Source organism: Erigeron canadensis, chromosome 7 (genome assembly GCF_010389155.1).
Source record: "Erigeron canadensis isolate Cc75 chromosome 7, C_canadensis_v1, whole genome shotgun sequence".
NCBI lineage: Eukaryota > Viridiplantae > Streptophyta > Magnoliopsida > Asterales > Asteraceae > Erigeron > Erigeron canadensis.
In genome coordinates, this window is record NC_057767.1 from 27,264,086 (window position 1) to 27,336,174 (window position 72,089).

The 72,089-nt window shown below is 32.8% G+C and overlaps 8 protein-coding genes across 9 annotated transcripts; 6 read left to right on the forward strand and 2 right to left on the reverse strand.

The window, feature by feature from the left end:
- The first annotated feature begins 13,331 nt into the window (after nucleotides 1–13,331).
- On the forward strand, nucleotides 13,332–20,463 carry LOC122606765 (remorin 4.2-like). 2 transcript variants are annotated; one of them, XM_043779622.1, is made up of 2 exons: nucleotides 13,332–14,035; nucleotides 14,583–14,710. In XM_043779622.1, the coding sequence occupies exons 1-2, from the start codon at nucleotides 13,439–13,441 to the stop codon at nucleotides 14,622–14,624; spliced, it is 639 nt and encodes a 212-aa protein (XP_043635557.1). In that variant the 5' UTR covers nucleotides 13,332–13,438; the 3' UTR covers nucleotides 14,625–14,710. The 2 variants fall into 2 exon arrangements, with proteins under 2 accessions (XP_043635557.1, XP_043635556.1); XM_043779621.1 differs by lacking the exon at nucleotides 14,583–14,710 and adding an exon at nucleotides 19,845–20,463 and having other exon boundaries at nucleotides 13,342–14,035.
- Nucleotides 20,464–22,100: 1,637 nt separating this feature from the next.
- LOC122606766 (remorin 4.2-like) lies at nucleotides 22,101–22,868 on the forward strand. Its single transcript, XM_043779623.1, has 2 exons — nucleotides 22,101–22,568; nucleotides 22,677–22,868. Exons 1-2 carry the CDS (start codon nucleotides 22,101–22,103, stop codon nucleotides 22,866–22,868), a joined length of 660 nt encoding a protein of 219 aa, XP_043635558.1.
- A 5,000-nt stretch (nucleotides 22,869–27,868) lies between these two features.
- LOC122606764 (probable methionine--tRNA ligase) lies at nucleotides 27,869–35,017 on the forward strand. Its single transcript, XM_043779619.1, has 17 exons — nucleotides 27,869–28,114; nucleotides 28,658–28,802; nucleotides 28,885–29,038; nucleotides 29,131–29,286; nucleotides 29,415–29,645; nucleotides 29,780–29,923; nucleotides 31,404–31,494; nucleotides 31,611–31,717; nucleotides 31,822–31,936; nucleotides 32,062–32,198; nucleotides 32,298–32,363; nucleotides 32,489–32,617; nucleotides 32,728–32,865; nucleotides 32,985–33,114; nucleotides 33,278–33,516; nucleotides 33,646–33,747; nucleotides 34,604–35,017. The coding sequence occupies exons 1-17, from the start codon at nucleotides 27,979–27,981 to the stop codon at nucleotides 34,832–34,834; spliced, it is 2,451 nt and encodes an 816-aa protein (XP_043635554.1). The 5' UTR covers nucleotides 27,869–27,978; the 3' UTR covers nucleotides 34,835–35,017.
- A 538-nt stretch (nucleotides 35,018–35,555) lies between these two features.
- On the reverse strand, nucleotides 35,556–37,538 carry LOC122606767 (protein enabled homolog). The gene is made up of 2 exons (XM_043779624.1): nucleotides 37,052–37,538; nucleotides 35,556–36,115 (listed from the first exon to the last, which is right to left on the reverse strand). Exons 1-2 carry the CDS (start codon nucleotides 37,466–37,468, stop codon nucleotides 35,945–35,947), a joined length of 588 nt encoding a protein of 195 aa, XP_043635559.1. The 5' UTR covers nucleotides 37,469–37,538; the 3' UTR covers nucleotides 35,556–35,944.
- Nucleotides 37,539–43,826: 6,288 nt separating this feature from the next.
- LOC122606632 (remorin 4.1-like) lies at nucleotides 43,827–44,622 on the forward strand. The gene is made up of 2 exons (XM_043779471.1): nucleotides 43,827–44,294; nucleotides 44,431–44,622. Exons 1-2 carry the CDS (start codon nucleotides 43,827–43,829, stop codon nucleotides 44,620–44,622), a joined length of 660 nt encoding a protein of 219 aa, XP_043635406.1.
- Nucleotides 44,623–47,169: 2,547 nt separating this feature from the next.
- On the forward strand, nucleotides 47,170–50,599 carry LOC122607389 (guanylate kinase 2-like). Its single transcript, XM_043780351.1, has 11 exons — nucleotides 47,170–47,308; nucleotides 47,653–47,677; nucleotides 47,846–47,947; nucleotides 48,066–48,142; nucleotides 48,237–48,366; nucleotides 48,456–48,818; nucleotides 49,191–49,312; nucleotides 49,396–49,531; nucleotides 49,609–49,660; nucleotides 49,941–50,028; nucleotides 50,126–50,599. Exons 2-11 carry the CDS (start codon nucleotides 47,675–47,677, stop codon nucleotides 50,238–50,240), a joined length of 1,188 nt encoding a protein of 395 aa, XP_043636286.1. The 5' UTR covers nucleotides 47,170–47,308; nucleotides 47,653–47,674; the 3' UTR covers nucleotides 50,241–50,599.
- A 5,455-nt stretch (nucleotides 50,600–56,054) lies between these two features.
- Nucleotides 56,055–58,724, reverse strand: LOC122607295 (40S ribosomal protein S20-1-like). Its single transcript, XM_043780235.1, has 4 exons — nucleotides 58,623–58,724; nucleotides 57,576–57,712; nucleotides 56,519–56,632; nucleotides 56,055–56,414 (listed from the first exon to the last, which is right to left on the reverse strand). Exons 2-4 carry the CDS (start codon nucleotides 57,694–57,696, stop codon nucleotides 56,272–56,274), a joined length of 378 nt encoding a protein of 125 aa, XP_043636170.1. The 5' UTR covers nucleotides 57,697–57,712; nucleotides 58,623–58,724; the 3' UTR covers nucleotides 56,055–56,271.
- Nucleotides 58,725–63,722: 4,998 nt separating this feature from the next.
- Nucleotides 63,723–64,508, forward strand: LOC122609203 (extensin-2-like). The gene has a single exon (XM_043782259.1). It carries the CDS (start codon nucleotides 63,723–63,725, stop codon nucleotides 64,506–64,508), a length of 786 nt encoding a protein of 261 aa, XP_043638194.1.
- The last annotated feature ends 7,581 nt before the right edge of the window (nucleotides 64,509–72,089 follow it).

Below are 72,089 nucleotides of genomic sequence, written 5' to 3' on the forward strand. Positions count from 1 at the left end.
TTCTTTAACTTTAGAGGATTTCGATGAATTCTTGTTTGTATTTGAGATTTCCGATTTGTTGGAGTGTAATCATTTTATTATAAATCGCATGTCCGGAAATAATTTAAGCCTACGGGGTCACACGAAATGACACGGTAACTCGATAATATTAATTGATATATTAAAGTAATATATTAATTAGTTTGATCACGAAATAATTAATTAAACATAATTAAAGGGTTAATTGTATTTAATTAATTAAAGAAGAGGATTAAAATGTGAACATTGGAAAATGGATTTGGGCCCTAACGTTAAGGGGGGGCCGGCCACATTAAGGCTTTGTAAGCCTTGATCTAGCTTATTTTCCAAACAATGTTTAACCTTATTATTCCCTATAAATAGAGGGCTTAATTTTAGGTTTTTTCTTTCATTCATACATTCACATAAGTTTTCTCTCCTCTTCTCCCTTTTTCTTTGAAGTGGCCGATCTCCCCTTTTCTTAAGGGTATTTCGACTTTAAAGTTAAGGGTTTGTAACAAAGGGTTGTTCGGTTAGTGATCGGGGTACTAGCATACATTATACGGGGTGTCTAGTGTGCAATCGTAGAGGGGTTTTGCTTTAAACCCTACTTAATAATAATCTTATTATTATTATACTTTATTGGAGCTTTGCATAAGGTACACAACTCAATTCTATTCTTTGTTAATTAATTTGATTGTATATTTGTTTCGATTTCTTCCGTTGCGATTACTCGTGATTATATGTTTATTTATCACGAGCCACATATGTGATCTATTAATTACAAAGATCAAAACTTGAAGAGGGGTTTAAGGGTTGGTTGATTTTATTTAATTGTTAAATAATTAAAAGGTTGTTTTCTTATTTTTATTTAATTAAAATCGGATCTCGATTAAATAAAATTAGGGTTTTGTTTAATTAAAAAATTTAACCTATTTCAATGGAGATTGAAACCCTCAGGCAAGTTTTGAATTGTGAATTGACATGTTTACGTGATGAATTACATGATTACGTGTATCTTGATTATTTAAAGTTGTTAAATAATAGTAAAATCACAAGAAATTTATGCAAAATTCATTGTGATTTTACTGAATATATAGAGATATATTTTGCAAAGCATGGTGATCCAATAATTAGGGTTAATTATTAGATAATTATGTGACAATATGAAATTTTTGTGTAAATTTTCTGGTTTGCGACAGTTTACTAAAAAATTCATATCTTTTAATCGGTAATGAGTTAGAAGCCCAAATTCGGACTGTATATTTTCGACTCATAGGGCTACAACTTTGTAGTTCTGGTCGAAATCTGAATCGGACAAGAAATAGGCTTAAACTGGCCGTGAAGCTACTGTAAATTTCCAGTCAGCATGTTTTATGGTTTATGTGCTAATTGTTAGTTATTTTGTTTAAAGGCTTACGCAATCAAGGTAACTTGATGCATGTGGTCCTCTTCTTCAGAAGGGGGAGCCGGGTTTAAACATATGCATGAACCATAGTGACCATGTTTAGGTGGCCTACCTTAACTTGTTACATGATTAAGTAGTTCGGAATTAGCAAATTTATTAATGTTTGTATTGTTTATAAGTTGTATAAAGGTGATGCAAAAATTGTTTTTAAAAAAAAAATTGACTAAGAACTATTGAAATAGAGATTTCATTAATAAAATTGGAGTCTTACAACCTTGAGATACACCGGCTCACCCATTTGAACAAACTCTAAGAGAGGTATAAGCCGGAGTGCGTTAGCCTTCTAAAAGAGCGGGTTTTTAATTACGTCCATCACAAACCTTTGCCCATGCGCTTCTTTGTGCGTTCAAATGGAGCTACCGAGGTCTCTTGTGTTGTTAAGACTATTCAAATGATTTTATTAAATATTATGTTTCGAAGATTATGCATGAGTCTTCAAACATAAACTTTTGATTCACATCAAATGCATTACCCATTTAAAGTTAAGTCAATGCCACCCACTTTGCTAAGAACACTTACCAGTGCTTTTTGCTCTGTGTGAGACGTAGGTGAATTGTATCTCTTCAAGGTAGATTACCACTCGTTGTGAGACAGCGGTGGACTATCTACATGTTCTTAATTGGGCGACTTAAAACGAGTTAAGAGGTGAGACCTTGACCCGTGACATAAGATGGGACAAAACGTGTTTACAAAACACTTAATACCCCTTACAGTGTTGTTGTAAGTCTCATAATTCTAGGAGTTGCATGAATGCAATTATCGATTCTCGATTACCTTTTAAATACCGTCATTTCTAGCAGATCAACTAATGAAATGATTATATGTCAAGTTGGATCCTAGTCTTAGTGAAAGTAATTTGTTATATGAATTTAACAAGGGTAAATTACATTTCTTAAGGATTAATTATCGAAAATACCGATAATTGAACTTTTGTCTACTTTGAAGATGGCAACAACAAATCCTTCTCAAGATATACACCAATCGGCTTTCAGGTCGATGCTAGAAAGGAAAGGACTTTCTGGAGCCAAACTTCAATGACTGGGTTTAAGTCATTGATGAGCAGACACTGTTGTTCCGGGATCGAATGCTTCAACTTGAAAGGTGGCTGCATACAATGCTCGGTACGATAGACACAATGAGGTTGCTTGTTTAATGTTGGAAAGCATGAATGTCGACCTTCAAAAGCAATTTGAGCATTCATTTCCATGTAATATGCTCACTGAACTCAAGTCTTTGTACTAAAAGCAAGCCGGAGTGGAGTTGTTCAACCTAGTTGATCAACTTCATTACTTGCGACATGAGCATGGAACATCAGTTAGTCCTCAAGTACTTTAGTTGAAGAGGTACTCATGGGAAATTGGAAAGGTTAACTATGCTTATCATCTGCAAATTACTATTGGCATGAACCTAAAAAGCGGATTTTTTAGGAGTTCGTGCGTAATTGTAATATGCATAGCATGAGTAAAACCACAGCTAAACTTCATGTCATGTTAATTGAGTATGAGAAAGAGCTTCCAAGGAAATCTGCTACATCCCGAGTTCTTATGATCAAGGGGGGAAAGGTTCGGAAAGCAAAACAACCGTAAGCAAAGGGCAAGATTTTTGGTAAGAGAAAACAAGTTGTGTTTGTCTCAAAACTTTAAAAGACCCTTTTGGCAAAAGGAGCATACGGCTAAAGTATCTAGCTGAGTTGAATGTGAAGAAGAAGCAAGCTGGTTCGGCAAGTGCTTCAAGTATCTTCAAAGTTGAATTATATGCGTTGTTATACAAATAATAATTCAATAGCAAAGAGTCAAGTTTAACTTGGACTCTAACTATCTTTGACATTGTCATCTTGTTTAATTTTGTCAAGAAAGGCATTTAAAGACTTCAAAGGGACGGTGTCTTACAATCAAATGATGAATCATTTGATAAATGCATGTTTTGACATTATCATTAGCAAGAAACGCATTGGAAATCTTCAGTATGAAGAGATCTTGAAATCAAATGATGAATCATTTGATAAAATGTGTGTTTTTGGAATTATCGTTAGAAACGCATTGAAAGTTTTCAAAGTGAAGAAATCTTACAATCAAATGATGAATCATTTGATAAATGCGTTGTCATTAGCAAGAAATGCATACTTCAAATTGAAGGGATCTTAAAATCAAATGATGAATCATTTGACGAGAGATCGTTAAATCAAATGATGAATCATTTGACAAATGCATGCCTTATGTTTTCGGCAAGATGACAAGAATACCTTTTTCCGCATAAAACCGGAGAGGGCTAGGGAATTATTTGGACTAATACATTCAGGTGTATGTAGCCCATTTAGGCAAGTTTCAAGGAAAGGTGCTAACTACTTCATCATTTTTATGAATGATTTCAGTTATTATGGTTATGTTTATTTGCTTAAACATAAACATGAAGTCTTCGAAACATTCAAAGTATTTAAAAATGAAGTAGGAAATCAACTCGGTAAAATCATCAAGATTTTTTTGTTAGGATCGAGGTGGAAAATGCTTAAGCCAAAAGTTTAAGAATCATCTAAAAGCTTGTGGATTTATCCAAGAGCTTACTCCTATATAAGGGTATATGTGAAAGGAGAAATCGAACCTTGTTGAACATGGTAAGATAAATGATGAACCTTAAGACTCTCCCATTTCATTTTGGGATTATGCTCTAGAGATTGTTGCATGCATTCTCAATATGGTTCCAACCAAGAAGGTTGACAAGACACCGCATGAATTGTGGCATGGAAGTGTTCCTAAGTTGACTTACTTAAAGGTCTGGGGATGTGAGGCACTCGTGAAACGAGACACGCCTGACAAACTTGAATCCAGATCTGTCAACTGCATCTTTGTAGGATACCCAAAGGAAACAATGGGTTACTACTTCTACTTTCCTACCGGAAACACTGTCAAAGTATATTTTTTTTTATTTATTTACTGAGTTCCTTGAAAGGAAACTCATATCTCAAGAAGACAGTGGGAGGATTGTTGAAGATGTGTCAACTTCTGAAAATACTAGAAATCTTCAATTTGGGGGGAAAATGTTCAAAGAGATGAATCTCTAGGTGAACTACAAGTTGAAGATAAAGCGATTCCAATTCGTAGGTCCTCAAGGACAATACGTGCTCGTGATAGATTAAATCTTATGATTGAGTCTGAAGAACACATAGTAGGAGATTTGAATGAACCTCCTAATTTCAATGTTGCATTATCAGATCCGGAATCAGACAAATGGCTTGAAGCTGCGAATGTGGAAATGAAATCCATGAAAGATAATCAAGTCTGGAGCTTGGTTGATCTTCCACCAAATGGTAGAACCGTTGGGTTTAAGTAGATCTTCAAGAAGAAGACCGACATGGATGGAAATGTACACACCTATAAAGCTCGTCTTGTGGTGAAAGGTTATACTCAACTTTTTTGGAGTTGATTATAAGGAAACCTTTTCTCCCGTTGCGGACATTAGAGTTATTAGGATCATCTTAGCCATAGCAGCGTACTATGACTTTGAGATATGGAAAATGGATGTCAAAACTGCTTTCTTGAATGGTTTTCTAGACGAGGAAGTCTATATGGTACAACCAGAAGGTTTTGTCGATCCGAAACATTCCAACAAAATATGCAAACTTCAAAGGTCCATTTATGGATTGAAGCAAGCATCAAGGAGTTGGAATAAAAGGTTTGATGAAGAGATCAAAAAGTTTGATTTTGTTCAGAATCCTGATGAGCCATGTGTATATCGCAAAGCTAGTGTGTAACATCCATGAATTTTGACCCGTTGACTTTAAGTGTCATGTTATGAATTATAGTAGTTAAATGACTAATTGTATACTCAATGAGCCGGTTGACGGTGTGCTAGATGTAATGTCGTGGGTTTTGAACTAATTAGTTATGTTGACGGGTCAACCCATGGATCAAAGTCTTGACCCATGACCCACCTTAGTCAACCCAACCCCCACCCACCTTATCCTTTCCTTCCCTTATTCTTCTTATCTCTCTCTTCTTTACTCCCAAGAACACACTCTCCTTTCACTCTCTCTCTCTAATTTAATTCATAGTTATGAGGCGACCTTGGGGCGACTTCATTTTGGTTACAAACTATTACATGACCTCCCTAACGACCATGATGGGTCCCGAAAGTCTTTCAAAGCCATAAACCAAAGCTAAAACCTAGTTAGAGAATCGTCTTTGGTGAATAATGCATGTCTTGTATACATTACTAGGTTGTGGACGCGTGGAGCACTATAATCACTTATAATCTCATCTTAATTCGATATTAGCCTCTTTTTCCAATCAAGGTGAGTTCGTATCTCCCTACTCTATTGAGATTCGGGCTGAAAAGTGAACATTGTGTGTTTATTTGTTTGAATTAGTTGTTTGTTGATTGAATGATGATTGATGGATGAATTATTGAAATGTTTTGTGTATGTTGGTATTGAGAAAGGTTATATTTAGGTTAGATGTACATACATGGAAGTCGACTTCGCTTTCAAAAGGTTTGAGATGTGGAGGGTTAGCCGCTGGTACACCCTGTATACAAACATCGAGGACTCTTTGAAAGCAAGCCCTCTCAAGTGCATGTATGTATAGTTTGATCATATTGTTGGTTATTGGATGTTGGATCGATGGATTGTTGGGCTTGCATTGTGTTGGTTGCCTTGAGATGATTTGGTTGTCTGTTGAGACAAATGTGTTTATCCAGGTATAGACGTATACACTGGTGTTGGTCATCCGGGTTTATAGACGTATATTCGCCGACGTTTTTGAGATGCCACAATGGTCATGGTGAAGACCTGTGAGTATCGTTGCATAGATGGCATGATGGCCATACATATTATATGTATTTTGGTTTGGCATGCATATCATTCTCATCATGGCATTGACATTGCATTGATTGTTCGTATATGTTTGTTATATAGTGATGCATTGGTTGGATGACGTGTAAGACTACTTGTATGTGATGATTGTTCTTGTTTTTATGTATGTAGTTATGGTCGGTGGTTCATCTTGGGCCACCACTACGAACTCACCAACCTCGTGTTGACTTGTAGAACACTTTTCAGATAATCAGGTGGTTCAAGGATGTGATGCATGATCTAGTGTAGCTTTTGGATTCGGGCATGGACTTTATGGATCAAGGATTCATTCGCCCACTTTTGGATTAATGCTTAGGATCGAAAGCCATCTCTAGAATTCTCTTTTGTAAACTTTGATGGTCATTTGCTCCTTGTGCATTGTTTGAATATTTGACTTGATGTGGATTCACCGAATTCATTAATGTCATTTAGTTGCCTACGATAATCCCTCCTTGTGCTATATGATTTCCGTAATATTTCGAGCCCTAGCTCGGGGTGTTACATAGTGGGAGTAATGTTACTTTCCTTGTCCTATATGTCGATGACATATTGATAATAGGAAATCACATTCCAATGTTGAAAGACGTTAAATCTTATCTTGGAATGTGTTTCGCTATGAAAGACTTGGGTGAAGCAGCATTCATACTTGGAATCAAAATCTATAGAGATAGAAGTAAACGGTTGATTGGATTAAGTCAAAGTGCTTAAGATCTTGAGGAGATTCAAGATGGAAAATTATAAGCGCGGAAATTTGCTTATGCAAGAAGGACTTAATTTATCTAGCAAGAATGGTGCTTCTACGCCTGAAGAGGTGGAGTGTATGAAAAGAATTCCTTATGATTCGACGGTGGGTTCTATCATGAATACAGTAAGATGCACTAGTCCTGAAGTTGTGTTCGCTCAAATATTGTTAGCCGCTATCAGCAAAATCCCGGAGAGGATCATTGAACTGCTGTGGAAAATATTCTTAATTACATGCGGGCTACCAAAGAATTATTCTTGGTGTTTGGTTGAAATCCTGATCAAATTTCAAATGGTAATAGAATTTATGATGTTGGATTTCATGACTGATGAAGATGTTTTAAGAATATCAGTCGGGATACGTCTTCATTTTAAATGAAGACACAATGGAATGCTTTAAGCTAAAAGCAAACCAAAGTTGCTATGTATGTGACAGAGTTTGAGTATATTGTCGTCTCAGAGAAGATGACATGAAGGTTGTCTGGATTAAAAAGTTTATTTTTGGATTTATATGATAATCCTCAAATAACACACCTATGGAACTGTACTGTGATAATTCGGGAGCAATTATCATTGCCAATGAACCCGGGGTTTCAGAAAGGTGCCAGACATTACCCGAGAAGATATCACTACGTTCGTAAGCAAAGCGAATTGCGTGAAATCAAATTACTCAAAGTTCACACAGATTATAACTTAGCGGATCTTTTTACAAAGACATTGTCAAAAGGAAAGGTCAATAAGTATGTCGTGGGCATAGGTTATTGCTAAGTTATATCATGTAAATCTGTGATTGGTATTTAGATAATGGGATGTTAAACAATTGTTATTTTCAATAAATGAATTTTTATACGCGGTATAAGTGGTTTCAATTTTATAATAATTGTGTCTTATATTTGCATGTTTAAATCCATGAATATTAGTTGAATATTCTAAACGTCCATTGTCGATTAATTATATGAGAATATAATTAAAGTAAGACAATTGTGAGAGATTGATGAATATTTTGAAGATAGTGGATCGTACCAAACTCACATGATATTCAAAAGGTGAATATTGGGCTTACCCCACAGAACGAATTATCATTTTATGGATCGGCGTCATTAAATGAAATTCGTGAAGTGGTTAATTTATTTATCCTTTGACTTGAGATACAAGTGAGTTATGCATGTGTGGATTGCATTTCTTGATATAGTTTCTATATGTCCTGAACAAGGCAGTAATAAAGGGCTATTTTCAGAAATGTTAAGAAACGACATTTCCAGACATTTGTAGTCAATAAAGGATTTGTAAGCTAAAGGGGGGCCGGCCACATTAAGGCTTTGTAAGCCTTGATCTAGCTTATTTTCCAAGCAATGTTTAACCTAATTATTCTCTATAAATAGAGGGCTTAATTCTAGATTTTTTCTTTCATCCATACATTCACATAAGTTTTCTCTCATCTTCTCCCTTTTTCTTTGAAGTGGCCGATCTCCCCTTTTCTTAAGGGTATTTCGACTTTAAAGTTAAGGGTTTGTAATAAAGGGTTGTTGAGTTAGTGATCGGGGTACTAGCATACATTATACGGGGTGTCTAGTGTGCGATCGTAGAAGGGTTTTGCTTTAAACCATATTTAATAATAATCTTATTATTATTATACTTTATTGGAGCTTTGCATAAGGTACACAACTCAATTCTATTCTTTGTTAACTAATTTGATTGCATATTTGTTTCGATTTCTTCTATTGTGCTTACTCGTGATTATATGTTTATTTATGATTTCATATTAGACGATTTTGGTCATTTAATACCTTGATCATGATCATTTATTCATATGATTATGATATATGTTATCCAAAAGGTATCAAAATAGATTGCCATGTGAATCCAACCAATTTTGACCACGACAAAATTTTGACATCCTACACAATTCCTTGCGTTCATTCACCTAAAGAGTAACAATATTACTTGGCACATTTTATATCATTTGAAGTGTTATCTTACATTAGTTAAACAAAATGTACTTGTAACGGATATATAAAGAGTAATATGTTATCATCTACATATCAGAGATACATTAATAATCATGTATTACTAATACCTTATTTTTGATTATAAAATCATCACTAATGACATTCATCGTCATACATCTTGAGTAAATATCTTGCTAGTGATTAGAAAAATGATTTTAAAAACCTTGATAAAAAAATTTAATTATGTTACATACATCTGAAACAAAAAACTTGTCATCATTTCATAATTTAAAGAACTAATTACATTTTTGGTCCCTATGGTATTACACTTTTTGCAAGAATGGTCCAAACTTTTGAAAAGTCGCAATTTTGGTGCCAAAAGTGTGACTTTTTCGCAAAAGTGGTCCAAAAGATAACTTCCGTCTAATTTCTTCCGTTAGTGTGGTCATGTGCCTCTCACATGATGGGCAATCTCGTCTTATTACACATACAAGGACCAATTTTACAACTAACGCAATCTTTATTCTTTTTTTTTTCTTTTTTATTTATGTTCTTTTGTTTCACAAACATCTTCTTCCCCAAACACATTCAACCACCAACCAGCACCTTTTCTTCTAAAAAGAATCTCAAATCTAAAATAGTAGCCAAACCCTAAATTTCAAATCTAAACAAATAATACTTAAACCCCTAATCTGAACTACTACCTCTACAATCAAAACAAAGTGCTACATTTAATTAGCATATATATAAATCAGATATATAGATCTGTATATATAGATCTCTACACTTCGGCCGAAGAAAATCACCACCACACTTCGGCCGATATTCCCTATCTACACCATCAATATATATATATATATATATAGATATGTATCTACATTTAAAACCCACCAGATCATGAAAAAGAAAATAATTGTGATGTTCAAAGATGGGTAAAAAAACCCTTGGCCGGACATACATGAACAAGATATATATATATATATATAGAGAGAGAGAGAGTTGAACAGCAGCCGTTGACCGAGATTGATGTTATGGGTGGTGTGGTGAGTAGGTAAGGTAATGTTATGGGTGGTGGGTAGGGGCCGATGGAGGTTTTGATGGCTAAAGGATGTCAACTAGGGAGGGTCTGACAGTGGTGTGGATGTGATGTACGTTATGATGTAAGGTGTTGTGATGGCTGGAGGGGGTTACGGTGGTGCGGATTTGATGTACGGTGGTGTTGGTTAAAGTCCGGTGGGTGGTTTTCCGAAGGGGAGTAAGCACTGGTTTTTTTAGATATTGTGGAGCGGTGGAGTTGGTGGGCTGATGCTTTCGAGTTGGTGGTGTGTTTGATGTCTGGTGAGTGGTTTTACTGGTAAAGGTGGCCGGAAATAGTTAGTCACAAAAGTACAAATGGTCACTGAAAAGTAAACAAAATAGGAGAAAGAGATCGAGTAAAGAGATAGAGAGAGAGTAGAGAACAGTCTTGTTTATGTAAATCGACAATTTTACCCTTCACATGACACGCACATGACCACACTAACGGAAGAAATTAGACGGAAGTTATCTTTTGGACCATTTTTGCGAAAAAGTCACACTTTTGGCACCAAAATTGCGACTTTTCAAAAGTTTGGACCATTCTTGCAAAAAGTGTAATACCACAGGGACTAAAAATGCAATTAGTTCTAATTTAAATAAATAAAAAACCTTCTTTATTACCTTGTTTATGCTTCTTCTATTTTTCTTTTCTTATTACAACCATACATTTTGTTGCCAATCAAACATACTTATACATTTCATTTTCGATTTTTCATATCTAAACCATACACGTTTCAAGGCTTGGAAACGTTAACATCAACTAGTAGTATTCATTATGGGACCAAGGCCAACACATTTGTGCCACGTTGTACGGTTTCCTACTCAGAATGTGACGTGTGTTAAAGTTTAATTGGTAACAAATCACCTTAATTACGTGGAAACTGTACACTAATTATCTTTGGCCGACACTTAACAAGTATTGTAATAAAACAAACTTAAAAATATAAAATAGATTTTCGACAAAAATGCCCTTTATTTCTTTCATTGTTTATAATTGGTCCTTCAACTTCTTCTGGTTAATTGTTTTATTATATGTATTAGTGTTTGTGTTTCTAACTGAAGGCATAACTTTTAAAATGAACTATTTATTAACTTTTATACATCATATTAATGAATGATTTTTACCTTTCATACATCATATATTCATATTCATGGCATTAAAGCACCATTGTATAAATTAGCTATATAGTGTTTGGTTTTCAAACATAACTAATAAAAATCTTGTTGACAAAATTAAAAGGTCGAACACTATTAAATTTATAAAACCTATACTTGATCAGTAATAGATTGGGTGAACAATAGTATTAGCTGATGCGACCTTTCTTGATTGGTCCATTTTAGTGTCGTGTTTTATTTTCTTATGGTTGAATAAAAGCATTAGCTGACTTGACCTTTCCTAATCGGACTTCAGTGTAATTTTTTAATATTTGTTATCTCCAATTGATGATGAGGTATAACACTAGTACGTCCAATCGTTCATTATTAATGGATTGTGATAATCATACCACAGAAACATTTACCACACTGTAAATATATTATAGCATACGGTATAAGTATATGATGCATAAAAATGATAGATTTATCAAATTCTGTAGTACGATAATTGCTTCCCGCTATTAATAGTATGTTTTGACAATTGGAGAGGGGGCGTTCTATCATTTCAAGTAGACAAAGGGTGCAACTAAAGTATTACCTTGACTTAAAGGGGCAGTTCTCCCTTCTCGTTATAAAATAAACTTGAAAGAAAAAACAATAATAACAATACAATTAATTAAAAATCTTTGACACGTTTCGTTTGTTGGGTGGCGTATTAGGCCACCTTTTCGACCAAGAAGCTAATGGACTAATTATTATTATTATTATTATTTTCTATAAAATTACGCGAACACTCTTTGTTTAAGAATTAATTAATTAATTCCTGTGTGAATCCTATCATATATATCCGAAACAACACATATAAAATGTCAATAATGCATTCGCACAAGATATTATTATTTATAAATAATATCTTCTAGTTTTAAATTATTTGCTTTTCAATATTTAAATAAAATGGGTAATTAAGCACACGGTGCTTAGCAATTACAGTAGTTTTATGTTAAGTTTATTAAATGAGTAAATTAAATAAGGAACAGGATGATATATCACATACATCACATCTTATATAACTTTTGGTTTCCATTTGCTATGAACAACAATTGATTTGGTAAAATGTAAGTATATACTGTTAACAAAGAAAAATACAAAATATAAGTATAATGTGTGAAAGAAAAATCTTGCATGAGAGCAACTGATCACACTATATATGTTTGGCAATCGTATATTGCATCTCTAGTTCTCTACAAATTAACCAATATATGAACACAAATAGCGATGTTCAATTCGAATTTGAATTTGAAACTTTCATAGTAGAGACATAAAAATTTTCAAGTAGACACGGATATGTAGGAGTCCGTTTAGTTTGAAAAAAAAACACCTGATGTTTTGCATTTTCTAAGAAAACAAAAAAGACGTTCGAATCTTAGTTTTCTAAGAAAACAAAAAACATTATTTTTCTATTTTTTCTATAGGAAACTAGAATACATATTTTTATTATTTTCTAATTTTCATTTTCTATTTTTAAAATTGAAAATACATTATATTATATTAATTATCACCCTACACCCATGTCCTTGCCCGTCACCTCCTCCCCCTCCCCCACCCCACTCCTAACCCCCCCACTTAACAAAATATATTATAATATGTTTTTTAAGATGAAAAATGAAAATAATATATTTTAGTTTTGAACGCGTTTTAATTTTTTTTTTTTTCTTTTCATTTTGGGAGCACATATTAGTACCACTACTTTTTATTACTGTACCACACTGTATAACTGTTATAGCAGACAGTACAAATATATAATGCTTAATAATAGTAGATTAATAAAGAATTGTGGTACTATTATCAATTCTCTTTCATTTTCTATAAAATTAAAAATAAAAAACTAGAAAACATTTTCCTTAATTAAACACGCCCTAACATAAGGTTTTTCATTTCATGCTTAGTTACATATTTTCTTGCCTGATATAATTCTGTTAATTATTAGTTACTTCTCTATATAAATGAATCGAATTTGACATTCTCGAAAAATTATCATAATAAAAACCACTATATTTTTTCTTTTTTTTTTTTTTGAAAAAATAAAAAAAGTATTTTTTTCCCTTTTTAGTTTTGCACCATCTTTGTCAAAGGAGACAACAAAATAATGACTTCTTTAGTGTAGCCTATACTCCATGCAAGTTCCACCATATATGTGGTTCATATTATATTAGCCTTAATAACCACAATCCAAACTTCATTTCAATCCTCTAAATCACCACCACCATGTTCAATCAAGCTTCTACCTCTACACAACATCAACAAGACGACGAAGATGACAACGACGATATACGTGAAATTCATGCTCTATCACCACATCCACAACCTCCACAACCACCAATAATATCATCTCAACAACCTCGACGTGGAGAATTAGCATGGGAAACAACTAGCCATCGATCATCAAATCTTTCGGTAGCTAGTACCGAATTCACTACTATGAGTAGAGAATTTAATGCCTTAGTAATTGCGGGAAATGATATTGATGTTAATGAACATAATGAGCCAATTATTAACTTGGAAAGGATTAGAGAGGAAGATCAATTTCAAAGAGATACTAATCCATTGGCTATTGTGGCTGATAATAACCCGATAATGGCCTCTCCAACTAGACGTGGCAATATTGGTACAAATAGTCATAGCCAAAATGATGTGACGTCGATGCAGCGTGTTAAGAAAGAGGAGGTGGAATCGAAGATATCGGCATGGCAGAATGCTAAGATTGCCAAGATAAATAATCGGTTTAAGAGGGATGATGCAATCATCAATGGATGGGAGAGTGAGCAGGTTCAAAAGTCTACTTCTTGGATGAAAAAAGTTGAGGTACTTAAAGTGTTATAATTATGAAGTTATAGGACTTGTTTGCTACTTTTTAAATTTCTAAGCCAACGTGTTAGTTTAGTTGGGAAAGTTCAACCATTATTTGAGATTTAATATAAGAAAAATGATTGATAGTGGTATATATTAGTTGGGTGTTATATTGGAAGTTTCTTAAAAGTGTACATATGCAATGTATTAACAAAAACTTAAAATGTAGTATTATTCATGAAGTTTATAGACTAAAAAAGTGATGGTAGCTGGCAATCGGTTTCGTTCTATAATCTTAATTAAGTTGTTTAACATACTGATATGTTAAAAGTATATTTGTTATTATTGTAAAAATGTATAAAAATAATAGTGATAATTATGTGAGTGTTTATATATAAGATTATATAAATATAAATATCAAATGATAAAATAGAAAAATAATAACAATTTTGATGATACTTAAAAATGTAAGAATGAAATTAAGTCTTTTTATAGTGTAGTGTAGAACTATATATATTTATCCCTTTAACATAACTAGCACGGTATCCGTACAATGCAGCAGTGGTCGTGGCGGCGACGATGTGGTGGTGGAAGCGACTGTTGATAGTGGAGGCGGCGTCAAGTGGTGTAGATAATTGATGGAAAAGTAACTTAGTAACTGATTTAAAAGTTAATGAAGATATAATAAAAGATAAATGACTGGTAGTATAATTTAATCAATAATTTTATTTTAGATAATTTTTTCATATAACATTTAAAGAGAGAATTGTTTTCTTTATTAGATATTATTATAAAAGTATAAATTAGGTGTATATGGAAATTATGATTAAAAAATATGGGTATTTTTGGTATAAAAAAATGATGATTTTTCTAAAATAGAATTTCAATATGTTTTATAAGGGTTTATAGATATAGATAATAACGCATTTAAAGCGCTTTCATTTAACATAACGGAGTACACTTTATTACACTTTTTCTAAAGTATTATCCATTTATTTTAGTTATTTTTGATTATTAAAAATAAAGTGAAAGGTAAAATATTACTTTATAGAATACAGCAAATAAAAACCTACAATTACTTGTTTTTTTTTTTTGTTGAAGACTTTTTTTGTTGTTGAAGACTTGTTAACATTTATCCTAGACAACAACTTTTACTTTTCAACCCTACTTACTTACTTGATAATGTTGTACCTTTAGAATACAATTTAATTTTCTTTTGCTTTCTTTTGCCTTTCTTTGGTATGAATACCGTGGATATATATACATAAAATACATACGTGTAACAATAAGCTATGTACACATTACCTCTTTTTTATTTTTCTTTCTTTTGGACAATACTTTAGGCAATTGCCAATTGGTACAAATCAAGGTTGATGATCCAACAACAAATTGATTGGTGACCAATTAACTAATAATTTGAACCCATGACATAATCACGTATTCACGTATTTCTATCATCAAAAGTCAAAAAGATAAGATTACTCAAATGAAAAGGTTACCCGCGTAATACGGCGGCAGCAACGACCGGTGTCAGTGTTGGTGACCTAGCGATGTGTTTATTAATTATAAGTAATTAATTTAATGGGGCGATGTAAAAGTAATTAATTTTGTTAAGGTCATTATAGATATATTAGGTGAAGATATTTATATTAGTTAATAAAAGAGATGAGTAATTTAAGTATTTCAAAGGCGAATGGCGGCTCAAGTCATATTGGGTCCTAAAGCAAAATTTAAAAATGAGACTTATTTACGACTAAAATTTATTTAAGAGGATTTGCTATAGGAGCACCCCAATCTAAAGACCCACCATATAAATAGTATACATTTATACTTATCGTGTTTAAACACCCATCATACAATATATATTGATACTTTCAGTATGGTACTTTGACTTTTCTGGTCAAAGCGAGTATAATTCCCGCGTAAGAACAAACTTGCATATAGTGGGTGTTTATATTGAATTAGTGGGTGTGTTTATAGACACTACCATTTAAAAAGGAGAACAAAAGAACCAAAAAAGTAGTATTAGAATTCTCCCTTAATCAGTCTAAAAAATAAACTTAGTTAATAAAGTTTGGTGATGATTTAATAAGGTTCAAAAGTGTTTTGATTGTAAAAGTTAAACAAAAAATCTTTTAGGATAATGAGGATATATATTTTGAACAACATATAGGAAAAATATTGGAAAACAAACAATACAACCTAAATGCCGTTAAAAAATAAAATAAAAGAGATTAAGTATATTTGTTATTTGGGCCAAATAGTTAATGAATATAAAGTTTTTGTTAAACTAATATCTTACAATCTGTCTGTCCTAAATTGGTTTGAAAATCCTTTGAAACTAGACTTACTTTTAAGCCTTTTTATTTTATTTTTAATTTTTTTATACGAAAATTTATCAATATGTAGCATAGTTTACACATAGAATAAAATGATATATTTAACGTATATATATATATATATATAATTTGAGGCCTTCGATCATGCAGAGCCTAAAGCCCTTGCTTTAGTTGCTTTACCCTTGAAAGTTAAAAGATGAGAAAAGGGTGATTTACATTACAAATAAACGAGAGCAAGTACTCGCGCGTTGCGGTGGTGGGGTTGATAGGTCATAGAATATGATAGCCAAATACCTTAAAAATTCGTCGAAAGTATATCGAATGACATCGCTAATGAAAGAGCATGAAATTTTAAGAACACCCATATAATTTTTAAAAATTTACCGATGTATGGTTTTTGAGATAAAAGATTTTGAATAAATTGGAAGAATAAATGATTTATGGGGGAGAGGGAAAAAAAATATTGAGATTTGAGGAGAGGAAAAATGTGTTAGGTAAATATATAATTGATATATGGGCATTTTGGAAAAATAAATGTTAAAACTTAAAATGTAGACATGAGAGATTTGCTTTATAATATAGTATAGATACTAGATTATTTTCCCGCGTAATACGCAATAAAAATAATTTAAATAATGATATAAAATAAAATACATATAAGATTAATTTAAAAATTATAATAATTACTATCAGACTTATGTTGATTTTTAGTTGTAGATGTTTGTAACATATATTCGTTATTTTGCTATAGAACAACGATGTAAAGTTAAATTTAATTAATACATCATGTTTATTTATTGTAATAAAATAATTCTAAAAAAAAAAATATTATCTTCTTATTTTATAAAAAATCAAATATCAAATTACCACTGTAAAATACAATAATTATCTATTTAATAAATCAACATAATATTACAATAACTAATGATATTAAATATTACCTGTTTTAAACTAAATGTTAATTATAAAATTCAGACACACTTATAAAAAAGAAAATATAGTCATAATATACATATTTGATAGATGATAAATTTATCATTAAGTTTTAAAAAGAAACTTTTAAACTATGTTTGTGTGGATTACGATAATTATAGTTTAACAACATGAACATACGGATATACGATAAATATAACTAAGTGAACATTATTTATGTAACAGTAAATTTGGGATTGACAAAATAATATATTTTTTTAATATAAAAACAATAATATGTTTGTATTAGTGATGCTTAGTAGTAAAAGTTTAGTATGTATCCATTATAAAGGCTTAAATTTTTTTTTAATGTTTGCTTTTTAATCATGTAAGTGTATATTATATAACTAAGTCTGGATACTTTTAATTTTATAAGTCTCGTGATACTTATGTCTAAAATTTTAATTTTAAAATGCTCATTTATATGATTTATTTTACATCTAAAGTTTTAATATAACTTTAACTTGTTAAACTTAAAGTAGTTAATAACATTATGTCGACATCTTTTTGAACATTTGGTCGCAAAGCATTCATCCCTAATGGTCTCTACGTGAATGCCACCATATGGATTACAGGGAAACCCCTTAATAACCCGCCAAAGAGCACAACAATTAATTAAGAGTAAAATCTTCGCCCTCTTTGGTTTGAACTAAGGGCTCCCTAAGCAAATCTTTCATTCATGGACTTAGGATACCAATGGGATATTGCCACTATAATATTATATTATTTATTTTTTTTAGTAAAGATATCGACATTTTTTCACTAACATGACATCCTAAAAGATATAAAGAGTATAGGTAATTACTGCCTACTAAGTTATTTATAGGTTTACTAAATATTATTATTATTATTATTATTATTATATATTAAATCTTTATATCAATAGAAATCTAACTTGCCATAAAATAAAATCTTAATGAAAAAATGATGGAAACCTAGATGTGAACTTGTAGATGTATTAAAAGGGCCATACATTGAAATTGTATATCATACTACGTACACAGCTTATTCGTTTTTCATATTCCCATTTACATATTCTTTAAATAAATTATTTCCAAACTTATATGTACCTAATATCATATATTTCGGTTTTATTAAATACATATTGATATTTGACTAATTATATAAAGTAGAGGGACTAATATCGTGTATACTTAATAATAAATTTGGTAACAATATTATTAATTTGATCTAATGGTTGTGGTTAAAAGTTAAAGCTCATCTAATGGTCCTTATTTTTTATAAAAAAATTTAAAACCTTGTTATATATATATATTGGTAGATAGATATAGATAATGGATACATTTCCATGAGTAGAATTTTAATTCAAGTACTACAAGATCATAATAATATGTACTTACTACTTACTGCCTTACTTAAAATATCAGAGACTAGAACAGAATCTACATGTATGTATGGCATGAGGGTATGATGTTAAAACAAATTTAGTAGACCAAAAAAAAACAAGTTAAAAAACAAAATTAAAAAACTTGGCTAAAAAGACTACAAATTAGTTTTGAAGTTGTTTACATACAATACACACAACTTTAGTTATTTCCTATTATAGATATTCGTTCAAAGTTTGTTACATTCCAAAATACTTATCCGTAAGTAATATTTTGGGTTGTGTAGGAGTATGAGTAGAAATAGTACTAACATTTAGCCGTTAAAAAAATAACCCAAATCACTAACGAAAGGAAGCATTGGGATGAAAAGTTAGTTTGATCGTAGAATTGCAAGTTTTTGATTTTTGAAGAGTTTTATTTCGGAAAGCTTTAGTTATCTGTGATTAAATTACAACTATACATTATTAACTAGCACGATTATGTATATCATTGTGTTAAGCTTCGTTCTTTACTGTATAGAGAAAATGTATAGCTTTAGAATATTATCTGGACAATAGTTGATATGATGATTGATCTAGAACTCGACATAACAACATTTGTATAGTTTTTGAGACATAAAGTTCATATCTAACCAAGTTGACCCGAAACTCATTTGATTTGAAGCCAACCTAACCTGTGTTATGTCAAACAACCCCCACCCTTGTGACTCAATTCTTAAACATGTCAAATGGGTCTTGCCCGGGTTAGCAAGTTTAAGGCTATAGCTGAAAAGCCCTAACTCAATAGTCTACTCTGGCTGGGTTCGGGTCAGGTAATATAAACTCGCCATTCTGAACTTGACAACCTGAATCTCACCCAATGGCCACCCCTAATTAGGTACATTTTCTGTAATGACTCTTAGCTTATGTATGTTACATTTAGCTGTTGCAAATGAGGTACATCTTCTCCATTACACATTACATGCTCAACGCTCAACTTTAAAATGCCTACTTGGTTAAGGTCTCATTTATCGGTCTAATTCTATGATGTACAGAGTATATCTCTCTTACAACTCGTAGATGATTAAGTTGCAAGATAGGGATAACCAAAATTTAGTATAAAGCAATTTAAGTGTGTCTTGGATTATACAGAACTTTCATAGCATATATGTTATTGTATATCTTGCAGAGGAAACTGGAGGAAAAACGAGCAAAAGCAATGGAGAAGATGCAAAATGATGTGGCAAAAGCAAAAAGAAAAGCAGAAGAAAGACGAGCAACTGCTGAGGCCAAGAGAGGAACCAAAGTGGCCAGGGTCTTGGAAATAGCCAACTTGATGAGAGCCGTTGGTCGGGCTCCTACGAAACGCTCTTTTTTTTAGCCTCTTCATCCCACACACGCCAAAAAAAAAAAAAAAAAAAAAAAAAATTAGTCATCGGTTTAAATAACATATGCATATGCGTACTTATAGTGTTCCATTATTTTTCGATTGAAGGGCACCCATAAGGACCAGGGGACAATCTCAAAGTGTAGTACCCTAAAAATACAAGCCTTGGAGGTGTATTTATGTGTGTTTGATCAATGCACGATGAAGAATACCGTATTTGAGTGTGTTAGTATCACTAGAAAGCTTGTGATCGAGAGAACCTTTTGTACAGTGTTTTTGTTAAAAACTACTTTTTGAAGTAGTTGTCATATTGGCACGCTACTAGTCAAGTTGTGTTCGTGACATTTGTGGTGTAATTATGCAGCTTGTAAATGAATAATATTAGTACTGTATTATTTATGCTTTGTTGAACTTCTACTAATCAGTGATCCTTAGTACCTCTTAAATCCTGCTAGAGGAACCTGAAAATTCAATGTATACAAGAAAACTAGTAATCTGATAAACATTCAATTTCAGCACTTTCTGTTTGAGTCATGAAATTAATCAAATCAGGTTTCTCAATCAGATCGATGATGCATGTCCTAACGGATCACAAATTTACCGTGTGCAAATTGGTTTTCAGAAAAGGAAAACGCTGATTGTATATATCACATAAGGCCAGTTTCAAGTGTTGCTGGTTGATTGTCATTCAAACTTGGAGAAACAGAAGAAGCATGTCTGACAAACATTAACACATAGATATAATGAATAAATACCTTTCTCCCAATAGTCTTTGAACTTATGACCGCATGGTTGTTAGGTCATTTTGATGCTCCCACTCCCAAATGCCATTTGGTTACTATATGTTTAGTCTAAGATAGTGATTTTTGTTTCATAATCATTTCAACCAGTTATTACACTTTTCAACTTTTTCTAGAAGTATGATGGACCCTATTAGACCATTTTACATGAGAAAATCTTAGGGAGATCTTCACGTTCGTCGGTTTCTTATTTCCAGTGATCATTAACTTAATATTATATACTATGACCAAAAAAATTATCCTGTACTGGTTAATGATAGATTGAATACACAATTTGGAAATGAATAAATACTTTTGTATGGGTCACATTGGATAAGGGTCTAGAATGAAACACCTCATAAAAAATATCGGGTCTGAATGGGTCACCTAAGCCCTGCCTAACGCTTTTTTTTTCATTTAACGTCAGTACATTTTACATTTTGCGCACCTTCTTAACTCTGCAAACTGATATTTAACCCTGCATGATCAGAAGTCAGAAGATGTTGGCAATAGTCGTCAGTGCAACAAACAAAAGAAACTACCATGTTACAGTCCATCACATATCCATTCTTGAGCAAGTTTAGTTATATAATATTGCAGAAAATAGTGTATGCAGATATCCTTTTACTACTTAAACCTGTCATAATAAGATAATATATATAAAAATATGAGTTAGAATGACTTCATGAATTTAACAGATCACGCCATTCTAAAGTAACAACTAGTTTACCTACATTACAAGGAAACATTAATGTAACAGTATAATTGTCGGATCATTAGGGGTTACAAGTAATAAGCAGAAACATGGAGTTAGTAAGTGTATAAATTACCTCAATAAAACGGTTACACTTGTAAAATGTCATTTCGTTAAGATGATTTTATATTACAAAATGAAACAGAAAACGCGTTTTCAGGATTTTAAAACCAATTTAACTATTCGTCTATTCGCTTTAAGAAAACCACTCCAATCACTTGTTCAAAGTGACGTGAAATTAAGTTTTAATATGTTTATAGAGGACCCATGACAAGAACATTTTACATATTCAAATCCTTTTGTTCCACCAACTGCAGAAAAAGTGGTGTTAAATTAACAAGAAACAACAAAAAGGAAATACCATGGAAAGGAGTCAATTAGTCACAACAATACTTTATCATGTCACAGTTGCATATTTTAGATCTTGTGTATCTTGTTATATACATATTCTGTCCATTTGATTTCACCTTTTTGTATACTAAAATCAGAAAGTGCTTAACTTCCACTTCTAAATATCTCATTTAAATGTCCAACTATGATCAAGTGTCTCAAAATCTTCATGTTGATGAAGATATAAGAGATGTACATGCTTTGACTCCACCATATTACGCGCCTTCCATGACTACTAGTGATCGGGCCTCACGTGGAGATTTTTCAAATATGAGTGTCACTAATAGTACATTAGTGCTAGCAGGATCACCGAGAACAAGCACCACAGCTGAAAACGACGCTGATAGCAACTGGGGTCTTGGAATGCATCCTTCCTTATCTCCTACACGAGAAGATAGTCGTTCTGTTGTCATTAATGGTGGCAGGGAGGTGGCGCCTTCGGTGAGAAGCTATAAGAAGGAAGAAGTAGAATCCAAGATAATGGCTTGGAAGAATGCAAAGGTCGCTGAGATCAACAATCGTTTTAAGTGTGAAGATGCAATAATTAATGGTTGGGAGAGCGAGCAGGCTCAAAAATCCTCTTTAAAGATGAAGAAAATGGAGGTATGCCGTAAATATGAGTAACATGTAGTGTAGAAATTCAGAATCCTCTATATCATGATCGTTTATTTAAAAGAAGCTGATAAATTATTTTGTCATTTGTTTGTGCAGAGAAAGTTGGAAGAGAAACGAGTACGAGCAATGGAAAAGATGGAGAACGAGATAGCAAAAGCGCATCAAAAAGCCGAAGAAAGAAGAGCATCAGCAGAGGCCAAGAGGGGCACCAAAGTTGCTAGAGTTCTTGAAGTAGCTAACTTGATGAAAGCTGTTGGAAGGGCTCCTGTTAAGAACTCATTTTTTTAAGAGACTCTTGACTATCTTGTTAGTTCATGATCTATATAATGATGATTTGAAGTTTGAAGAATATCTTATATATGACTTGGACTAATCTATCTTTAGTTCATCTAGTAAGATGTAAAGTTATATTTCTCATTGTTTTCATGCCACTATTTAAATTAGTTATGTACACATTATACTATGTTAACTCATGGTATATGGTTGGCTATTTTTATAAATGCCTAGAGACTGTATTTGGAAGATCAAATAAATTTTCTTGTCTATATATATGGTCTCTGTGTGAAATTTTAAAGTTTTGATAGTTGTGTTTCAATGCTACATTTGTTTGTGGCTACATAGTTTTATGTATATGTATTATGGGCCTTATGGCCTAGATATGAGTATATGACTAGATTCATGGTACGGCCTAGTCTAGGCCCATGAGATGATATGGCCCATTGCCACACCTTTGTAATTGTGCATATTGTTTAGTTTTATTTAAGGATGGAAAGGAAAGGAGATGAGAGAGGAAGTTATAAACTGCATTCTTGAGGTGATTAAAAAGGAAAACTTCTCTTCGTTCTCCTCTTCTTTCCACTCTTAAGTTAACTAAACAATATAAACGTAAATATTTGCAAGGTAGTTTGAAAATAATTTTGGACGATCTTGGGATACATGACATTACTTGATTGAAAGTTAAGCTTGTGTCATCTTGTTGCTTTTGATACTTAATAGTAACACCTTCAACATCCTTGATTAGTAGGTCATGACTCAAAATTGTTGGATTTAGTACCAAAGCGGATGTTGTTAGTTTTAGTATCTAGGATGAACATTGAAGTGAGTGGTTAGTTTCATGTTAATGAACTACTTAAAATAGTGTCAGAATATAATTTATTATATGGCTTAACCACAACCATCCAAGACATTACAATTCAAGGACTTTGAGCTTAGAATCCAATTTTCCAATATTTTTATTATTTTTCAAGATCAAAAACTTTTTTAAAAAAAAAACCTCGAGCTCATAAATGTTTGTTCTAAATGTCGGATACATGGCTCGGTCATGATGTTGGCTTTTCTTTTGGTCTTTCTTTTTCTTTCTTTGTGTGCACAACTAATCGATCTCATTAGTCAAATGTCGGATGCATGGCGTGGTCATGATGTTCGCTTGGTCATGTGTTCTCAACTATTTTTATGCATATGTTAGCCTATCTAGAACTGACATTTGGTGAAGCCGGTAGCCAGCCGCCATCATCTTTTGACTCATGTATTTTACGAGGTTTATGAGTTTTATATACACTACCATTAAAACTTTTACATATATTTATTCATCACTACGTATTAAGTCAGTACACATATAGTTGATAGGAAAAAAACTTCACAACGGTAAACACAAATGCAGAAATAACCCCTTTGTTTGACAACCTTTCCTAACCCATGTGAACCTATGAGAACACTAACATGTAGGGAACCCAAAATGCAATCAAAATCAGCCCCTAATGGTAATAAGATCAGCAAACAATAACACACACAAACACAAAAACTTATAGCATGGAAAGCCTCTCAAATTGAGAATAAAAACCACGGGATCCGTAGGCCGCTTAAAATCCACTATTACCAATAATAGAGGAATACAATCAGACCTTCTCTAGCTATACTAGAGGCATAAAACAATCAACATACACTTGGAATAAAACATCAAGATGTATGGAAACATAACAAGGACAAAAGAGGAACAACATCACCAAAAATTCTGCTCTCTGTTCCAGCCCCTGTAACTCAACCTTCAGACCTCCTGAGACAAATTCAACCGTCCAAAATGTTGGCCCTGATGTTATGAAACTCCTGTCCAAAAATGGGGACAATCCAACGGTTCAATCTCTGGGGATCGAAGTTTTTGTGAACTGCTGTCAGAAAAAATGGGATCTACAATTTACACACATAAATGCAAGGATCCTAACACTACTTGTAAAGTTTTACTAGGTGGTTGTATTAGTATCAAAAGCTTACGTCTTTCATTCATAAATTGTGTGATATAAAAGTAACAATTTTATTATAATCTTAGAAGGATGCAGTTGTCACTGTACCAAAAACTGGCATGGCAACACCGAATCAAAATTGGCATGTGATATCCAAACCATGTCAAATATGCCAACTTATAGGGGTGGTGGCAACTATGCCAAAAGATGTCAATTGATGAGAGTACTATATAACCAATTAAAAAAAAAAACTTGGCAAAGGATTTTGTCTTCACACCATTAAGTGTCATGTTAAGTTCTCTCTCCATCCATACACACATGCCGATTTCATATGCCAATGCCGCATGCCACACAATGCCAAGAGCAAGAGAATGGTGTTACCGCATGTCAATTTGCGATACCACACAAACTTGCTGCTCATACCTTTCACCTTTAGTTCTATGTATACATGAGTATATTATAAATTAAAAATGATAAAACACATTAGAAAGATTTTGTGTAATAATATTCTCGATCAGTATAGAATATTAGTTAACATATAACTTATATAGAATCTGGTATATAGAATGATAATGAAGGTTCAATATGGTAAGTCGAGTTAGATCATTTATATGAACAAAACTTGCAGATATACTATTGGGGAGAAAATTGATACCAATATAGTCAGTGTATTTTATTTTTATTTTTAAATTTAGGGGGGGGGGGTTCTTTTCGCTTGATATGGACACACGAGATGGTGTTATTTAACTATAAGCATCGCTTAAATCCATGTATTTCATACTCTAAAGCGTAGATATGTATTCGACTATTCCCTCTAAATCAGCATTCTATAGTGTAAAGCACAAACAACAATGTTAGAGATATCGATGTGTGGATAAATAGAAAAAGCACATCTTTTCGGGCAGACCATCATTCCGCAAATGTATAATTTCAATTTCAAGTATTGTGTTATGTTCGTTTCTGTTTGCATATATTTTGCGTTAGGTAAATACCCTATATTTGCATTCTTTTTGTCTAGGCATGACTATGTTATCAATGCAATAGTAGATTAAAGGCATAAAAAGTCTAAATAAAATCTATGAGCTGAAAAAGGCTAAACAACTTGCAATTTTGATGGAGTAAAATATGATAATGTTATATTGTTATTACCTTCTGACGTACTAAAAAACTGAAAAATCAAATAAGCTTTTCAGAAATATGTAAAGCTAAACTTAAGCACATATTTCAGCAATCGCCTAGACGAGTAATGAAATAAACAGCGACTACCCATGCTTTTTGTGACCAGATTTTTAAAAATCGAGACCGAATAGGGCAGATGTTTTGATTTTGATGCCAAAAGATGAAGAGAGGAGATGTGTAAAGAAAAACAACATTTTTCTTCATTTAGGTTCTGTTTGTTTTTGATTAAAACATCTGCAATTAGGGCTGAAGAAAGTTTGGTTTTTTAAAAGAAAGAAGATCTTAAAAACGCTTTTATAACTTAAAAAAAAAACATTGTTCCCCACTTATATCATCTGGAAAAAATAAAAAACCTAAAAACATAACAGTGCTTCTTCTCCATCAACCAGCCACCCTCCATCTCAACTTACTCGCCGGTCATCTCCTTCATCGGAACCCTAGGTATGTCTTCTATCTATTTTCCCCCCCTTTATTTGCTATAATTATAAATATTTTTTCTCTCTGTTTGTTTTTCCTTTCTTTACTAATTACACTTATTTTTTATTTTATTTTTTGTGATTATTGGCCTTTATATTTCATTTTTTTCTCTTCTTATCTGATTGTTGTTGGTGAACCCTCAAAAGGGCTTTTTTTTTTAAAGATTTTAAATCCCTGTTAATGTTATATGGATATTATTATGATATAAACATGTAGCTCTTTGTTTTGATATTTTTTATTTCTTTAATGGTGGCTTGTATACTCTAGAGTCTAGATCGAGGCTAAATATCAGAAAACTAAGGTGGCGTTTGGTTCACAAAATATTTTTGAAGGAATTGAAATTTGTTGAAGGAGTTGGAATTTGAAGGAATTGGAATCTGAAAATTTTAAAATATATTATGTGTTTGGTTGATAGAATTTAATGGAATTGATGTTAAAAATAGATAATAACAAATGACAAAACTATCATTTTGTTATATGTTTATAATTTCTTTTTCATTTAATAACAGTGTACAATATTGGTATGTTTTATATACAATAATAAGAATAATAATAATATAATAATATTAAAAGTAATATATAGATCGATATATGTGCAGGTATCCAGAAAAATATACTACTATTCAACTTTCCCCTTTACCTACCCTGCAACTTTTTTTCTATAATTTCTCTAATCATTTTTTTTTTCCAACTGCCCTATTTATTTTAATATATACCATAGAAGATCTCTTTTTCATCCAACAAAGATCAACTACAAACTATTGTTTAACATAACAATACAACGATTAAGAGATCTGAATTCACTTGGCCAGAAATCATACAAAACGGCGGTGGCCGGAAATATAAGCAACGGTGTCAGGGAGGTAATTGTTTAGTGGATCGAGTGGTTGGTGGCGGTACAACAACAGATGTCGGCAGAGATATAACACTCAAGTGGAAATAGGTTTGTAGATGATGAGGGTTTTTTGGTCAAATTGTCTCAATTCCATTGGAATCGAAAACTTTCCATTGATTTAGTGAAGGAATTGTAAATTCTGTATTTTAAGAAATTTGAAGGAAAGTTTTGATTTTCAATTCCATTATTTTCCCAACCAAACAACCTAAGCAATGGAATTTAAATTCCAATTCCTTTAAGGTCCCATTAATTTCTATGAACCAAACACCCCCTAACAAAAAGCGAATAAATGACCATCACAACGTGCGATTTTTCCTCTAGTAGAATGTTATCCTTTTTAAAGTCTAAACCTTAAATGTGAAAAAATAAAAGTTATATGAAAAAAGCATCAAAATTTCAAAGTTTGATGCTAACTTTATCAATTATCAAGAGTTATTGCAACTTTTTAACCCTAATATGCTTCCACCACTATATAAAGTCATAACCTCTTTTCTCTTCCGGCTATACATACATAAACCATAGCTTTATCATTACTCTTAACACAGTTATCAACGCATCTTCTTCTTGTGTCTCTCTGCATCCAACGCCTAATAATTCACCGGCGGCAAAAATGGGCGATGTTACAACCGGCGCCGGCGACGGTCAGAAACCAATTAAACTTCCGGTTCCAGGCAAAAGAAACATCCTTATTACGAGTGCGTTACCTTACGTCAACAACGTACCTCATCTCGGAAACATTATTGGATGTAAGTACATCATTACATCTATATATCTATATCTATACTATATTATAAAGCAGATTTCACTTTAAATTTTCAATATTGATTTTGAGTACTTCCCAAAAATACCCCTCCTATCTATTATAATACCGTTTCTCTTTCCTCAAATCTCAACCAATCATCTTTTTTCTCTCTTCTCCATAAATCATTTATTACTCCAATTCATTCAAAATTTTTTATCTCAAAAACAATAAATTATAAAAATTGCATGGGTATTCTTAAAATTTCATGCGGAGCCCGTACGGCTAAGACATTTGACTATCATACTCTATGACATATCAACTCCTATAACCTATCACATTCTATGACCTAGGTATCACCACCACTATCTCTCACCGCCGCAATGCGCGAGTACTTGCTCTTGTATATATATATATCTATCAATTTTCAACTTAGATATATCTGTACATTAAGTTTATAGCTAACTTGATGATGCTTCAGTTCTGTATACTAGAGTTTGATTTTCAGTTAGGATAGTCTTGAATTTGAACTTTATGTTGATATATGTAGGTGTGTTGAGTGCGGATGTGTATGCTAGGTATTGTCGGTTGAGAGGATACAATGCGATATATATATGTGGTACTGATGAGTACGGAACTGCCACTGAGACAAAAGCGTTGGAGGAAAATTGTTCTCCTAAAGAAATTTGTGATAAGTAATCATCGAATTTGTGTGCTGTTTGATTTTTATGATTAGTTTATGATTAGTGAAATGATCTTTTTTGTTTGTGTATTTAGGTATCATGCGATTCATAGAGACGTGTATAAATGGTTCAATATAAGTTTTGATCACTTTGGACGAACATCAACACCTCAACAGACTGAAGTTTGCCAGGCAATTTTCAACAAGTTATTGGAAAATAATTGGCTTTCGGAGAATACTATGCAACAGGTGTGTGTTATATTCAAGTTTTTCTAAAGTTTGGAATGACTTCTGGATTACCTTAAGTAAATGAATCATGTGATGTTCTTTCTGCAATGCAGCTTTACTGTGATACATGTAGTAAGTTTTTAGCTGACCGGCTAGTTGAGGGCTCCTGCCCTACACCAGGCTGTAACTACGATTCTGCACGAGGAGATCAATGTGAAAAGTGTGGCAAGCTGTTAAATCCAACAGAACTTATTAATCCTAGATGCAAGGTAAACTTACCTCTCTGTTTAGGTGAAGTTTAACATTCAATCTATACAGTTATATATATATATACTTTGGTCTATAAATAACAAATAAACTTTCTGCTTGTTATAATGGCATTATGTTCTGCAAACAGGTTTGTTCAACCAGTCCTCGAATTCGTGATACAGACCACATGTTTCTTGAACTTCCTTTGTTGGAAGGTAAACTGCGTGAATATATTAGCACAATGTCAGTGGCTGGCTCGTGGAGTGCAAATGCCATTCATGCAACAAATGCCTGGCTAAAAGAAGGATTGAGGCAACGTTGTATCACTAGAGATTTGAAGTGGGGTGTTCCTGTTCCTCTTGAGAAATATAAAGAGAAGGTAAGCAGTTTGATTGTATACTGGCTTTATCTATATTGGATATGGTTAGTAGCATAATTTTAAGTGTTAAAGTTACTCTTTAACTAGTCTTTCATGGCTTAACGTATTTCTATTGTGGTTTTTACATTAATTAGGTTTTCTATGTATGGTTTGATGCACCAATTGGGTACGTTTCGATTACTAAGTGCTACACGCCTGAGTGGGAGGCTTGGTGGAAGAATCCTGAAAATGTGGAGCTATATCAGTTTATGGGCAAGGATAATGTTCCATTTCACACTGTAAGTGCTTTTGTTTCTTCTTCTTTTCTCTGTTTTATTAATAATATTTGTAGCTCGACCGTGCAAAATTGTAATTTAACATCCTAAAAGTCATGTTGGGAAATGCTGATGTAGTTCCACCTTCTTATATACTGGTACACACCATTATTACAAAGTTGCAAATGTGTCTACCTGCACATACATGGTACACCATGCCTACACTACATCTGAAGATATTCCTTTCAGCTCTTGATTTACACTTAGTTGAATCAACAAATGCCAATTTCTGTTCGAATTTCCATACAACTAGTTAATTCAGTCAGCATTTCCTCTTGTGCTATGTATATTTGTTGATGTCAATGCTAATGTAACCAGAGTTTCTTAATGTGCATATCAAAACCCTACTTAGGTATTCTCTCATTCTCTTTAAATCACTCGGTAGCTTTTTGCATTAATACATATGGTATGACTAATCCTGGTTTCAAGTTTAGATGATGATGTATCTTGAGACTCCTAAAGTGGGCAGAGATTAAGACATTAAGTGGGTGTTTTATATTGATTTCATAGTCCACTGTCCTACCCATGAATATACTGGTATAATTTTGATCTCCAAAAACTTTACTGGATAAGCTAACCAAAATGGTAAGAACAAAGCAACAATCATAACCAGATGATTTTATGAACCAATCAAGTCACTGGTAAGAACACGAGGAAAGGTTCAATGACCACGTAATCTGAATGCTTATCAGTACATTTTCGTATAGTGGCAGTAACAACCTTTAACTTCAGTCATTCATGGATTATTAATAAAAGTACACAGTTGTAGCTACTTTTAAATTGAAGATGGTTGATATAATGAAAGTTTAGGCATTGTATGTCACTGTATTGATTTTTGGTCCTGTTGGTAAATCTATCAATGAGATGATGTCTTTTTTGGAGATGTTTCTAGTTATAGTCTGTATTTTGTGACTAGATTCTAGGCCTGCCATGAGTGATTTCTTGCACAAGTTACTGTCAGTTCCAACAAATTTTCTGTGAAATTGGAAATAGGCTAGGTTGATCAGTTTTGACTATTAATCCTTTTTGTTTCTCCACCTTGAGTGTCTTGAGAATCTTCTTGGCAACTTGAAACAGTGATTATCATATGTGTTGTAATACCAAATGGCGCTGATAGCATAGGGTCAATTGGATCTTGAAATTACTACACTTTGAACATATGTAGAAAATAGGGGTTCCGTTTAAAGAGCATATGTATATTTATATTTAGAACTTCTGGTTACATCTCCTATATACATACACAAGGATGAAAGTCAACTGAGTGCTACTAGCTGTATTGTGGTAGGCTAGACACGTTTGCAGCGTTGATCTGGTGACATGTATATTCTTTTTGTTTACTGTAAATCTTTTGTCTAAGATGTGAAATGATGAGGATCTTACATCTTTCTTATGTCAGTTCTGGCTTTGTTATCTGCTTTCTAAGTGATGAAAAAATTGGTTCCAGGTAATGTTTCCTTCTACACTTATTGGGACTGCAGAGAGCTGGACTATGATGAAGACTATTAGTGTTACAGAGTACTTAAATTATGAGGCAGGTGTGTTCAATGCTATCCCTATATGGTTTTTGCTTAACTGTTACCGAAATATTTGTCTGTTCAGCTCTTGGTTATGGATGCGTATGTTAGTATTTATGTTTCCATACCGTTTCTAGGGAAGTTTTCAAAGAGTAAGGGTGTGGGTGTCTTCGGAAATGACGCCAAGGATACTGGCATTCCTGTAGAAGTATGGAGATATTATCTCTTAACCAATAGGCCAGAGGTTGGAAGTTTGTTTAATATTTGATCAATAATGGGGCCTTCATTCTCTATTATTTTTTAGTTGTTGCTGAATTCTTTATATTTCAAATGTGTTTGCTTGTCTAGGTATCAGACACGTTATTTACATGGGCGGATTTGCAGGCAAAGTTAAACAGCGAATTGCTAAATAATTTAGGCAATTTCATCAACCGTGTCTTAAGCTTTATTGCTAAAGACCCAGGTTAGTAGATTGTCTCAGTGGAACTTAACATATTCCAATTGTAGCATATCTTCATCATTGTATTGTGGGATGAATTTTTTTTTTCTTTTGGTGTTGCATCTGATGATATCTAAATTCATGGACAGAGTCGGGAGCTGGCAAGGGTTCAGGATACAGTTACCTAGTTCCTGATGCTCCTGGTGCAGAGTCACATGCCTTAACAAAAGCATTGGGAGACAAGATTGGTAACTATGTTGACCAATATGTGGACGCCATGGAGAAGGCAAGTGATTATATTGGAATATATTAGTATTCAAGTTATCTGGTGTACTTTTATTTTTGAAAAAAACGATTCCTGTTTGGCATTTGGCATTTGACATAGGTCAAACTAAAGCAAGGATTGAAAATTGCAATGAGTATTTCTGGCGAGGGAAATGCATATCTACAAGTAAGTCCACCACTATTGTCGACTATAATTGATGACCTCACTTCTTAAGAGAAATAGATAAAAGTATCAACAAACCTGAACCTCTTCAATCCACAACAAAAGTCATTTTGTATATCTTCATGCAGGAAAGTCAATTCTGGAAGCTTTACAAGGAGGACTTCCCTTCATGTTCCATTGTCATGAGAACTTCTGTGGGAGTGGTTTATCTTCTTGCATGCCTTTTAGAACCTTTTATGCCATCGTTTTCGGTTGAGGCAAGTAAATTTGCGCTTATATTTTGAAGCTTTTGGAATTAAGGCATGATGAATATGCAACAGGTTATCTTTTTTTTTTGCTTAAAAATCTTTTGAATGTATTGATACAGGTACTCAAGCAACTTAACTTGCCCTCTGAACTATCCCTTTCTGATGATAAAGGGGATGTTTTAAAGGCCAAATGTCCTTGGGAGATCATTCCTGCTGGTCACAAAATTGGGGCCCCTGTGCCTTTATTCAAGGAATTGGTAAGTTTGTATCTCTGCTGTGTTCTCTGTAGATGCTTCTCTTTTCTTGTTGCATGTGGCCAAGCAGCTGCACCTTCTTGAACATCTTGTATTTGTTTTTGTTTTTCCATGACATGCAGAAAGATGAAGAAGTGGAATTTTTTAGGAATAAGTTTGCTGGAAGTCAAGCTGACCGTGCAGACCGGGCTGTGAAGGAAGAAGCTGAGGCAAAGAAAATTGCTGAAAAGTTGAAGAACACGAGTATTTCTGGTGATTGTCATTTCTTAATGACTTAATGTTACTAGTCAAAGAATGTTATAGTGATTATTTGTAATATCTCTTCTAATTCTGATTGCTGGGAGGTTGGAGCCCAAGATTACTTATAGTTGCTAATCATTGCAAAAAATTGTATTTCTGTAAATATGATTTGCAGAAAAGAGTGGAAAGAAAGAACGCCCAGCTAAATCTGCAGCTGAATCCAAAAAACCTAAGTCTACTACTGAACAGGAAATAACTATCAGTAGACTTGATATTCGTGTTGGGGTTATTAAGGAGGTTCAAAAACATCCTGATGCTGATTCGTTGTATGTGGAAAAGATTGATGTTGGTGAAGATCAGCCTAGAACTGTTGTTAGTGGGCTCGTCAAATATATTCCTCTTGAGGAGATGCAGGTTTTTTTTACTTTAATCCCTATGTCCCTTTAATATATTATCTGCACATGTATGAATATTGTCTGGTCTCTGTAACTTAACGTGTATAGATATCATTCTTGAGCTTCACATTTCTTTCTTTTCCTCCAGAACCGAAAAGTTTGTGTTCTTTGCAATCTAAAGCCAGCAACCATGCGTGGTATTAAATCACATGCAATGGTTCTTTGTGCCAACAGTGGTGATCACACCAAGGTAATACTTCATAATACTGCAGTTAAGACCACTTTAATTAAAGGGTGCCACAGTACTAATGTTATTACCAGTCCACATATCCATTAGTTCATTGTCTGTTGATGCTACTATCCTCTACCTACAATTGTCAAGGAATATACTTGATAACCCTTCAGAATCTGAGAAGCAATTAATTTTTAATTAGAGCTTTATGACATTATTGGGTTGATTCCAAGTTCGTGAAGTTGATTAGTATTGTAGCATCACTAGGTGAACAAGCGCTCAACTGATAGGATAGAGAGCTTAAAAGTGACTCAACTTATTCCAAAACCTCTTTTATGTAAAAAGCCAAGAGCTGGCAGTTTCAGTCCACTTGTACATGGTTTGATTTGGGCTATGTTTTAATTAAAACAGGCCAAGTGTTATAATTTTTTATTTTTTATAATTGTAGTAATTGGGTCAAACTGGTCAAAGTTTGCCCAAAGTTTGGAAGATAACATTTTGGGCAAACTTTGACCAAAATAGAATAAAAGTTTATTCTATTGAATATAACAACTAATATTATCAAAATAAAATTCTTAGTCTTTTAGACATTAAGTGTTTCGGGTCGAGCTGGGTTAAAGTGTTTAGACCCACATCTCAAACCACCCATATTGGTAGTAACTAGTAATAACTGGTAACATCAATCCATTGTTCCTTTTACTGGTGTTTGCTGCTGTATATTCACATCACAACCTCTATCATCTTTTCCTCCACCTGTTGACTGAGATTTTCATGTCAAATGTGATATAGTTGATATTGCTATGAAGTTGTATTTTACAATTACCACCAAATTCTGAACATGCATACGAGCCTAATTGCACGATCATAATCTCAGGTAGAATTGGTGGAGCCACCCGAGTCTGCTGCTATTGGAGAGAGAGTTGTCTTTTCTGGGTTTGATGGTGCGCCTGATGATGTTCTTAACCCTAAGAAGAAGGTTTGGGAGACACTTCAAGTGGATTTACATACAGACAAGGATCTTATCGCCTGCTTTAAAGATCTACCGTTTACCACTTCTGCTGGTGTTTGTAAGGTGTCTACCATATCCGATGGACCCATTCACTGAACACGTATATGAGATACGTTCTGTCACTGCTTCTTCATCGAATATCGATGTTTTTTTTCACTTTTTTTGACGTTTCACATATCAGAGGTAACATTTGAACAGCTCTGGAATCTGGTGTAGTTTGATAGAAAATACTGCTATTTATGATATTTCTTATATGAAATGTGGGTGATGTTGGATTCACTGATTTAGGCCATAATTTGAGTTGAAAGCAGTGCAAGGTTTTTCAGATCCAACTTCAGATTATTCTGACCTGAAAAGAAACATTGATGCATGATGCATTGTTATTAAGACGTACTAATCCAGCTCTAGAGTCTGGTTGTTTTTCTGTTTAAATACAATAAATAAGGATGTGTTTAGTTGTGAAAAATGTTTTATAGCTTTTCATTTATAATTTTTAAGAAAATGAAAAGAGTTTAATATCTCTAAAAACAAAAAGAAAATTTAGAAAACTCGTTCAATATCATCTTAGAAAAGAGAGAGAAGTGGCACACCACCTAAAAGAGGGCTAAGTGCACCAACAATCTCTTTACACTCGCACAACAAACTAACGCAAAACTTTGTTACTATTTCCCTTGCATTTTGTGGCACACCAACAAATTCTAAGTCACATATTGTAACGACAAAACTTCTGTTTTCAAAAATGATAAATCTATGAAGCTCTTTGATACAGTAATTTCTAAGACATGAATAAACTTAAAAATGAAGTATTTCGAACACATGGCAAGAAATTCCTGATGACTATTAAAAGTAATTATTAGGCATTACGAGTATATTTAAAAGCATAGTAAGCAGCTAACTTTAAGAATAACCACATTCGGTTAAACAGGGATCAACCCTAGAGAACAGCAAGATCAGTAACGAAAAGACTTTCCAAACAACCATCAGATATCAAGTCTTATTCTTTATGCATCAGAGTTCTGATTGCATGCCAACTGTTGAAACAAGGGACTCTTGGTCTTGCACCAACATGAGCTCACATCTCGGATTCTAACAAGAGTGAAAGTAAAAAATAAAATAGGGAGAAAAAGGAAGCACATGTCTAATCAGGAACAACTGCAACCCATCAAAATAAACAAAGTTCGTAAGCATGGCTGATCAAGGCCTCGTTCATAGGTAGTTACTATCAATCATGGCACCTGAAATCTTTTTCTCTAGTTCATTTTCATCAATCCACATGGAACTTTGACGACGCAGTAGCTCATTCTTCTCTTTCTTTTTCTCCATAAACTTCTGCTCTCTCTTTTTGTGATATTCAAGTTTCTCAGCTCTTTCTTTTAACTGCAGCCACAAATTATCAGGAGACATCATAAAATATGAGTAACAATATAACGAATCTATGATGTACATGTAAATTTGATGCGGGAGTCAAGTACATCTTAAACTTCCAGTAATTCGATTTCGTGTATGTGTGTGTGTTTTTCTCTGACATCAAGTATTTCAGTTAAGATATTGGCTTATCGTCTGTGTCATCGGCTAGCCTTGCTTTATTGTTCTCTTATGAAAATGAATAGACAATTTCTAGGATGCTGGAAGTATGACATGTAGAAATTAGCCTGAATTCAATGCTTAAAAGAAGAAAATCATATCCCTGGTGTGCATGGTTTTCTTTAAACAATGTATATTTGAGGAGCTTCCAAATTACTCACAGGTCACACCAAGGAGCATTCAAACGCTATAAGGTTACATAGAAGCCCAAATGACAAAACCTTGATGCAACCAGTACGCTTAAAATATTACATCATACTGTATACAAAAGTAGGTAAATGAATCTACGTTGAAAACTAAACTACGTACAAAGGTAGCAGCATAGCTTATCGATATAGCACCAAAGCACAAAGGTTTATACAATCCCAAGATATTAATTATCTAGGTTACCACCATTGGCACCTAGGTTGCGCCCAAAAATGTCTACAAGGTCTGAAAAGTGATTCAACTTTAAGTTCACAATTGATGTGTAATATCAACTACAGAGCACGGTACACTAATTTTCTAATGAAATTCTCTTGATATGGAGTTATTGGCAGATGACATAAGATAATAACATATATGTTCAACCTGGATCCTTGTAATAACTTTTTTATTTTGATATGGTCATTATAAGTATGTTTCCACATTTCTAAAAACAAGACATTTACTGTTATTCGTTTTCATATCCAATGTTCATAAAAACACACAAACTGAAACAGAAAAGAACAAAAAAAAAAACCACCATACCAAAGTCTGGCGAAACTCCTCCTGGGCGACCTGTCGTTGAGCGGCTTTCGCCTTCTTTTCAGCAGTTTTAGCAGCTTTCCGTTGCTCGCTTTCAAGTCTCAAAGCTTCTTTCTTAATATCATCTTTCCTCTGTTTCTCAATCCTTTCCAACTCCATTTCATAAATATATTGTTTACGGACTGATTTCATCTTTTTCGCATAGTCTCGCCGGAGCATATCAAGTTTCCATTGGGCTTGTTTTGGATCCTTTGGTGGGTCCCAACTGTTTAGGTAACTACTGGGAGATAAGTATTCATGGTTGCGTTGGTGGTCGTTGTGATGAGATGGGGCGGCGACGGTGGATAGAGATCGGTGGTGATGAGTGATTTTGGTTTTTGAGATTGGGATACGGAGGAGCAACCGTGTTTTGGTCGCCATTCACGACGGCTATTTGATTACCTAGTCGATTGGCTATCTTAGAATGGTGATGACTCTCTTAAACGACTTAGTCAGCCAACCCTATTTTGAGATGGTGATGGCTATTTGTTTTTTTTACTCTTTCTCACTGTCACTTACTAACAACCCTACCTCTTTCTCATCTCTTCTTCAACTTTTATTTATTTTTATTTTATATTTATTAAAATTATATAATTACCAAATGACCATAATCTTTCATTATTATATTCGGTATATGGGACCCGTTTTACTGATAACTGTTGATAGTTAAAAAATTTCAAAAATTAATTCAAAATGTTTGAAAAAAACGGCTAGTAGGCATTTTTGTTTTTTATTGGGGTTTTTTTTACCCCTATTTATACTCAACTTCACACAACCATTACATATCAAATCAACTTCTTCCAACTTTTTCTTTTATTCTCCAAACCATTCAATTTCCAAATGGCGAGACATCTATGGACTCAATCCGAAGATCTTTTGTTATGCAGGTGTTGGATACAAGAATGTGAAACGGAAACCCCAAGGCTAAGCCAAACAACTTGGACCTACATATCTGAAACCTTCAACAGGCGCACGACTGAAGGTCCACGAACCAAATCACAACTATTAGGTCACTTCAAGAAAATTCACAATGAATGTAAGATATTTGAGGCAATCTATACGAGGTTGAATGCATAGAGGCCATCTGATCAGTTACTCTACGCAACAGCATCAGGAGTACCGTTGGAATTATGGGAGGGGTTTCAGTTATGAGCATTGTTTCAGGGAGCTTATCACGGTTGCCCACTTTCGTTTGAATTAAGTCTGTTCTAATATTTGAATTAAGTCTGTTTTAGTATTTTAATTATCTGTGTTATTATTTTTATTAAGTGTCCTTTAGTTTTTTAATTAAGTTTGTTCTATGTGTTGTAATGCCTACTTTGTAATTTAATAAAAACCGACTTTCATTCATAACAACTTAATTGAAAAACATTTTAAAAGTACTTAACATTACAACATAATTTAAAAACATAAGAACATAATTTATAAACATTGAAACATATTAAACACTCATTTTTTTTAATCGTAAACCTGCTTCGGCAGCTATGATCAAATGGTTCAAGTTCACGACCGCATCAGCTAGTTCTTCCATAGCACTTTCAATCTTGTCGATCTTACCCTGCATATAAGTAAAGTATTGACACTCAAGATCAGTACAATGCCCGGTTTGTATATAATCGATCTGTTTGAAACACCATTACCTCTTCGCCTTTAGTTTTTGACCAACTGCAACAAGTTCATCTTTGAACATTCGGTGGTTGAGGATATCAGTCATGATACTATCATTCACTTGATCGACATTCATTGGTGGTTTTCGGTTAGGGGCCTTTGATGAAGAAGCCATTTCAGATATATAGAAGTTTGACTTTTGATCTGAAATCTTTTATAAGGTCCCGGTATTTATAGGTAGACTACAAAGACACTCTTCCAACGTTCAAAATTCAAAATACTTCACAATTCAGATTCATCACAATTCTAAATTTGATTCTTCTACAAACTCACTCACTCTTTCTAACCAAATGACGTCCTCATCATCAAAAAAGAATGTTCACCGACCTCGTCTGACTGAAGATGAGATGAAAACACGAATCATGGTCGATATCAAAGAGGACACCCTCCTTCAAACTGAACTCTCTGGGGTCCTGGGTCACCTACGGGAGAAAAGACGACAATGCGAGCAACAGATTGAGGCAATACATGCACCAGGCCGCAAGGTCTCGAAGCACGAACAAATTCTTTGTTTCTGCAGGATGAGATCAAGAGGGTCAAGCGGGCGGTCGATGATGTTTTTCAGGCCGGGCACACGTTGGGTGACCAATGCACTTGGGCCGAATCGTACCACGGCAATTGTAGGGAAGACAAAACAACTTGGGAAGTCAAATGCCCGGAACACGACAAGCGTGGCTCAATGAACGTGCTTACCGTGGATTAGGAAAAATGTCAATCAAAGATGATGACGATGAAGAGTAATTGTATATTGTGTTTTTATCATGTGTTGTATGTGTTATCTTTTAAATAATGCAATGTGTTTAATAATATAATGTGTTTGTTTAGTTTGATAATTGTATTTTAAATAACATAAATTTAAATTTATTAAAAAAACATTACATTAATAAAAATAAAACACACTACAACTAAATTTGAAACAATTTACATAATTCAAACATTACAATTAAAATTAAAACATTACAACTAAAATTAAAACAACACAACTAAAATTAAAACAACATTATTAAAATGTTGTTGTTGTTGTTGTTGTTGTTGATATTCGAAAGCCATTTGAGCTTGAACTAATGCCAACCTTTGAGCCCTGTTCCAATTGTGACCCATAATTGGGTTGTAGTTCATGGTGTTATAAAATAGTTGAGAAAATGGGTTAACGCCATAATTTGCCAGAGGACCCGTAATGGACGGATTGGAGTTTTTGAGAAACATGTACCTGCATGCTTTTTCAAAACACACATAATTTATTTTGAAAGCGCAGATTTTGTTTTATAATCACAATACCAAACACCCTCTTAATTGGAACACATACTAGTATTTTAAAATGTAAATAACTTTACATTATGTAATGAAATTTTAAATCTATGTATTCGATCAATTAAAAAACTTACAAATGAGAACTTATATAGTTGACACATATATCAGAATATATACTCAATGCACAAAATTTGAAAGTTGATTATACATAATGCACATGATTCAAGTTTCATATAAACTATGACAATTTGTATAAAGTTGTTTGCACTACGAGGTATTAAACCCATTGGAATATTGAAGCATTTTTTTATGACCGATTTAAAACGTATGTGATAATATGGAAAATAATACATCGCTAATTATCCATTCTCTAAGTCTCAATCTCTTCTTTTTTTTTCTTCATTTTGTTGGATGTCATGATCACAAATTTATTAAGATTTATATAAAAAAAATTATTTAGAAGATTAATCATAATATTTTTTTATTATTTTTTAAATTATTTTAAAGAAAGTTAAGTTATTTTGCTATAATTTACAACCAACTTGTTTTTTTCATCAATTCCATTGTAACAAAACATCAAAGAAACAATAAACCAATGTAACATTATAATTAAACTAGATGCATACTTGGGTAATGTGAAAGTGTGACGTCGTAAATGAAATTCCCACAACATGATATTTTATTTATAAAATAATAAAACACACAAATTTTCTCAGTTTGTAAATAAATATCTTCATAGTATTTATTCGTGAATGAAGTTTTTCGTCATTCACACATGATATTTATATAATATTTATATGTTAAATGATAAAGCATACTATTATACACAGTTTGTGGAAAAATTTCTCCATGATATATATTTGTAAATTAAATTCTTCACCATCATACTTTAAAATCCAATCAAAATCTTTTATCTTGTCTCTATTAGATCACAATACCAAAACAAAGGATTGGGAAACTATCTATATGTCTAAATTTGCTCCTTAAACTTATAGCCGTTTGGTTCGCATAATGGTTTAAAGGAATTGGAATTGGAAAGTTTGAAAATTTGTTTTGTGTTTGGTTGACCGAATTTAATGGAATTTTGTTAAAAGAGTTGAACTATATTATCCTTTTTAACATATAATTAAAACTCAATTGCTTCATATAACGTTTATCAACTATTATATGACATAAATACAAATAGTTAAGGTCAAAGTTGATAGATAAATATTTTAAATAATCAAAACAAGATACTTCTAATGAGACAGAGTGAGTAATATTTTTTGATATGTTATTTGTTGCAAATAATTCAAATAGATTTGAGGATTAAGAATATGACTAATTTAAAAAGAAATATTGAAGAACTTCTATGTAAAATAATCAAAACAAGATATTTCTATGTTACATTTAGTTGATGCAAATGAAGTACATCTAGCATTTGTCATGTGATTTATTTTAACCCTTCTTCTCCATTACACATAACATGCTCAAGGTTAAATCTTCCTACTTGGTTAAAGGTCTCATTTATCAGTCTAATTGTATGATGTACAGAGTGTATTTCTCTTACGACTCGTAGATGATTAAGTTGAGAGATAGGGATTATCTAAAAAAAATATAAAAAAAATGATACTCAATTAGTACAAAGCAATTTAATTTTGTCTCGGATTAATTATACGAAAAATTTCATAGCATATATGTTATTTGTGTATCCTGTAGAGGAAACTGGAGGAAAAACGAGAAAAGGCAATGGAGAAGATGCAAAATGATGTGGCAAAAGCAAAAAGAAAAGCAGAAGAAAGACGAGCAACTGCTGAGGCCAAGAGAGGAACCAAAGTGGCCAGGGTCTTGGAAATAGCCAACTTGATGAGAGCCGTTGGTCGGGCTCCTACAAAACGTTTATTTTTTATGCATATACGTCTCTTAGTGTTCCATTATTTTTCGATTCAAGAGCACCCATAAGGTGTATTTATGTGTTTGATCAATGCACAATGGTGAATATCGTATTTGAGTGTGTTAGCATCACTAGAAAGCTTGTGATCGAGAGAATCTTTCGTACAGTGTTTTTGTTAAAATCTAGTACATTTTGAAGTCAAGTAATTGTCGTATTGGCACACTACTAGTGAACTTTGCGTTCGTGACATTTGTGTTGTAATTATGCAGCTTGTAAATGAATAATATTAGTATTATCTATGCTTTGTTAAAGTTCTACTAATCAGTGATCTTTAGTACCTATTAAAGGTATGCAAGACAACTAGTAATCTGATGAACATTCAATTTCATCATTTTCTGTTTGAGCCACGAAATCAATCCAATCAGATTTTCTCAATCAGATCGATGATGCATGTCGTAACGGATCAAAAATTAACTGTATGCAAATTGGTTTGCAGAAAAAGAAAGCGCTGATTGCATAAATGTCACATAAGGCTGGTTTCAAGTGTTGCTGGTTTATTGTCATTCAAACTTGAAGAAACAGAAGAAGCATGTCTGACAAACGTTAACACATAGATATAACGAATACGTTTCTCCCAATAGTCTTTGAACTTATAACCACATGGTTGTTAGGTTATTTGGATGCTCCCACTCCCAAATGCCATTTGGTTACTATATGTTTAGTTTAAGATAGTGATTTTTGTTTCATAATCATTTCAACCAGTTATTACACTTTTCAACTTTTTCTAGAAGCATGATGGACCCTATAAGACCATTTTACATGAAAAAATCTTAGGAAGATCTCCACGTTCGTCGGTTCCTCATTTCTAGTGACCATGACCATTACCTTAGTATAATATACTTTAACCAAAAAGGTATCCTGTACTGGTTACTGATAGATTGAATACACAATCTGGAAATGAATAAATAATTTTGTATGGGTCACATTGGACAAGGGTCAAAAGGGTCTAGAATGTAACACCTCATAAAAATAACCGGTCAGAATGGGTCGCCTGAGCCCTGCCTAAAGCTTATTTTTTCCCTTTAACGTAAGTAACATCTTGGGCACCTTTCCAATTCTGCAAACTGATATATAGCCCTACATGACCAGAAGACATTGGCAATAGTTCTCTGTGCAACAAACAAAAGAAACTACCATGTTATATTCCATCACATACCCATTCTTGACTCTTGAGCAAGTTTAGTTGTATATTGCAGAAAATAGTGTATTCAGATGTCCTTTGACTACTTAAACTTGTCATAAGAAGATAATATATATAAAACTATGAGTTATAGTGACTTCATGAATTTAGTTTATCGTCAAACAGATCACGCCATTCTGAAGTAACAACTTCTTTACCTACATTACAAGGAAACGTTAATGTAACAATATAGTTGTCGGATCATTAGGGGGTACAAGTAGTATACAGAAACATGGAGTTAGTAAGTGTATAAATTACCTCAATAAAACGGTTACACTTGTAAAATGGCATTTTGTTAAGATGATTTTATATTACATACTGAAACAGAAAAACACGTTTTCAGGATTTTAAAACCAATTTAACTATTCGTCTATTCGCTTTAAGAAAACCACTCCAATCACTTGTTCAAAGTGACGTGAAATTAAGCATTAATATGTCTATAGAGGACCCATGACAAGAACATTTGCATATTCAAATCCTTTTCTTCCACCAACTGCAGAACAAAGTGGTGTTAAATTAACAAGAAAAAACAAAGAGGAAATACCATGGAAAGGAGTCAATTAGTCACAACAATACTTTATCATGTCACATTTGCATATTTTAGATCTTGTGTATCTTGTTATATACATATTCTGTCCATTTGATTCACCTTTTTGCATACTAAAATCAGAAAGTGCTTAAATTCCACTTCTAAATATCTCATTTAAATGTCCAACTATGATCAAGTGTCTCAAAATCTTCATATTGATGAAGATATAAGAGATGTACATGCTTTGACTCCACCATATTACGCGCTTTCCATGACTACTAGTGATAGGGCCTCACGTGGAGATTTTTCAAATATGAGTGTTACTAATAGTACACTAGTGCTAGCAGGATCACCGAGAACAAGCACCACAACTGAAAACGACAGTGCTAGCAACTGGGGTTTTGGAATGCGTCCTTCTTTATCTCCTACACGGGAAGATAGTGGTTCTGTTGCCATTAATGGGGGCAGGGAGGTGGTGCCTTCTGTCAGAAGCTATAAGAAGGAAGAAGTTGAATCCATGATAATGGCTTGGAAAAATGCAAAGGTAGCTGAGATTAACAACCGGTTTAAGTGTGAAGATGCGATAATCAATGGTTGGGAGAGCGAGCAGGCTCAAAAATCCTCTTTAAAGATGAAGAAAATCGAGGTATGCCAAACTTCAATGCAATTAGCATAATATTTAGTTCAAGGTCATCATGGTACATTAAGTGAGGTTCTATATAATGATCATTTAATTTATTTAAGAGAAGCTAATAATTTATTTTTGTCATTTGTTTGTGCAGAGAAAGTTGGAAGAGAAACGAGTAAGAGCAATGGAAAAGATGGAGAACGAGATAGCAAAAGCGCATCAAAAACCCGAAGAAAGAAGAGCATCAGCAGAGGCCAAGAGGGGCACCAAAGTTGCTAGAGTTCTTGAAGTAGCTAACTTGATGAAAGCTGTTGGAAGGGCTCCTGTTAAGAACTCATTTTTTTAAGAGACTCTTGACTATCTTGTTAGTTCATGATCTATATAATGATGATTTGAAGTTTGAAGAATATCTTATATATGACTTGGACTAATCTATCTTTAGTTCATCTAGTAAATTGTAAAATTATATTTCTCATTGTTTTCATTTATCAATATTTAAGTTTGTGTGGACTGTATCTTGTATGGTATTTTCAATATACAAGATGCCACTATTTAAATTAGTTATGTACACATTATACTATGTTAACTCATGGTATACGGTTGGCTATTTTTATAAATGCCTAGAGACTGTATTTGGAAGATCAAATAAATTTTCTTGTCTATATATATGGTCTCTGTGTGAAATTTTAAAGTTTTGATAGTTGTGTTTCAATGCTATATTTGTATGTGGCTACATAGTTTTATGTATAGATATATTATGGGCCTTATGGCCTAGATATGAGTATATGACTAGATTCATTGTAAGGCCTAGTCTAGGCCCATGAGATGATATGGCCCATTGTCACACCTTTCTACTCGATGTGCACTTTGTTTTTTCAAACATAAAATGTAAATGTAAACCTAGAATGTAAATGTCTGCAAGATAGTTCGAAAATAATTTTGGACGATCTTGGGATACATGACACTACTTGATTGAAAGTTAAAGCTTGTGCCATCTTGTTGCTTTTGATGCTTAATAGTAACACCTTCAACATCCTTGATTAGTAGGTCATGACTTCAAATTGTTGGATTTAGAACCAAAGCAGATGTTGTTTGTTTTAGTATTTAAGATGAACATTGAAGTGAGTGGTTGGTTTCATGTTAATGAACTACTTAGAAATAGTGTCGGAATATAATTTATTGTATGGCTTAGCCGGCAAGTGGTGGCGGGTCAAGTGGACAACCATCCACGACATTACAATTCAAGGACTTTGAGCTTAGAGTCCAATTTTCCAATATTTTTATTATTTTTCAAGATCAAAAATTTTTTTAAGAAAAAAACCTCGAGCTCATAAATGTTTGTTTTAAAGGTCGGATACATGGCTTGGTCATGATGTTGTCTTTTTTTTTTTTTTTTGGTTTTTCCTTTTCTTTCTTTGTGTGCACGACTAATCGATCTCATTAGTCAAATGTCGGATGCATGGCTCGGTCATGATGTTCGATTGGTCATGTGTTCTCAACTAATCGGATACATTTTATGCATATGCACGTTAGCCTATCTAGAACCGACATTTGGTGAAGCCGGTAGTCAGCCGCCATCACCTTTTGACTCATGTATTTTACGAGGTTTATGAGTTTTATATACACTACTATTAAAAATTTTACATATATTTATTCATTAGTACGTATTAAGTCAGTACACTTATAGTTATGGGAAATAAACACCACAACGGTAAACACAAATGCAGAATTAACCCTTTTGTTTGGCAACCTTTCCCAACCCATGTGAACCTATGAGGAAACTGACATGTAGGGAACCCTAAATGCAATCAAAATCAGTCCCTAATGGTAATAAGATAAGCAAACAATAGCACACACAAACCCAAAAACTTTTAGCATGGAAAACCTCTCAAAGTGAGAGTAAAAACCACGAGACCCGTAGGCCGCTTAAAATCCACTATTACCAATAATAAAGCAATACAATCAGACCTTATCTAGCTAATACTAGAGGCATAAACCAATCAGCATACACTTGGAATATAGCATCAAGATGTATGGAAATAAAACAAAGACAAATGAGGAACAACATCACCAGAAGATCTGCTCTCTGTTCCAACCCCTGTAACTCAGCCTTCAGACCTACTGAGACAAATTCAAACATCCAAAATGTTGACCCTGATGTTATGAAACTCCTATCCAAAAATGGGGACGATCCAACGGTTCAATCTCCGGGGATCGAAGCTTTTGTGAACCACTATTAGAAAAAACGAGATCTACAGTCTCTCTTTTTCATCACTCTCTATTATTGTTATCTCTATGTGATAGTGGCTACCCATTTGCATCATATGATGCCCTAAAGTCAACAAGAGTCAAAGAGACTCTTAGATATGGGCCTATTTGATAGGCTTTTCTCATAAGGCTAAAAAAAACAACCCAACAATAATCCTTTTTGACAAGCAAGATATTGATCAAGTAGTTAACATTTTTACCTTTATGAGGACAAAATTCATGATTTCAATCCCTAACTACTTAAAGTAGAGATAAAACTGTCTGCATCTCAAACATTTCATATATCATCAAAAACAATATCAAAACCCATAACTACTTTTATTTTGAATGGTCAACTAGGCTATTTATAACCCAAATAGCAACCGGGGTAACTCAATATCGCTAGCTGACCTAACCCAATCAGATGAAATCCAAGCCGGTTTATTCAACAATCCGAAAGAACACATCCGTATGTAGGCACGACGACGAACAAAAAACGATATTAGAGTTGCTTGTAGTCATTTTTGTAAGTATATCCATTCTATTTCAAGTTTTTAACAATTATGTAAAAGAGTAAAAAAATTTCGAGAGAGAAAATCCTCATCTTTTCCTTCCATTTTTCCTAGTATCTTTCCCTACATCATAAATATATAAATATGGCGGTCTACGTTTCTTCTAATTTCATCACCCTCCTCCACCTTCCCAACTATTTACTCCCCCTTTAACATTTCATCATTTTAACAACACAGATCTCACATTCTCAAACTTTGCTGCCCCATTTTTAGGTAATTTCTTACCTTAATTCTGCCATTTTCTTCATTTTTTCCATATGGGTTTTTCTGGGTATTCCAAAAGTTTGGAACTTTTCTATTTTATTTGCATTTTTAGGGCTTTATTATGGGTTTTTAATGTTATATTAGTCTATCATTTTCTTTTTTGTTCAGTTTCTAATTTGAGCTATACAATTTCTATTATTGTTTTTGTCTGTTATATGTGCTGAAATTTTGTCTTTTTGTTATACTTTTTGCAAGATCTTGAAACTGAAATATATGTTTATTTGTTTCAATTATTGATTTCCCATTAAGTTTTATATACTTAATTCATTTATATTGTTTTATAATTTTTTCAGGTCTTAAAATCTTGGAAGCCTAATGGTGAGCTAAATTTTTAATTTTTTAAAGCTATATGAAATGGGCATTTGATCAAAAAATTTATTTTAGACCAAAAATGAGTTGTTTATCCATTTAATTTAAATTTATGTTTGTTTGTTGTAATTAGGGGGAAGCTTTTAATTTAAATTTATGTTTGTTTGTTGTAATTAGGGGGAAGCTCCAGCTTTCTTTGATGAACATACTAGTTTTTCAAATGGGCTGCATTTAAAACTGAAGGAATTTGAATCTGCTACTGCTGTTGGGAATAAGACAGTATGATGCTGAACCATATCTATATGTATATATATATGTATGTATATGTAGGTCTTAAATGTAGTGTCACCTGAAAACTTACTGGTGAATAAACTTTGTATATGTTGTTTGAAACCAGTATGTGATTGGTGGGAGTGGACTTGATGATCCAACATTAAATGGTGTTCGAGTTTTCGATAAGTCCACTGGTAGATGGTGAGTTTGAAGCTTTTCTTTTTGCTATGCGGTTATGCACATATGCTATGATAAAAAGTATTGATTTGAGTATATTTGTTTTTTTGTTGTAAAGGGTTGTTCCAACCGTCTTAGGAACGAAACCGAAAGCATTCAACGGCCATTCAGTGTTGCCTTTGAATAAAGAGAAAATATTGATTATTAAACATAATTCGAAATCTGATGATGGTGTTTGGTTTCTTGAGGTGGGTGTATTTACTGTTTTAAATATGTACAAGAAGTATGTGGGGGTTTAATGAAATTGACTAATTGATAAGTAATTACGCGTTGGTAGGTTGACACCCAATTTGTTCGAGATCAGAAGGTTAAGTTTGAAACTGAGGTTGTTGCCTGGAGTAAGGGTGTTATTGGTGATGCCGAAAGGCCTATTGTAATTAGTGGCCCGTCTGGTGTAGGTAAGGGTACACTAATTAACATGTTGATGAAAGAGTTTCAGACAATGTTTGGATTCTCGGTTAGCCACACAACACGAGCGCCGAGAGAAAAGGAGGAAAACGGCATCCATTATCATTTCACTAACCGAAATGTTATGGAGGAAGAAATAAAAGCTGGGAAGTTTCTCGAGTTTGCTGCTGTTCATGGAAATCTTTATGGGACTAGCATTGAAGCCGTTGAGGTGGTTGCTGATGCAGGAAAGGTATATATGTCGACTCCTATTAGTTGCTATATTTGTTCATATATTTTGACTCAATAATTTTTATATGCTCCTAAACATATGCTACTATGCTAGTGCTTAAATCATAAGAAATCCATATATAACTATTCATATTGGATAAGTTTGATATTGAAACCTAAATAGTATCTTTTTCTAAGCATTATAGAGGAGTGTCCTTTTACCTAGGGCAGACCTACATTATCACAGCATACCGTGAAATTTTCATGTTGTTCAATAGTTAACAAATAGTGAAGTGTTGTTTGACTTTGCAAAAAGTTCTTGTATAGACATGTAATGCTAAAATGGGGGTGTCATCCTTTGTTTACTTAAGATAGTGAGTCTGATTTTGTGTAGAGATGTATCCTTGACATTGATGTTCAAGGGGCAAGGTCTGTGAGGGCTAGTTCACTTGAAGCTATTTACATCTTTATTTGCCCACCCTCGTTTGAGGAGCTTGAGAAGCGCCTTCGTGCAAGGTTTGAGCTATTGTCAACGACAATCTTGTCTTGTCATAATAATTTCTTTGTAAGTTTCTTAACAACTCGTCTATTATATTCAGAGGAACAGAGACGGAAGAACAGATTCAAAAACGGCTCAGGAATGCTAAGGCTGAACTTGAACAAGGAACATCTTCTGGTCTTTTTGATCATATCTTGGTGAATGATGATCTCAAGACTTGTTATGAACGACTTAAGGTGAAACTACTTCTTAGCTAGCGTTTTTACTTTGGTTAGTATTGGATGTTTATTTTATCTGGTTATTTTTGTTATAGAAAATCCTGGGTCTTGATGGAAGTACAATTACGAATGCTACTCCAAAAACACGTGAGTTTCTTCTTCTTATAAAAAGTTTGCTTGAGATTGTTTGGATATTCTGGTTAGAAATACTTTCCATCGATTCTTTTTGACATGATATCTGTTAGCTCCTAAAATTATCTGATTAACCAGACACTTAAAGTCCTCTGATTATCTGGTTATGACAACCTCAAACAGCATAAGCACATCCTTGCATGATCTTCTATATGCGGTTTTAGTACAGCCGAGCTGATTATTTGCTTCTAAATCATTCAATATCATATACTAACTTTTTAAACGTATAATCCAGCAACTGAGGTGTTCGCTTTGCCAACAGACCTCTCATTGACCAAAGTCGGTGAAAAGATCCTGATAAAAAGCAGGAATGCTGATCAAAAGTGAGTACAATAGAACTTCAACGACCAAAAGAACACTTTTCACTGGTTATATTAATTCCCAATATTTATAAGAAAATGTTTGCTTCTGCTTATGTAGGACTGTGCTCGATTTATCTTCTATAAAAGGCGGAGCACCTGGCCGGACTAGAGGGCTAAGTATACACGCTGCTAATCAGCATACAGATATTGACAACAATGGTGGCAATTTCTAGAGGCTGATATCTCCAGCTTTCTTAGTACTAACTAAAGTCATGAATTCCTTTCCGATTTATTATATTAAGGAAAACCCGAAAGAGTTGAATTCAAAAGAGGCGAATGAAGGTAGTCTTTTATTTATTTATTTTCTTTAAGTGTTGCATGATTCCACTTTGTTCATTATTTTTTCCAACTTTTCAGTCATATGGATTATGCTAATAGTAGAAGAATGAATTAGGTTTTGTATCATTGGAACAAAAATTGCATCTCAAACTCATTTCTATTATCTGAAAATGATTGATTTATAAAGTATGGAAACAGAAATTAAGGATTTGTGATTGGCCACCTATTATGGGTGTCAATGTTATTGTTTTAACATTATGTGTCTGGTTCTAATTGGTTAGATCTTATGGTATACTTATGTGTGGTGGTTGGCTGGTTGCTATTCGGACCCGCCTGATTAAAGGCAAAATAGATCAGACAAGCACACTTTGATTGGGTCTTGCTATATTAAAGGTAAGAAGAAGACACCAAAAGACATTTGCCTGCCAACTTAATCTTGTGATGGAACCACCCGTGAATGGTCTATAGGCCCAGTTAATTAGGATTGGTTAACTCCCCAAGTGATCGTGTGTTCCAAGTCTTGTCAAGGACACTTGTCAAAAATTGTGTCTTTGCTTAATTAAAGCTCGAACCTATATTGCGACAGGATGGTTTGGATGACTAACCCACTTTCTTAGCCTGCTTCGGTCCTAGAGGGTTTTTGTATGTGCTAGTGAAAGTAGTCAAATAATGATCTTTGGCAAACATGTATTTTTTGGTACTGCTCAAGATGGGCAAGAACATATAACTTTCGGCATGGGTTGAGTTTACTGTGAATCTTTTTCACCTACATTTTGTTTATAATTTTATATGTTTCACATGTTGAGTTACGGTTGCATTTTGCGGTATGTTTTGTTATAGTTTGTGTCAACCGTCGATTGGTCCCATTTAGGGTCCGAAAATGATGGTCCAACCACTATTAAAATGTACGAATGGTTTAACGGCTTGAGAAGCTGGTATCTAGCCAGAAAGCAGCGAATTGAAAACAATTTAGTTAAAATGGTCCCAAAATTTTATGTGAACTGGTCCTAGGGTAGGGGTTAGATTGAAAAAGGACTCGCCCTGGCCAATGTGCAAATGTTCAGTTTTGGGAATATTTATATTCTCTATGTTGCTAAGTTTATTGTAAGTTTCACTTTTTTAAGTATTGGTTGCTCGTGCTTGAACATCCTTTCAATGGTTGAAAGGATATCTTTTTATTCAAGAGGTTTTATGTTCAAGCTTTGGGGTGAGCATATGAAGTCTTTCTATGAGAGTTTGGTGTAGGTTTACCCACGTTCAAGTCTGTCTTAGGACGGAATAGTACAGGGTTTTTCCCCATCGGGTATTTGAAATAGGTATTTTTACTTCGAGAGAGCTCTCTAGAGCGGATCCAATTAAGAAAACGTATGTTAGACCTCCCGCTATTGAATCGGGACACAAAATTTCAAGCGAAATTCACTTAAAAAATATATATATTGCTTGCTCAAAGTTACAAAGTTTTGCTCTCTTTCTATGTTTTCCAAAGTTACAAAAAATATATACATTTTTACGTGGTTGTATGAGTATCAAAAGTTTACGTCTTACATTCATAAATTGTGTGATTTATTAGTAACAGTTTTATTATAATCTTATAATCTTAGAAGGATGTAGTTGTTATTATACCAAAATTTATGACAACACCGAATCAAAATTGGCATGTGATATGCCAAACCATGTCAAATATGCCAACTTATAGGGGTGGTGGCAACTATGCCAAAAGATGTCAAATTGATGAGTACTATATAACCAATTACAATAAAAAACTTGGCAAATGATTTTGTAAGTCTCATGTTAAGTTCTCTCTCCATCCATATACCCATGCCAATGTCATATGCCAATGCCGCATGCCACACAATGCCAAAAACAAGAGAATAGTGTTACCGCATGTCAATTTGCGATACCACACAAACTTGCTGCTCATATCTTTCACCTTTAGTTCTATGTATACATAAGTATATTATAAGTTAAAATTTTTAAAACATATTAGAAAGATTTTGTGTAATAAAATTGGCTGACCTTTAATAAAAAAAAAAAATTATAAAAAAATCTTTGTTATTATTATCTATATATATACCACCTTGAAAAAACTCTCACATGTTCTCAACCTTAAGAAAAAACCTACGGCCAAGAAAAAGAAGCTACGATCGACTATCAAAAAGGTTTTTTTATTTATATACTTTATTCATATTTAATCATTATTATTAATCGTATAATTTAACATTGAACTTTTATGTTATTGTTATTGTTATTATTATCTATTTTAATTTAGTTTGTTATCCATTATAGGTTCATTATGGCTTCTTAAACCCTCACATATTATCAACCCTAAGAAAAAACCTACGGCCAAAAAGAAGAAAAATCAAAACGTTCGAGATGGTATTTATTGATGAATTTATGTATTTTTCAAATTATATACTCTACACTTTTTGTTTCTCTTTTTATTTAACTAAAGTTGGAAAAAAAATATATAACTGAAATCAATATGTATATGGAGTTAAATTTATATATTTCTTCTTTAATTTTCGTATTGATTAAGTTGTGATATTGGTCATACACATTTTGTTTCTCTGAAAATCAAAACGTTGATGAATTGGTATGTATTTTTCAAATTATATACTCTACACTTTTTGTTTCTCCTTTTATTTAACTAAAGTTGAAAAAAAAGGTAAACTGGAATTAATATTTATATGGAGTTATTTTTCATATGTTTCTTCTTTAGCTTTCGTATCGATTAAGTTGTGATATTGGTCATACACTTTTTGTTTCTCTTTTTATTTAACTAAAGTTGAAAAAAAAAGAGTAAACTGAAATATATATTTATATGGAGTTAATTTTCATATGTTTCTTCTTTAGCTTTCATATTCATTAAGTTGTGATATTTGTCATACACTTTTTGTTTCACAATTATTATAAGATTTATATAGCTTGAGACTACTCGTCCAATGGACAGGTTTGAACACTAGTTATATAACTAAAAGAGTAAGTTGGGGGTACAATTGGCACCCCTAATCCCCCTTTTTGAGCCTAATCCTCCCTCCTTATTAATTCTATATTTTTATAATATATATTTAATCGTTATATTTATTAAGGCCGACATTTATATTATTAATAATAAAAAAAACTTCCAAAAATTATTTTTATTTTATTATCTATATATATACAACCTACAAAAAAAACCCTCACATATTCTAAACCCCCCCCCCCCCCCCCCCAAAAAAAAAAAAAATACGGCCAAAAAAACTAAGAGCTACAATCGACTACCAAAAGGTTTTTTTATTTTATTTATATACTTTGTTCATATTTAATCATTAATATTATTATTTAACATTAAATTCTTATGTTATTGTTATTATTATCTCTTTTAATTTATTTTGTTGTCCATTATAGGTTCATGGCTTCTTTTTCAACAACCAAATATAAGACCACATTAGTTCATCTTGTAGATCTTAAGCCAACACATGTTAACCATCATCTATGACTCCGTGTTGTGCATATATGGACTGTTTCGGAGTGGAACAGCCCGACGAAAATCAAAATGTTCGAAATGGTCTTTGTTGATGACTTAGTATATATTTTTCAAATTATATACTGTACACCTTTTGTTTCTTTTTTTTTAGTTTAACTCTAAATTGTTTAGTATAAAATTGTTGTTTGTGTTTATAGTAAGTTTAGATATAAAAAAACTACAAATTTTATATATAACTAAAGTTGAAAAAAAAAGGTAAAGTGGAATCAATATTTATATGGAGTTAATTTTCATATGTTTCTTCTTTAGCTTTCGTATTCATTAAGTTGTGATATTTACGCATTAGTTCTTCAAATTTTTGCCTTATTTTAATCGTTTTATGTTTTATTTTTAGTTATTTTAATTTTATTCGGTATCTATTTAGTATACTTGAATTTCAATTTTTTAGCTTTGATTGATATTTTTTTAGACTAATCGTCGGCCTGATCACTATGGGGACCATCGATCAAGAAGGACTTCGGTAACTTATATAGAATCTGGTATATAGAATGATAATGAAGGTTCAATATGGTCAGTCGAGTTGGATCATTTATATGAACAAAACTCGCAGATATACTATTGGGGAGAAAATTGATAACAATATAGTCAGTGTATTTTATTTTTATTTTTATCTTTTTGGGGGGTCTTTTCGCTAGATCTGGACACACGAGGTGGATAAGCATTTGGATTACTTGTATGTGTAATAACTCACTTTTTTTTTATCAGTATATCCTTGAACTGGACACAAGAGATAGACATGTATTGCAAGTCAAGTACGTAAAGCTTGAATAATTGTGTGAATTGATATAAATTGATTCTTGACAAAATAAAATATATTCTGAAAACCGGAAAATGGGTCAAGAGAGGAGGTTTCTTCTTATTCAAGTAATCCGGGGAGAATGGGTCTTTGATTTCAATGAACACCACTTAAACAAATTATCCCCATGACCGTTTTTAGACACCCACTATATATTTACACATGGAGGTGCAAATCTATAACCTCTTGTGAGAATGACGCCTGACAACAAAGTAATTTTAACGTTGGTTAATAATGTTAAAAGGTGTATTTGTAATTAATGAAAAAAGAAAGTTTAGATGACACCATATTCTCTTGTTATGTCACCCTAAAAACTTACACAGTTTGCCATCTTTAGAACTCTATATTTAACTATAAGCATCGCTTAAATCCCTGTATTTCATACTCTAAAGCGTAGATGTGTTATGTGTATTCCCTCTAAATCAGCATTCTATAGTGTAAAGCATAAACAATAATCAATGTTAGAGATATCTATATGTGGACAAATAGAAAGAGCACATCTTTTCGGGCAGACAATCACTTGCCAAATGTATAATTTCAATTTCAAGTATTGTGTTATGTTCGTTTCCGTTTGCATATATCTTGGGTTGGGTAATACCCAAGATTTGCATTCTAATTGTCTAGACATGACTATGTTATTAATGCAATAGTAGATTAAAGGCATAAAAAGTCTAGATAAAATCTATGAGCTGAAAAAGCTAAACAACTTGCAATTTTGATGGAGTAAAATATGATAATGTTATATTGTTATTACCTTATGACGTACTAAAAAACTGAAATCAAATAAGCTTTTCAGAAATATGTAAAGCTAAACTTAAACACACATTTCAGCAATCGCCCAGACCAGTAATGAAATAAACAACTGCCCATGCTTTTTGTGACCAGATTTTTAAAAATCGAGAGACCGAATAGGGCAGATGTTTTGATCATGATGCCAAAAGATGAAGAGAGGAGATGTGTAAAGAAAAGCAGCATTTTTCTTCACATGGACTTGTTAAGATCTACGAGGCTTGAAAGAGTTTATACCAGTCCAAAAAGGGCAGATATTCTTCTCCTAGACTCCGACTTCACACACCTAGCAAAGAAGTGAACTGCTCTCCTATGTACCTAGACTAACAAGGCTCTAAATCATCTCTTTCGAGATTGTAATGTAAGTGCCCACAGGGAGGAAAGCAAATTTGCAATCAAGAGTCTGTATTATAAAATTTTTGGTCAAGTATCTGAAACTTTGTTAGAAGCAGCAATACGATAAGTTAGGTACCACTGAAACCTGGTTGACAAAAAAGGATAATATATACAAACTACAAACAAGTGAAGTCAAACGGAATAGCTTAAAGCCTTAAAATGCAATGCAACAGCTCAACGATCTAAAAAGCGACAGATGTCTTCAAGAGAAACCAATATTATGACCAAATTTTGTTTGGTCTAGAATCATTCAAGAGCTAGATAAACATAAAGTAGTGACATAGCAAATACCAGTCTACCATTGCAGTCAAATATATCACTTCAAAAATTGTAACTGCAGAAGTCCTACATAAAATACTATCTCAAAAGACTCGCCAGACATAAAACAAACAGTAAAATACAAGTAAAACCAATGCATCTAAGGATCGGCAATTGTAACCTCAACCTCAACACCTGGTTCAATGGTGATGGAGGTGATTTGCTTCACGACATCTGGTGAGCTGAAAAGGTCAATAACACGCTTGTGGACACGAAGCTCGAACCTATCCCATGTGTTTGTTCCTACAAGACGAACAATTTTATGGATCATCTATAAGAATTTCAAAGATGGTTAAATTATACTAAATCTTATTGATGGACAAAAAGCATGTACGATAAATTAATACCTTCACCACAGGGGGATTTCCTGGTAGTGATCTTGAGAACTTTAGTTGGCATCCTTACAGGTCCCTTAACTCTCAGTTTCTTGTCCTTGGATCCACGGATCAAATCCGCACACACTGCCATAAAGAATATAATACATATCAATATACACAACTAAACCCGTATGTCTAGACCCCAATAATAACAAAAACAGATTCTCGTATTTAATACTAAAACATACGTTGTGGATACATGACTCATAGATATCAAAAATTCACAGAAAATCAGTATGACATGATCTCAAAAATTACAAAAAACGATTCTCAAATATCACTAACACATACGCTAAGGATACATATCTCATGACTGATCATCCCAACACTACATAGTAGTTTCTGTATCATCCTACAGACAAAACACTTACCAAGCCCATTTTAAGTCAACAACTGCAACAGCATTATCCACAAACATAATGTAGTACATCAAGACAATGTTTCAGATGATGTTAACCATATCCCAATTCTGTTTAACTAATTTTTTCATATATCCCAAAAAAAAACACCTGTAGAGCAACTATCATTGAAGAATCAAGTTTATTAATTTAATGAGTAGCAAAACACAAGCGTCGGTTCCTAATCATGGTTGTAAATCTCGGTTATCTCGGCCGATATATCTCCGATATATCAATTATCGGTGGTCTACCGAAATGACATATTCCCGATATATCCCTGATAAATCCGATATATCCCCGATATACCTTCGATATATCGCTTATCGGTGGTCGACCGAGATGATACCGAAAAGCGATATTTACAACCTTGTTCCTAATCCTTTTTGGTTTTGCCAATAAAGAGAGCAAGGCCACAGACCTAATATCTTCTAACGCACCCATTACTTTAACACAAATAATCTTTATTTAAACAATTACAGTATTCTCATATGCTACTATATCTAAACATATTTCTAGTTCACAGACCATAGACTATTCCTGAATCATATAACAAAGTAACTTAACAACCAACCAATACCAAACTGCATCGGACTTGGACATGAATAAAAAAAGATAGTCAAAACGAATACCTTTCTCAAGATTCGTAACATTCTTGGAAGAGAGTGTGATTCTTATCTTGTGAACCTGTTCTTGGGTCTCTTCAAGTCCCATCTTTCCTGGCTTCACGGCAGAGTATGGTGCAGCAGCCATGTTTGCACTTTGTTTTCTGCTACCATAAACCCAAAACTTAATAACCCAACAGCACACAATCACAGCACAAAAACTAATCCAACAAAAACATAAGTAAACTTACAAAACCGACAGTTAAAAAAACTCAAAAACAAAACAAGTTCCAGCAGAAAACTCGCAATGCTGTAAATTTAAGAATTTAAGCTAATAAACATAACATGATTCGGGCAAAAAAACGCTATGGAATTACCAACACATGATAGCTACACACAAACTAAACCGATCCGAACTAACTCTTAAAAAGAATCACAAATATGGTTGCATTTTGTTTTCTGAAACCATAAAATCCAAAATTTAAAAACCCAACAACACACAATCACAACACAAAAACTAATCCAACAAAAACAGCGTAAGCCAACGTAAAAAAACTCGAAACAAAACAGATTCCAGCAGAAAACTCACAATGCTGTAAATTTAAGCTAATAAAAAAGACATAGTTCCAGCAACAAAACGCCACAAAATTACCAGCATACAAACTAAACCGACCCGAATCAACAACAAAACGAAAAACGATTCGGGGAGCAAACTTATAATGCAATTTATTATGATTAAACTATTAAAGATAATGTATAAAAACTTAAAACATAGCTTACAGAAAACATTACCAATAAAAGCAAACCGACACGACAAGCAGTTAGCACATTAAAAAAGGATCCAATACAAGTTCAAAAACAACACATAATTCCAACAAACAGCTACAATAATTAACATATATATATATATAGCAACTCAGCTACATCAAAATATACAAGATAAATCCCACAATAATTAACATATATATATATAAGATACAGCAAAAACCAAATAATTCTAACACATACTGTATATAATAGAAATGAAACAAATACTTATATATGTATATATATATATTATATACAATAACGAACCTGAAGAGATTTAAGTCTAGGGAGCTGCTGCTGCTGCAAAAGTGTGTTTTTTGTGTGAGTAAAGGGGGGGATGGTATAGAAACCCTAGATTTATTTTATAACCCTATTATTAGTCACTCAAGTAGTTTGGGTCTGAAATAATGGGCTTTGGTGGTTTTTTTTTTAAGTTAAGGCCCAATTGGAAAGTTCGGTTTGAAATCTCGTTTTGTTATTTTGAGTTGGGGGGAAAAAATGTTTAAGGCACATAGTTAAAATGAGTTTGTGATACTTGCACTGTATCCGCAAAATGTGGTGGTAGCGGTCTAGTGGTGGCGTGACTGTTGGTGGTGGAGGTGGCGCCGAGTGTTTAATAAACAAACTAAACGTTCTCATTCATATTGTTTTTCTTCTTTATATCTTTAATAAACAAATCAAGTTCAGTAAATTTCTTAACAAAAAAAATATATGGTTTTATTTATACTTTAATTCTATTTTTGGTATATTGTTCGTGTTTGTTTATTATTTGATATTGAATTGTTATGCTATTGTCACGACATTTTTTATCTTCTTTAATTTAGTTTATTGTCATCTGTAATTTGATTATGGTTTATTCATCAATTACAAAAAAGTTAATTCTTACTAGCATTGTACCCGCGCGATGCGGCGGTGGTCGTGACGGCGACGGTGTGGTGGTGGAGGCGAGTGTTGGTGGTGGATGCGACGTCGAGTGTCGTAGATAATTCATATAAAAGTAATTGATTTAAAAGGTTAATGGAGATATTTTAGAAAAATAAAGGATTGATAGTGTAATTTAATTATTAATGTTAAGAGAATAATATATGTGAAAATATTTTAAAGGGTTGTAGCCTTGTAGGTGTAAATATTACATAGGACAACATTTTAGACATTTCTCCTATGTAACTTTCAACATGGGGGTATTTTCTTTAATATAAAGTATAGAAGTATAGATTAACAATATGTTAAGATTTATGTGTTATTCTTTTATTATAAAAAAACATTTTTTTTTAATTTCAGACTTTATTTATTATAATTAGTGAGGACCTAGGAAAGTACAAACTAAAGATATGAAAAAACGATTACAATACGACTTTAGCTACAATACAACCTATAGGTCTCTTATCAAACCTCTTATCACGTAACTTTCATTTCATTTGTTTTTGGCCACAAACTCTTTCCATCTTTAAGTTTTATTTTCCTTTTCAACTATAACACCTAATAACTAACATACCTACACATCATTCAACAACTAAAATACCCAAACTAAATAATTTTTAGGCTTTTAGATTTTTACTACCAACTTTTTGGTTCTTTCATTATTAGTCACTATTTTTTTTTTAATCTTCTACCCCTCATATAAACCTGTTATTAATTTTTACAACCAAACTATTGGTTTCTAACATTGACAGCCTTTTTTTATTATTTTTTCTAACTTGTTACCCTTTATAGTAAACTTTAGATGATTCAAAACTTATACCACCATTTTGGGTAACGTTACATGTATTTGCACGATGCGACTATGATAGTGGTAGTATTAGTGGTGTAATGATAACGACGACATCGAGTGATGTAGATTATTAATGTCAAAATAATTGATTTAAAAGATGTTAGTGTAATTATTTAAAAATTGATTTATACCTTTTTAATAGACTTTTGAACCACTTTTTTCTTTTTCGTGTTGTATCTTTCTAGATTTATGATATGTTTTTGTAGTATACATTTATTGTTTATACATATTAACCACTTTATACGCGTTAAAAATTTTACATAACGTTATATTTTCAGGGCAAACACCTAAGTAAATATTTAGTCTATACTTCTATACTATATATACTATCTATATAAACAAACTACCCCCTCCACCAATTTAATACTCTACCTTTAAAATCTCTAATTTACCCTTTTAATTTATACTACCATCAAACACTTTATCACTGAAATTTCGAAAATACCCTTAGAAACCTTTACGCGAGTTCGGACGACTAATGCATTTGGCTATCACACTCTATGACCTCTCACCCTCTCATCACCGCAACGCGCGAATACTTTGTCTCGTTTCAAATAAAAGTTGTTACTAACACTCAAGTTGACCAAATCATGTCATAACAAGGCAAAAATATAATGCTGAGATATGCATACAAAATATTAAATAGTTATACACTTACCATAAAAATCAGGGGTGGACTTTTGATATGGAAACGTACAACCTTTTTATGCACATTAAGTGAAGCCTTAAGGGCTTCATTTAGCATTTTCCTATAAACAAACATTACAACTTTTCTATAATAGAATTAGTAATTATTTGCTTACCATTAATGATTTAGTAAATAAATTTATTTTACTGATTTTACATGAGATTTGCATTAATTGGACATTGTTTGAAATTGCTTATAAAAGATCACAACTTTCATGATTTCATAATCAACCTCGTGTTACATTTTATTTCGTTCTTTATATTATAACCTTCATAATGAAAATCACCATGTTATGTGTTTATTTTATTGTTTTACTTTTAGTAAAGAATGATTTGTATTTCACAAAGGCATCAAGAACACAAATTATGCATCATGGAATTAATTCTAGAGCTCCTTATGAGTCCAATATGCCACAAAAGAGCTCAGGACCAAGTCCAGGCGAAGGGCACAAAATCCCACCTCCGGTTGGGTTTATGTTTGATGCACCACAAAAGAATTCGGGACCAAGTCCAGGTAAAGGGCACAAAATCTCGCCCCCGGTTAGCTTTATGTTTGACACACCACAAAAGAATTCAGGACCAAGCCCAGGCGAAGGGCACAAAATCCCACCCCAAGTTGGCTTTATGTTTGATACGCCACAGGAGGATTCGGGACCAAGCGCAAGCCCAGACGAGGGGCACAAAACCCCCCCTACACCTCTCCAAAGCTAAATCTAAGTTATTTAGTCCATTTTTTTGATCTTTAATCACAATATATTTTCCTACTCAAAAGTTTTAAGTGTCTTAAATTGGTTGGTTTCACTTTCATCCGAATCGTGTTTTTGTGTCATGTAACAAGAGAACATCATTATATGATATATTGCGTGCTTTATCCCCATATGAGTCGCATTGAGAAAATACTTGTTTTTGGTTTGTTGCTTGACCTTTCATTTAATCACCTATAATAAATACAACTTTGCTGTAGCTATTTCGATGATTAATGTTTTTTTTATTGTTTTTTTTTATTATTTTTTTTTGAAAAATGATAATGACAGCCCTAAGGGTTGTCATTAACATCTTATTACATGCATCAAAAGTAGTACTTTATATATCAATAACCGCCCCCTGAATTTTCGCAAGACAAAGTACAAATTTTAATGCATCAAATTAATGTCATTAACAAAACTCTTTTTTTTACCAATTATTAGTTGGAAAGCTTACCATTGTATGAGTATACATTTCGACTGTTGTCTGGCACGACACTCAAACCACTATGTATACAGAAAAATTTTCTTTTACATTATATTTTTTAATATCTTTCATATCATAAATGAAATTGAAATAATAACATATTAATGGCATTGGAGAATTTAATCTTTAATCTTTATCATATAATAAGGTAGCTGATTAATTAAGTTCTTATCCTTTTTGTCATATATATATATATATATATAACTTCTGAACGACAATATATCGTTTGTATAGTTAAGTATTACTATGATAATTGTAATATACACTGTTCCTTTTGCTATTCAATTTGAAGGATTCTATTATTTGATAGAAAAAAACTGTGGAATTCTAATTAACTGTTCAACAGTTGTTGCCCAAACACCCGTTAAAATGAATCTTAATTCCATTTTGTCGGACACGTGAATTAAATGAAAGAATTTCAAGGTTTATATATACCAACATGTAAAAAAAATTTATTTATATTTGAGAGCACTTAAGTCGCTCCCAACGTGTTGACACTTAAAGTGTGAACAAAAGTGATGTGATAAATTGAATATGAAATTTCACATCTAGAGTTGCTTACATCTCAAACTCCATATACATTGTTGCAAACGGACTATGACCTAAACCCGTGTACACAATATTGGGTGTTAGTTACTTAGTTAATATTCTTTTGCTTTATTGCAATAATTATAATTATATATTATATATAAATAAGGTATAAATGATAGTAAGTTTATTTAAATTAAATTTACATGACATTAGAAATTAATTTGATATGTTGAAAAATTGTTGTATACGTACATTAGTCACAATGTTAGAGCAAGGTAAAAAATAAAATAAAATTATGTCTCGAGGTTTTACATTGTACAAGCAAGTCTATAATGGTTGATGACATTCCATAGAGAGGCTAACAAATGTGTGAATCAAGTTCATATGCAAAAAAAATAAATTATACGAGTATAACTAAAGGTACGTCGGTCTTTTCAACATTTTGACATAGAATGAAGGAGATTTCGACCTTTAAGGCGTTAACACTCGCTTTTCTGTTTCTTCTTTTTTATCACTAGACTATCATCGCAAAATGAAAAATAAATAAAATTCAATGCATAATGAGAAAAGCATTTTAGAAATTAAGGTAGAATCGAACTTATTAGAATGAATCAGAATTACGATGGAAAAATAAATAATATACATCATCAATGCCTCGATATATTCTTGTCAAGAGAGGAGGGGAAAAAACGACTTTGGTAGCATAAATGTATTCCCATTTACGTGTATATAATTAACTATTTATTCTATTGAATTTATAGAAACTATACACATTAATTGGTTGATTGTATAATTTAAATATTTAATCAACGCGCAAGAATATTGTATAAAACATTGGCCATATTTCGAATAAGATACGATTTCTTAGTAACATCCAAATTGGGCAAATCATGTCATAACAAGGAAAATAATAATACTGAGATACGCATACAAAAGATAATACACAAACTTTACAGTTTTTCTAATTTCTACAATAAAAATACTAATTATTCGCCATTAATGATTTAGCAAGATAATTTTTTACCACTGATTTTGTATCAAATATATGCATTAATTAGTCGTTTAAATCTGCTATAAAAGTTCACAACTTTGATCATTTCATAATCAACCTTGTGTGACATTTCATTTTATTCTTTGTAAATTTAACTATGAAAATCACCATGTTATGTGTATGTCTTATTCTTCTACTTCTAGTAAAAAAGGATTTGTATTCTGTAGAGGCATCGAAAATACAAATTGTACATTCTCAAGTTATTCCAAGAGCTCCATATGTGTCTGACATTTCGCATAAGGATTCGCGATCAAGCCCCGAAGAGCGACATAAAGTCTCACCTCCATCAGGCTTTATGTCTTACACATGGCAAGAGAATTCAGTACCGAGCCTAGGTGCGGGTCACAAAGTCCTACCTTCATCTGACTTTATGTCATACACGTCGCAAAAAAGATCAGAACCAAGTCCAGGCGCTGGACACGAAATCCCACCTCCAAGCTTTATGTCATACATGTCACAAAAAAGATCGGGACCGAGCCCAGGCGCAGGACATGGAACTCCACCTCCAAGCTATATGTCATTCATATCACAAAAAAGATCAGGACCGAGTCCAGGCGCTGGACATGATTCCCCACCTCCAAGCTATATGTCATACACGTCACAAAAAAGATCAGGTTCGAGCCCAGGCGCTGGACATGATACCCCACCTCCAAGCTATTTGTTATATACGTCACAAAAAAGATCAGGACCGAGCCCAGGCGCTGGACATGAAATTCCACCTCTAAGCTTTATGTCATACACATCACAAAAAAGATCTGGACCGAGTCCAGACGCAGGACATGAAATCCCACCTCTGGCTTTTTTATTTGACACACCACGAAAAAATTCAGGACCTAGACCAGGCGAAGGTCACAAAGTCCCGCCTACACCTACCCAAAGCTAAATCTATGCTATTTAGTCCATTTTCCTTGAGTATTATTTCTTGTTAATCACAATTATTGAAAAGTTTTAATGATTTTAAACGGGTTGGTTAAACTTTAATTCGAATCGTTTTTCTTTTCCATCTAACGAGAACATATCATCATATTATATATTGCGTGCTTCATCCCCATATGAGTCGCGTTGAGGAAGTACATGTTTTGGTTTGTAGCCCGACCCTTCATTGAATCACTTAAAATCAACACAACTTTGCTGTTAATATTTAAATGATCTCTACCACCTTTAACAATAGAACTGTTAATTAAGAACGGTATATCATTAGCCCCGTCGGGTTATATCTATGTAACTATTTGGAATTTCGGTTGTCTCAATAACCCGTTGTCTCACACTTTCGGGAGGATGATTGCAATAGTAAATAGGCATTAATTTTCAAAAGTGCTTTTAAGGTGATTCGCTTGTTCTATTTCTATTTCTACACACAAGAAACATTATTCACTCAACTTCTTAAAGAGTAGGTACTATATTATTGTGCATCCTCGAGTTATGGTTAAGCTTACTATAGCAAAAACGCACCATTTACCCCAGAAGGGGCACAAAAGCCCGCTGGCCAAAGCTATATCCGTGTGATATCATTTTGAACGGCAAAGGTGGAATATAAATAAAACAATACTAACAAGGAGCTGGTAACGTCAAGATTACAATAAAAAGAATTTATCAAAAAAAAAACGAAAAACGGATTAGGTAATATTAGGCCTACTACACCAACTATCAACTCATACTCCACCTTGTGCATTTCCTACTTTTTCTAAATTCTCTCGTAGACCCATTTTTCTATCAAGTCAAAAACCCATTCTTCATTTGTCTGAGGCGTTTTACTGTGTGAATGAGCACGACAAGAAAAAAGATTTGGCCAGGACACTTTTTTTTTTTAAATGACAATATATTAAATAAAAATGGTATCTAGCAAAGCACTAGATACCAAATAGAGTACAACGAGCACGTACAATTACAATTATAAAGCCTAGTATACCAACCATACCAGAAAACTAGACTCTTCTTAGGGTTTGAACTACGAAATTTACAAAAATGTTCAAAAAACTCACTAAACGACAAAAGAAATTATGAGTTTGACTAAAAGAAATACTTTTCTATTTTAAGTTCGAATTAAATAAATAAAGGAAAACTAAAAAATATTTGGCCACGACTTTGTCGTTGCTAAAGTCGTGCCTAAGTAATTTTTAATTTATTTTTTTTAATATTCGTTTTCGCGCCTATATAAAAACTTCCTGCCAATTACTTAGCCACGACTTTGTTGTGGCCAAATATTTTTCAACTTCCCATAATTATTTAATTCTAAAAGAAAATGAAATTTTTTGAAAAATTTGCTATTCTTTGTTCTTGCCAAAACAAATGTTCCCGCCGATTATTTAGCCACGACTTGGTCGTAGCTGATCAATTTTTTCGAAAAATTCAAAATATATTAGTTCCCCTCTGCAACAAAAAGTTCCCACTAATGATTTGGTCACGACTATAGCCACGACTAGGGATGAGAAAAAAATCCGTGACTCGTGACCCGACCCGGAACCGGCCCAAACCGACCCGCCCGAAGGGCTAACGGGTCGGGTCACGGATCAAGCATTTGTGGCATTTTTGGGTCACGGGTTGCGCGGGTCGGGCTGAGTCAAGCCAAAAACCGAAAAAAGGTGAAGGAAACTCGTGACCCGCCCGCGAACCGCCCGAACCCGACCCGAATCAAACCCTCACGGGTCAGGGCACGGTTCCTATTTTCATGCACTTACGGGTCGCGATCCAGACTGGATTTTCACGGGTCGTGCCGGGTTTTCGTGGGTTGGGCTGGGTCGGGCCATTTGCACATCCCTAACCACGCTTTGTGGTGGCCAAAACTTTTTTTAATATTTAATTAAGTAATAAGTTTAGGTCATTTTTTTTATTATTTTATAAACTTAATAATTGATTACTTAATGTATTCAGTCAAATTTTATATTTATTTTACTTATTAAATAAAATTAACCGTCAGTTACCTATTTTTTACTTAATACATACAAACATTATATATACATTCAGTCACTTAATACATTCACCATTTAATGATTAATAATGTATAAATAATTAATTATATATAAACCTATGTAACAACGAAACGGATACGGCAAAAGAGAACGAGAACGATACGGGAACGGGGAACGGCAAAACTAAAAAATTTAGGATACGGGTACGACAAAGATAAGATAATAAAAAAATAAAAATATATTGATTTTATATAAAGAGAGACTTGAAACTTGAGAAATTATGTATACTTATATATCTATAATTTTATAACATATGCTCGATGATGACCGGTAATTACGGATTAAATTTTTATTAATCAATTTTAGAATAAAAAAAGTTTAATGGTGATATCAATCGTATAATGAAGTCGGTTTGTATTTGTATAAAAAAAGCATTGAATTCAACCAGCTTTTCATGATGCTATTCCAACTGTTAAAATACATATATAGCCTTTGTCAATGTCATAATAACTTGCAAAAATATATGTACCTTCAATAAAATTAATGTCACTTGCTAAAAAATATATGTGTTTTTAACTCAAAGTGTTTCTAGTAAATGTCCTGACAAATGTCATAAAACTACAATAATATATAACTTTTTTATGTGATGTTAATGTCACTTTTTTAAAAATGAATTTGTTGTTTAACTCAATTTGTGAAACAATAAATATTCTACATCTTGGTTGGTTGTATTATGTAGTCTCTTTGACTCAATTTGTTGTTCAATTCAATTTCTTGTTTAACAATTTCATTAACCTTTTTGATGTGTTAAAAACCATACACAAAACATCTTTAAATTCATAATCAAGTTTTTATTATTGACCTTCAAATTCTCTAAAATCAGACAAAACCCTACTAAAAAAACATCGATAATCATTGGATCTACCTTTCATTATATAAAATATTTTTTGAGAAAGTAGTTAATGTTTTTGAAATGAGTTTTTATCCCCACAAAACCACCAAATTGACAGACGGGATTACAACATACAAATTACGATACATTGAATATACACCATTTCTCCAAGTCCCAAGAGATCGAAATTGTTTCTATTTCTACTCCAAACCCCATAGATTTAACCCCTCAAACTATAGTATCTTTGATTAACATTGGTGTTTGAAAACTGTTTATCGTTCTTGGCTTCCTAAAAAATCCAACAGGTAACTGATATGATACCTTTAAGAATTTTTTTCCATCCTACCATCCAAACCCACATGTTCATGAATGATAGCCAACTCCTTAACACCAAAAGCAAAAAACCTCCATAGCCACCTTGCAAAGGCCAAAATTATTCTAGTCATGTTAAGGTAACTTGAGAAAATCTATTCCCATAAAATTGTAGTTATGAATAATCAGATATGACAATGTGGCCTAGTGGGTTAATGGCTGATTCATAAGCTTTTGACGATTTTCAGATAGATTAAGTAACATATATGATTATCATACATATATGATTTTATTTTTATTACTTCCCTGTCCCAGAAGTGTCCACTTTTAAATTTTCAAAGTTTTTTTTTATGCAACTTTGACCTTAAATATAATTCTTTCAGTTATATGATAATTGATTAAATTTATATAGATTCATAGAGTTTTAGATATCCTTTCAATGATATAAATTTCATCGAATATTATATGGTCAAAGTTATAAAATGAAGACTTTCAAAGTTCAAAGGAAGACACATATAATGGGACGTAAAGAGTATAAAATAAGATCTTTTAATTTATATAAATAAGTGAGATGTATTCAAATTAAAGTTAATATCATAAATTTAGAGTTTTTGAAAGAGAGAAATAAATTTACAAAGATGAAAGAGAATATCTTATTATGTTATAAACATTTTTAATTAAATATATAGTTATGTTACTCACGTGTAAAAGAAGCAAATGGAAACTTATATGCTTTTAACAAATATAGCGTGTCTTATGTAGCAGTTAAATTGGTATGATTTTCCCTTCCATGTGGTTCCCCGACTCGTGGATAGGTCGCTAATGACTGTCTGTCCAATTGGATGTAACGGCTAACCGTCCCGTGACACGAATGTTAAAAAAAAAAAAAGTTATTCTTTTCATTAAAAATGCGTAAAAATTAAGATATACTCCACAAAACTATTGAGTGATCACCGAGACAACTTTTGGGTTTTGCTAGTACACCTAAGTTAAGCCCTAAAGACTTCATATAGTATTTTTCTTTTGAATTTAACCTTTCCTTTTTCTCAATGTATATGAAGATCAATCATCAATAAAAAAAAACATAGAAATATATAAAACATCTAAGACTCAAAACACAACTCGGATGGTTTCCATGAAAGAACAAGAATGCATCCAAAAATAATAGGATTGGTGGTCTAAAAATATATAAATCTGTCGATCCTAAATCCACAAGTGACAAACATATACTCCAAAACAAACATATTTCAAGAACCGAATGTTCAACACATTACAAAAATAATACAAGAATCACAACTTTTGGAATTTTTTCTGTGGAAAATTGGTTTTCAAATAGTTGTTTCCAAAAATAGGGAGTCAAAGTGGTAGTTTTGCAACAACAAAAAAAAAAAAGTAAACCCAAGTTTGGCACATTCAGAACAAAAACACCGAGTTGAAAAAGGTCGATTAGATAAAGTCATAAACTAGACTACCTATCCTTTAGGTATCAATATTTACTTGGTGGACTATTAACGAACGGCATAGCTTCGAAACTTATAAACACGTCATCATGTAACAAATCGACTCAAAAAAATAATATCGACTGTCAAACTACGAAGACATATTTTTAAGTTTCAGAGGCGATGGAGTTGCGTTAGAAATGTTTATGAGTTATGGAGATACAAACATGGTTGTGATATACATTTGTTGGTATTTATAGAGAAATGACGCTTCGTTGGTAATGGAAACCCTAATGTTTGGTTTTTGGTATTTCAATTCAGATCTTGGACTGTTTTTGGTTGGCCAGTATCTGTTCAAAGTCGGACCATTTAAGTCCAAAAGTGAAACCCATGCGGCCTTGCAGATTGCAGGCTGCATCATAGACTTTTAAATGAAAAAACATTTTTGTTTAGAACTAATACTGTAATTTTTTTCTAAAACGACGTTTTGTTCTTTTCGTATATTAAAATTATTCAAATATTTTGGGATAAAACTTTCAAAAAATCCCTCGATTATGAACTAAATTTATACTCGTATTAATATATTCAATTATGAACCTCATGCCACCAATTCCATCATTCTATATTTAAAAAACCCTTAGGGGTGTTTGATAGGGTGAAGTGGAAATAGTTGAAATGGAATGAGAATCAATTCTCTTGTGTAACCAAACAAGAGGTAGAAGGGGGAATCATTTCCATTCTCATGATTCCTCTCAAAATGGTGAAGAATGGTGGGAATGAAATCAAATTACCTTTTTTTTCTTTTTTTCTCATGTATTTAATTATTAATTATTAATTATTTATATTATGATATTATAATTAGTTTTTGTTAAAAAAAAATTTCATATTAATTTGTTTATTTTTTATATTTCTCTTATTATGATTCTCTGTTGTTATCAAACAATGTAATTATTCTATTTCTAAATACTCATTCTCTTTCCTACTATTTCCACTCTTTATTACATTTCCATTCTCAATGATTCCCTCCTATCAAACGCCCCCTTATATGAAAGGACACTTGAAACAAAAGCATGGACACCAATCCATAGATCTATATTATCTAATAAAACAAATCACCTTTTATTCTTTAAATTTTCTGTATTTGAATAATCAAAAATACCCTTCTCCTTTGTTCACTAATTTTAACATCTCCATCTAACATACCTAGAATTAGCGTTGTCAATGGGTTCGGGTTGACGGGTTGAAAAACTCAGATCCTAACCCAACCCACTAAAAATTTCAGGTAAGAAAGTTCAATCCTGACCCACAACCCGTTAACCCATGACCCAACCCATGTGACCTGACAATCCAACAACCCAACCTGAACCCAACAAAAAAAAATCAGGTTGGTGGGTTGACGGGTCGAAAATACTCAACCCTAACCTGATTATTTTCGGGTTAGGTTATGGTTGGGTTTCGGGTTGGGTTATGGTTGGGTTTCGGGTTGGGTCAAAATTGACATTCTTACCTAGAATAACATTAATGAAATAATTTACAATATATATTTCTCAATAGTTAAAATAACAGCAATACATCCTTTAACATCAATTATTTTTACATTTACCACTATCGTCGCCCCCATCACCGTCCCCACTGCCGCCCCACCATTGTCAACACCACCATATTTGCCATCACTATCCCCACCGCCGCCACATTGCGTGGATATAAGTCTAATAAAAATTACAAGTGATCCTTAAAAATAAAGAATATCTTCAGCCTTTAGAGTTTAACATATATTAAAAAATTATGCTTTCGATATCAAAAACTGAATTTTATGATAAGTCGACTTAAAATACATATCATTTAAAGCTTATTCAATCCCAAATTAGTTCCAATTTTTTTCCTATGAACAAAGAAATCCGCCACCAACAACAACATATTTCACTTGTTAATTCTAAGAACAATACGTACAACCTGATATAATAATTCGTATTCAATATCTATGTTACACAAATGTGACATGATATTTGTTCCTAGAAATATATATCGTACACATCTTGCACATTCTTTTTAAGATCATTTGTAACCGTTTGCCTTTTGACCTACACTTTTTCATGTTATATTAGCATCACATTCTCACCTTTTTCACCTTTTCATTTTCCCCTTAACCATTCACTTATCATTTGGTCCTATTTTTATTTAACTAAAAATACAATACATATAATCTAAAAATAACATATTTCATTAATATAATATAAATCTACATATAATTAAAACTATTACATTAATTAAAAATAGACATAATAAATATTAATAATAATAAAAATAAATCACATATAAACCAGCCAATTATTTTGGTGGTGGTTTAATTTTTTTCACATCATTGTTTTGGTGGTGTAGTAGTTTATTTTCAATCAGGTTTACTAATAGTAATTGTTATGGATTTGATGATTTATTAAAAAGTGGTAAACGTCTAAACATGATAATATGTGCTAATAATATTAATAAAAAGATACTACATATAAAAATAATTAAGAGAATGACAAATTACCTATTATAATAAAGGAATAGGATGAACAATGTTTTTTTTGTCTTTACATGCAGTTTTAATATAAATAATAAAATTAGCAATTACAACAACAAAAGTAGATTTTGTAGAGTAGTTGGTCTCTGTTGCTTAGGGGGTGGAGGTCACAGGTTCAAGCCTTCCTCTTTTATTTATTTTTGTTTTTTTTAATAGTAATGTATTTGCATTTTATCCTCTGTTTTTTTTTATAATAAAAGAATAGGATGTGAACAGTGTTATTTGCATTTTATCCTCTGGATTTGGTAGAGTAGTTGGTCTCTGTTGCTTAGGATGTGAACAGTGTTTTTTGTGTCTCTACATGTAGTTTTAATATAAATAATAGAATTAGCAATTACAACAACAAAAG

Bases quoted from the DNA above. Each gene is read 5' to 3' on its own strand.
- LOC122606765 (XM_043779621.1), top strand. From the start codon at position 13,439: ATGTTCAATCAAGCTTCTACCTCTACACAACATCAACAAGACGACGAA. The intron at 14,036-19,844 runs GTACTTAAAGTG...TATATCTTGCAG, and splicing joins CTTGGATGAAAAAAGTTGAG to AGGAAACTGGAGGAAAAACG.
- LOC122606766 (XM_043779623.1), top strand. From the start codon at position 22,101: ATGTCCAACTATGATCAAGTGTCTCAAAATCTTCATGTTGATGAAGAT. The intron at 22,569-22,676 runs GTATGCCGTAAA...TTGTTTGTGCAG, and splicing joins TAAAGATGAAGAAAATGGAG to AGAAAGTTGGAAGAGAAACG.
- LOC122606764 (XM_043779619.1), top strand. From the start codon at position 27,979: ATGGGCGATGTTACAACCGGCGCCGGCGACGGTCAGAAACCAATTAAA. The intron at 31,718-31,821 runs GTTGGAAGTTTG...TTGCTTGTCTAG, and splicing joins TCTTAACCAATAGGCCAGAG to GTATCAGACACGTTATTTAC. The intron at 32,199-32,297 runs GCAAGTGATTAT...CATTTGACATAG, and splicing joins ATGTGGACGCCATGGAGAAG to GTCAAACTAAAGCAAGGATT.
- LOC122606767 (XM_043779624.1), bottom strand. From the start codon at position 37,468: ATGGCGACCAAAACACGGTTGCTCCTCCGTATCCCAATCTCAAAAACC. The intron at 36,116-37,051 runs GTATGGTGGTTT...TTGTGGCTGCAG, and splicing joins AGGAGTTTCGCCAGACTTTG to TTAAAAGAAAGAGCTGAGAA.
- LOC122606632 (XM_043779471.1), top strand. From the start codon at position 43,827: ATGTCCAACTATGATCAAGTGTCTCAAAATCTTCATATTGATGAAGAT. The intron at 44,295-44,430 runs GTATGCCAAACT...TTGTTTGTGCAG, and splicing joins TAAAGATGAAGAAAATCGAG to AGAAAGTTGGAAGAGAAACG.
- LOC122607389 (XM_043780351.1), top strand. The intron at 47,948-48,065 runs GTATGATGCTGA...GTTTGAAACCAG, and splicing joins CTGCTGTTGGGAATAAGACA to TATGTGATTGGTGGGAGTGG. The intron at 49,532-49,608 runs GTGAAACTACTT...TTTTTGTTATAG, and splicing joins CTTGTTATGAACGACTTAAG to AAAATCCTGGGTCTTGATGG.
- LOC122607295 (XM_043780235.1), bottom strand. From the start codon at position 57,696: ATGGCTGCTGCACCATACTCTGCCGTGAAGCCAGGAAAGATGGGACTT. The intron at 56,633-57,575 runs GTATTCGTTTTG...TCTTTATGGCAG, and splicing joins TGTTACGAATCTTGAGAAAG to TGTGTGCGGATTTGATCCGT. The intron at 56,415-56,518 runs GTATTAATTTAT...TTCGTCTTGTAG, and splicing joins GAAATCCCCCTGTGGTGAAG to GAACAAACACATGGGATAGG.
- LOC122609203 (XM_043782259.1), top strand. From the start codon at position 63,723: ATGAAAATCACCATGTTATGTGTATGTCTTATTCTTCTACTTCTAGTA.